The sequence below is a fragment of the Malurus melanocephalus genome, unplaced genomic scaffold (assembly GCF_030028575.1).
Source record: "Malurus melanocephalus ecotype Western Australia unplaced genomic scaffold, MMel_1.1 scaffold_451, whole genome shotgun sequence".
NCBI classification, from domain to species: domain Eukaryota; kingdom Metazoa; phylum Chordata; class Aves; order Passeriformes; family Maluridae; genus Malurus; species Malurus melanocephalus.
In genome coordinates this window covers 246835-316421 of record NW_026623683.1, presented here as the reverse complement: position 1 = coordinate 316421, position 69587 = coordinate 246835, and the positions used below count along the sequence as shown (strand labels likewise).

The window sequence follows — 69587 nt, the reverse complement described above, 5'->3', positions numbered from 1 at the left end:
GCACCTGCGGGCACAGAGCGGGGCCGGGCAGCGGGGCCGGGCCGTCCCGCAGGAGCTGTCCCGGCCGGGACACTTTCCCTGCCCTCAGGAGCCGCGATACGATCGCGCCGCCCTCTCCGAGGCAGATTGTGCAAAGCGGAGCTGGCTTTTCCCGCAGCTGGAGGCGTTTCGCCCTGTCCCAGCCGCGCTGCTCCCTGTCCCGGCGGTGGTTGCGCACGGGTGGAATGGGCAGCTCGGGGGCGTTTTCCTCCGGTCTGCAGCCTCCCCTTTGGGTCCTTTTGCCATCCCCAGATATTATATTTTAATTACTGTGTAGGTCGTGTCAAGGGTACATGCTGGTACAGGCATTGGCCGGGCTGAAGTTTTCGTATAATGGGAGATGGAATCATCTTTAATGAAAGTGATGCGGTTAATTAAATCCACATCGCCCCGAGGGTGGTCGGGCAGTGGAGCGGGGTCCGCAGGCAATGATCACTGCACCAAGGTTGGCAGAGTTCAAGGAGCTTTTGGACAATGCTTTGAGCCACATGGTGTGACTCTCCTSTGCAGGGACAGGAATTGGACTCGRTGATCCTTGTGGGTCCCATCAATTTATTCTATGATAATTTGTGTACAGTTCTTACCATCCCTCTGAAAACCAAAACCTGCAACAGTAATCATTAACAGTAAGCATTAAACTCTAAACAAAGAGTGCAGTAGTTATGCATCTGATAACGTGGGTCAGCCCCAAGCATCCCAAATCAATACACGTGAAGGGGCTCCGTTTGCATTTTTGACATAGCAACAGTATATGCCAGCATATTTCTTTTATTGTTTATCAATTATTTTTTTTCTCCTAGTTTTTATGCTGCTTTCAGGTGTTTTCAGGTMGGGAAAATATTTGCCTGTTTAGCATTACTTACAAAGTTTTAAAAGTACCAAGTGTAATTTAAAGTAGCACCGGTTTTCCTTAATTCATTTTCAAGTTGAAAATATTTCAAGTAGACATTACTCCTTCGAGCATTTCATTAAATCTGCTTTCAGGGGAAAAACACATTTATTTACTTTTATAATGGTTTTTAAACATATTACAGACAGTATAAAACAAACAGCAAAGTGTTTTTATATAACTGCATTAGGGTGGTTTTCAAATAATAGTTTTCAACTTGAAGTATTTAACATGAGGTGCAGATGATACTAAAAAATCACCTTTACTTGTGTTGATAGTTCTGATGATAAGCTGAATTGCAAGTTGAATGGCAGATGAAGGTAATTTGAGTAGTTCTACCCAGAGTATTTCTGTAGTGTGAAAGGGGCACCACAGAACCTGCTCTCATGTGTCTGTGCATTATAATTCCGTATGCTAAATCCATAATGAGAAATGAGTGGACTTCATGGGTGTTTAGGACTAGTTTTGCAAATTTTTTTTTGGCCTCTGTATCTTGCAAAATGAAATTTAAATCCACATGAATTAATTTAGCATAATTTTTCAAGCATGACTGATAAGTATCCCTCTTTCTGTTCTTAGTTTTTTACATAGTATATAAAAATTTTGTATAAAATATATGTGTACATATGTAGTTACCCTAACTAAAATAGGTGATGTGTAAACATTTTTAGAAGTAAATTTAACTGTAATTTTTGTCCAGCTCCTTCATCCCCCAACCCACAGCTCTGCCCACATCACAAGGGATGTTTTCATGTAAATTTTTATACATTGGCTTCTAATTTAACCTCCAACACTACCACATTATTGCCTGTGGTTTATGGCCTGATATTTTTAAAGGAGGAATAATTGGAAATAGTAACTTCCTGTAGCTTTCTCTCAAAACAGAAAATAATTGCTCTTTATAGCTTTAGTACCGATTGATTTTCCCTACAATTAAGAAGTTGTACAAGCAGCTGCAATTAGTAGGTTTTCTAGAGAATGACATTTATAATGAGAAGTATGATTTGACATTTAAATGGTCTTTAAAATAGTCATAGTGAAATGACTAATGCAAGTAAATACCAGAATTACTTTTTTCTCCTAACATTTCAAGGAAAAATCTGCTTATTTTTGTAAATTATATCRTTGCAAATTGTCATTTGCTTTAGGAGCATTGGTGTATTTATGTTAGGAATATCTTCATATTRTACTGTGCTTTTAAACATCAATATTCCAGTTACTGTTGATTGGTATTTTAATGTTTAACTGTGTGTAGTGCTTGTAAAGAAAAARAGAACAGCTGTAACACTGTTCTTCAGCTTACACTTGAAAATACCTTTCTTGCCCTTSTACGACTTGGAGGCAGCCTGTTGGAGGCTCTCTTGGAATTATTTTGTCCAGCTGTATTGAATAGCATCCACAGTATCCACTAAATGTCCCCCATATCTTTGGCTATTTCTATAGCTATTCTGAGAATTTTTATGAAGTTAGTGGAATTAGACTTTCATGTTTAGTAGAGAGAGAAATGTAAATAGTACTGGGTTGTTTTTTCACTATTGTGCATGTATAAATCTTTATTTTTATAACCTCTTTTCTCCTAGGTATTATGGAAGAAGGAAGCAGCATTGCAGTATTGATGCCAAATATTGGGGAGCAGGAGGCTGTGCTGATTTCTGAAACAGTCATTGGCCCAACACTGCAGAGCAGCGAAGATCAGAGAAAATGTAAAACTGACCCCCTCATCCACGTTATCCAGAAGCTGAGCAAAATAGTTGAAAGTGAGAAGTCACAAAGATGCCTTTTAATAGGGAAGAAACGTTCCCATGCTGATGCTTCTGCGCAGTCCTTGGATGCTGACGATMTTTGTGAAATCCCAGCTAAAGCAATCGAGCTCTCAGTGATTGCTACTAAAAAGACTGAAGAGTTACAAGCAGATTATTTTGTGACTGAATGTCTTCCACAAAGCAAAAAAAAGGTGACATGCTACCAATGTGGTCTCTGCAAGTTTCTGTCACCTTCTCTCTTAACTCTACAAGAACATATAAAACAACATGGGCAGAAAAATGAAGTGATATTAATGTGCTCAGAATGCCATTTTGCCTCCAAAAGCCAAGAAGAACTTGAATCCCACTTCCAAAATCACCACGAGAATGGTGGTAAAAACAGCACCCAGACAAAAGTGCAGCAGGGTGTCAATGTCACAAGCTCATTTCTGCAAGGGCCAGTGGAAGGAAGTGTCAAATCAGGGACTGATCAGACAGGAAACCTGGAATGTAAGGATACAACCCAGTCTGCATCCGTGCCTGAAATGGGTAGGAGGAAATGGTACACGTACGAGCAGTATGGCATGTACAGGTGTTTAATTTGCAGGTACACCTGTGGGCAGCAGAGGATGTTGAAAACACACGCTTGGAAACATGCAGGGGAGGTTGATTGCTCCTACCCTATCTTTGAGGAGGAAAATGAAACCACCAGCTTGTCAGAGACAGTTGTAACTCACACGCCTCACAGTGTGGATACCGTTGTCCTTTCTYTGGAAAACAGTGAACTTGATATCCATAGTGAGCCTTCTCTTCAGCTTCAGATTTGCAATTCTGAGCAACTGTCATGTAAGTCACCCACAGGAGCAAATGTAAAAGAGGAAGAGATATTAAGTGAGTCTGTGGTGCATTCTCCTACCACAGAGGTTGTAGAGGAGACTGTATCRGATACAGAACCAGACAATTTGATAACTGACAGCCTACTGTCATCAGCACAGAAGATCATCARTTGTAGTCCAAATAAAAAGGGTCAYGTTAATGTCATAGTAGAGCGTTTGCCAGGTGCTGAAGAAAATGTCTTACAAAAGCCATTCTTAATGAACACTGACATTGAAACAGAGAAAAAATTGATCTCAGAGGAGTCCTCTGTTACCTGTGAAGAACCTGATGAAGTTTATCATTCAGATGCAATTCAAGAAGTAATAATAGAATGGAATAACACCGAGAAAAAAGATAATGAAATAAGTGCTAATAAAAACATAACAGCTGATGAAAACGTGCCTCCTGCACGGAGGAGGACAAATTCAGAGTCTTTACGACTGCACTCCTTAGCAGCAGAAGCTCTTGTTACAATGCCCATTAGAGCTGCAGAGCTGACACGGTCCAGCCTCAGGGCTCTGACTGGAGAAGATGCTGTGGATGCAGGTGCAGGACAGGGAGGAGCTGATAGCTCCTGTGTGGCTCATTCTAAAGTGATATCCTCACTTAAGGATCCTTCAGAGGAGTTCAATGGCTTAAACCAAAGTGAATGTGCAATAGTTGAGATAAAGAAAGACAGGCCAGAGYTATCAGAAGCACCAATTAAAATGGGCATCAGCATGTCACTACTCACTGTCATTGAAAAACTGAAGGAGAGGACAGATCAGAACGCTTCTGACGATGACATTTTGAAAGAATTACAAGACAATGCCCAATGCCAAAACGCCGGCGATGCGAACGTGGGCGGCAGTAACCTGGTGGAGTTCATCCCCAGCGCCGAGCGGCCCTACCGCTGCCGCCTGTGCCACTACAGCAGTGGCAACAAGGGCTACATCAAGCAGCACCTGCGGGTCCATCGCCAGAGACAGCCCTACCAGTGCCCCATCTGCGAGCACATCGCCGGTGACAGCAAGGACCTGGAGAGCCACATGATCAACCACTGCAAAACTCGCATGTACCAGTGCAAGCAGTGCGACGAGTCCTTCCATTATAAGGTACAGCCCCTCTCGTGCCCGTCTAGGACAGCTAACTAACCTATTTCGCTGCTTTTCTAATAACTGGTGATCCCTCTTTCTAACTTAATTCAGGCTGACATCCTAGCTTCATTGTAATTACTGATGCCTGATGATTTTTGCTTTTCCCTTTACGCTTCTGTACCCCCTATGTATCCGCCTGTACCCCTTAGCCCACATGCTTGTAATTCCTGAAGCTTGATATTCCAGCTTAGTTTAGGCATTTTGCTGGGCAGAGGGACCAAACATCCTGAGGAAGGAGTCAGTGTGCCCTGTGTTATCTTAAACCCAAGCTCCAGCCTTGGGTGAAGCCTTCTGTCCAGAACATCTTGTGCAAACTGGGCTCTGGCCCCATCCAGGGGGGGATTCATTAGAATAGGGGGACATTACTGCATTTGTGAAGTTTCTTATTGGGGAATCCTAGATAGATATGCCAATTCCTGAAACCTATAAAACTTGTATCCGTGCTGTACACGTGTGTGCATTCTGCCATCCAAGTTGTGCACCTGGGATCCCAAATACCGAGGTAAAACCCTTTTTATCCCCTTAACCGTGTCTGTGTCATTATTAAAAGCTGGCCTTTCAAGGCAACATTACAAGTRGGGATTATTACCAGCAGCACTTGCCAAATATACAGTTCAACTGTARTTATTCTGGTTACCCACTGAAATAAACTTGCTTCCTCACATCTCTTTTTCCTGAGAATTATCTTATGGACATAATAATACTGTGCTGGTTTTCTGCCCACATGTAGCAACTGCAGGAAGAAATGAAAACATSAAAGAACTTGATAGTTGAAACTTTAAAAGAATGTTCAAACATGCCTTCCTGTTGTGAGTGTACACATAGAGTAGTGGCAGCTGGAGGTAACATGAGGCACATTGAAGCAGARATCATTTTCTTTTTTTCCACTGTTGTGTTTTCTGGATGTTTTGTAGAGCTGTGATTTGAAAGATTATGTACCAGAGTAGAATAATATACTTCTGCCATTTTCCTAATTGCTGTTTTAAGCATTAGTGAGTGAGTTCCTATGTACTCAGGAATACAATAGAAATTGCATCAGTACCTGGCTGCACAGCTGAACCTCTTGGAGGCAGTGGTTGTGCAAATTTTCCCATATTTGGTCCTAGTTTGAAAAAACATACTGATAGGGTAGCAAAAGGCTCACTCTTCTTTTTCCTCCCCAAGCAAGTAGAAGCAGGAACTGGTGTATTCTTGAGTCAGTAGGCRATACAAAAATTGAGTTAATTTTCACACAGGCCTCTAATCTAATGCTGATTTTGGAGTATAATAATTTTGGAGGAAGAACTGGGGCCACTTGTCTGTGGGAATGGGGAAAAAAGGAAATTTGTTGTCTATATAAACACAAATTACAATCCTTTTAGTTACTCTCTTCAATCCTTTATGTTACTAATTCATGATATTTACTTTGTTTTGTTTCTAGTAAAATTGCCTRAGGGATAGTCTGTATATATATTAACATCCATTTTGTATCAGTTGTCATTAAAACTTGAGTAACAATGTTACAGATTATTGCAATATTCCAAGTGATCAGTCAATGTTTGTAGTGTGTTTTTAAACATTAKAAACTGTTTTTTTCAGAGCCAGCTGCGAAATCATGAAAGAGAACAACACAGTCTTCCAGATATCTTCTCTACAGCTACATCTAACAAACTAGTAATTTCCAGTGAAGCAGATGACAGAGAAGGTACTGTTTATATTTACACTTGAAATTACAAAAAGTTACTCATAACATTACTTGTTTACTGGATTTAATAGGTTTTAAGATCTCTCATGCTGAAATGTTTTCATGCCTGTTCATAACCTTAACTGTATGTTCTTTTCAGAGTGCAAAATTTACCATAGTCAGTCTTGAGGTGGCATTTATTATTAGGTAAAACATTTTTAGCCTCAGTAATTAAACCCTGCATTTCTTCTTGTGAAAAACAACTGACATGCAATATTTTTCTGTATTTTAAGRAGAAAATATTTTCTTCCTTTTTTCAGCAGCTACAGTATTTTCCCCATGACCTAAACAAAAGAAAGCCTTTTTTTMAAGTCACCATGGTAATGTAGTTTGCTGTCAGCATATGCATACAATGCCATCCCTTCTGAGTTTAGAAAATTCTGTTTAATTATGGTAATGTCCAAAATGAGTCATTTATTTTAGCCCTAGTGAGGGCAATGTAAGACATTCTAAATATGCAACCTGTATCTGTAATAGTTGCCAGGGTAACAGTAGGTGTGCATTTTCATGGAGACAGAGAATGGTTTGGGCTGGAAGGGATTACAARCTCATCTCTTTCCAAGCCCTGCTATGGGCAGGGACAGCTCCCACTAGACCAGGTTGCCTAGGGTCTCGTGTTTGTTTAACTGTGTATCTGCTTCTAATTTAATAGTGTTTGTTTTCAAAACATAAACAGCAACAAAAGAGCAAAACAAAAATAAACCCAGCAAACCCTTGATGCATTAAGGTAATCAAATAGGGGGAAAAATAATCAAATTCTGAAGTTTAGGAGAAAATTTGGCCTTAAAATCCCTTGTGTGTCCTGGAGACCCACTATTTATCATTGCAGTGTGAATGCATCCTCTTCTCTGGTGAGTTACAGCTACTGAAAATATTTACAGCGTTTTTCTTGTGAAGGCAACACTGTAATTATTAGTATGTTGCAATTTTAGAGCATTATGGAAAAATACTAGTAATTAGACAGAGTCTCTGAACAACTGTGAGCTGAAGTATTTCCATTTTGTGCACAGAGCTGTTTTCTGTCCTAACTGTGCTCTTTCATTTGTTTAGACAGCAAAATGTGTGCTCTAATAGTACTTAGGTTGTAGTGGAAATTTCTGGGCTCTATTCTCTCCTCTACAGCTGCTCAGTGAGTGCAAAAGTTGTTGAAATGGATGCAGTTCCTTGTGAGGAAAGGTACTGACCAGCACGAGCCAGGGTGGGGCAGCAATGATTTATCCAAACAACATGTTATGCATCAAAATACAGTTGAGTTCCCAACTTTGCCTTCTGCTCTCTTAGCTCACGCTGCCTCCTTTTTTGGCTTTCAATTAATCACCTTATCAACCCCAGGTAGAATGACCTTTCCCAGCTCCTTTTTGCTCTCATCAATGCAGGAGGCATTTGAATTCAGGAAATTGAATTCAGGACCTGAACCTGAGAGAGCCTTCCCAAGTCAGGGGGAGACAGGAAAATGGCCAGGGAGTGTTGGCTATGAGTGGGAATGTTTGCTATTGATTAGGGGGGCTTTTCTTCAGAAGAAACAGCATAAATGTTTTCATGGAAGTGATAGGAAATAAAACATTATTMGTTTAGCAGGTTACAAATATCTACAAGCACAGCTTGGACTATTACTTCTGACAGTGTTTTGTTTGCTGTAAATAAGTGTTYTTAAAGATGTCATACAGGAATAACTACCTTGCAGTGCCTGAATCATGTCAGGTTTGGGGAAATGCTGTGTTTTTCTAGCTGAAGTCCTGGCACTGTGGCTGGAAATCAAGAGTGTTATCTGCTTTGGAAATTAGTATGTTTAATGAGGTTGTTTTAGAGTTTGTATCCTGATCTTSTAACTTAACTTCCATGAAGGAGAAGCCCCTGTTCAAGAAATCTGCCTGCTTTCAATTAATTTAGAGATGTTTTTAATGAWTTTTTTTGCTCATTATTATCTTATACAAGTGTTACAACCATGCACTTWAATTGATTGTTTACCCCACATGAAATTTAGTAATGTAGCTTGAATGRAAACAGTTCTCCTTTTAAACTTTTATTAACTCATACTGTGGAATGCTTAAATTATTTCAGAACCAATTTATAATCAAATTGCAGCACCACTGCAGTACAGCAATCTCTTGTCAAACAGATGTCATCCCTATAAAGCGGCACAAAACAAAGAAGTTTATGGCATAGCATCTGTTTATGTGAAAGATGCCTGAGCTGGAACAGTTTCATTTCTTGTTTATGAAATAGTTAGTCCTAAAAGTCTCTTTATTCATCATGGTTGTATAATAAATTAAAAGGAGCATTATGACACTGGGTATGATCAGATTGTAAATGTCTAATAATRAAGGAATAGGGTAATAAGCAGCATTACAGGAGCACCTGTTACTRCTGCTGCAACAAAGATCTGTCATTTCCATATTCACTTGGAGGAGACCTGATATTCTCCAGCCAGAAAGCAAAAAAGGCCCCAAATCCGCAAGAAATAAGCCAGTGGAGGGGGTGAGGGACATGAGTGCTATTTTGTAACAGCAAGAGATTATATGATGTATTATAATTTATGTGCATTTTGTGGCAGGAATAAATATAAAGTAGTGATTGGTATAAATAATTGCTCCTAAGTGTGTGCTGCTGGGTGTGAGCCTCTTAGAACTATGCTGGAGCTAATATGTTTGCATAATGCTTTAAAAATCTCATTAGATACTGTTGGTTTTACACTGCCTGCCCACTAAAATACCAAATACATAACAGGAAATACATTTGGCAGCAGTTTATTCTAAAGCTGCAGAACTTAAGATGGAAAACCCTTCAAACAGAGCATAGCCCCTGCTCTCCCATGGATCTGCAGCCCAGTGAATGTCCTTGATCCACTTGAGGTCTTCTATGTCAGTGTGCTTTCAMGAAAGAATAATGTGGAAATATCAATTCCAAAGTCTTCAAGTAAATAATTAGGACTGTTTTGATAATTTGCATTAAAGGAAAGACAAAACTAATAAATATTACTGTATGAGCTTATTGTAGGAGAAATTTTAGTATCTTTTGCTCTAAAGTTGACTTGCAAAGAGTGCTTGTTGTACATGTACTTCCATATTATTTCTTATGAGAATGCTAAAGRGTGAGCACTGTGTCATGTTTTAAAATGAAAAATAGGAAATACATTATCAGTTATCTTGGTACACACAGAAATATTCCAGTTTTATTTCAGACAGTCTTTGYATTCAGTCTGCTATTTTATTTTATATGACATAGTGTATATTCTTCACAATAACCCTCTGGGGTTATCAGCCTTACATAATTACTTTGCATCTTGAACCAAAAGTGCTAAATTTTGAAGTGAAAGTTTAATTAGTTGTAATTTTCCCTTCTGTTTAAGTTAGCTGTGTGATTCTATCCATAGGATTAATATATCTAGGACTCGTTTTGGCATAATTCAGTGCCTGCCTGTGGAAAAAGAAATGCCTCCTTAAAAGAGTTTTACCATAATGACTCTTAATTGTTTTGATAATGAGAAAATCCAATCTAAAAAAAAAAAGTGYATGAGGTGCAGCATGATAGACTGAAATGAGGAAATTACCTGCATAAAAAATGCCATCCCTCTTCCCAAATGTTAATATCTTAACCCAAATCAGTCCCATTATTCAGTGAGGGAGCAGGAACAGGGCTGTTTAAGTCTACACACTTGTATGTCAAAAACATTCTAACTGTGCACTGATGGGCACACATTTTCCTATGTTTAAGGAGTCATTAGCCTTTGTCTCTGCAACCATTAATTTTTCAAGAGTCTTTTTCATTCTGGAAGGAAAAAATTACTTTTGTTACAATTGCTTTTTAGTAATTTGGAGAAGTTYCAAATTATTTATTAAGACATCTGGTCAATATCTATTTTTTATCCTCTCATATCTTTCAGAAAGCGTGAGTGTATGTTGGATGATAAAGAGGATTTAGAGGCTTCAGGAGGTCTTTTGCTTTTCTTTTCTGTGTTTGCCCGTTTGAAACTCATCGTTTCTYCATCTCCATCATTTCCTTTGATTTGGTGCATTCTGCAAAGCAGTGAAACTGCTGGGTTCAGCAGTTCCACATTTTATCACCTTTTGCTGTAATAAAGGGTTTTACCCAACCGCAGGGAGAAAGGAAATGTCCACACAGAGAGAAAGAATGTGTTCTCCTAAAATTTTAATAATTCMAGTAAATGACAAATGCAGAAAAGCATGGTAAAATAAACCATACCTTTAYTATCTCTATGACCATTGCCTGTTTAATACTTTAAAAGTATTAAATAATGATCGACATTCAGAAGTATTACTTTAAAATCTTAATTCATGTTTCATAATGCAGTGCAGCTCTCTTAAAGAACAGATTTTGTTTCCCACAGGAAACAAGTCTTCAGTTCAGAAGCTGTTCAGGTGTGATGTGTGTGACTACACGAGCACAACCTACGTGGGTGTCCGGAACCACAGACGGATTCACAACTCTGATAAGCCATACAGGTGAGTGTCTCTCACTGCTGCCTGATGCTTGCCTTATCTCTGGTAGGGTTACTCAGCTGTTCATGCAGTTATGAAAGGTGCTGGTAAAGAACTGCAATTGTGTTATTTTACTGCAAATTTGCTAATTTTTCCAGAGTGTATGTTTTGCTGTGGCAGTCTGCTGCTTGTTTTCAGTTTGAAGCACTCAYATGTGGAGAGGAGAATAATTACACTGTAATGTTGGACTTTGGCCAACAGTAATAATATATTTCTCAAAATTTRTGCATGCCTAAGTTCATTTTGGGTTTGCCTTGTTGCAAAATGTTCTCCATTGTCATTTTACTGCTTTACACATGGGCCACTACATGTGGCAAAACTCTGTCTTTGTCACCAATTGCCTCATCTTCTTCGCTGGTATCAAACAATAGTAACATACTCACTTAGGATCATATTTTATAAATTTTCTACAAGGGTATCATATGAATTTATATAGAAACTTGGGTATCTAAAATCACATGTAATACTATAGCTGTGGTCCTCAGCGAAAAGGAATCCTGCATTTTCCTATTGGTTGCAGCATAAATTCCYGCAAATTCAATCTGKGCTCATTCAGTGTGGATCTCTGTCCCTCTCTAGTGGCTAGAAAACAGATCTGAGTCAATAGACTCTTTGAGCTGATAATGTAAATTCTGGAAACTCAACACCTTGAAATGCTGAGCTAAGGCAGGGACTTTCACTTTTGGGTAAACAGACCCAGAAGACATGTTGTATTTTGATTTGTGCCTTATAATGATATCCTGTAATAGCAGCAAAAATTCACAAGATGTTTACTCAGAGAGCAAGTGTGGAATACAAATAGATTGTTTTTCTCCTCAGAACCTTCACTATTACCATTATTTATTACTTGGTGAGGTTGGAGCAGCAGATACTGTAGAGTGCCTTGTACGTGGAAGTTTTCAAACTGTTGTTAGCAGCCTGTTTTGATTTAGGAACCCTTGGAAATTTTCCATTGCTGGTACAGACTGCTGCATACTAAATACAAACCTACCCATCTGCCTTGCYTTTCTTATTATTTTTTCATAAACCCCTTAGACAAATCTGAAAACCTGGCAGGATACTTAAGCCAGAGTCTGAAAACCRTAATGATGCAGTATTTATGGTATTTCTCCTTCTGAAACATGAATTCCTCAAGCATTCCATAGTATCAAACAGCAACCTACTGTATTGCTGCCATTTTTAGAGCTGTAAACATGTTATTATTTGTCTGACAAAACTTGCTGGAAATTAAGCTGTACAGCCTTAAATGATAYGTTTTTGTAGATTTGATATGTTCTGGATTTTAATACTGCACAATTAAATCCTTTCAAAAATATAGTGAGGATTCTCAGGCCAAGTAACCTCCAGTCTCAAACTGTTTCACAATATAGATCAGACTTTATAACTGGACATTTATTTCAAAAAAAGAAACATCTAAAGTTTTAGCAAATACGTAAGAGTTTTAGCTGACCTTGATGGTTTCTGTTCAATATGGTAGATACAGGAAGATCATATGGCAGTATATTGATATTTATGAATAACATGGAATTTGTGAAATACTTCAGGGTCTAAAATCATGGCTCTAAATTTAGATCCACACTGCTTCATGTATTGGTTTTATACAAAGATATGTGTCAGAAGTAAAAAAAAAAAAAAATAAATTAACAGCATGATGTGACAGTTGTCTTTGAGGACTTGAATCTGAATATGTTGGTCTTTGTCACTGACTTCTTTTTAAGCAATAATGCCCTGAAACTTAGATGTTTCATTACTAGTTTGGCTTTTACAATGTCTTGAGGACATTGCTGTTGCATTAAGAAGAACACATACTTTTGAGCAGCAAAGCTCTTGTCAAAATACATTCCATCCCCTGTAGGGTCACACTGTGCTTTTCACAGAGCTGCACCCAGCCACCTGCATCCTCACCTCCCTTGGACTTAGTGATGCTTACCCACMTCAGCAGAAGTGCCCAAGAGAGATTTCAGGCAGAAACATATTCTAAATGCCCAGTGATTCTTGCTGAAAAGTGCAGGCTTTTTTGGGCTGCAGAAGATTCTCACTGCCCAACAGCAGGTCAACATCATGACTTGGACTTCTGTAAATATTGTTAGTCCTCAGCTGCAGTCTTTCTAGGTACCTTTGCTTTCTCATAGATTTTTGGTTTTGGAACAGTGTCAGCAGTGAATTGYCAGATTAGTTCACTTGTTGTTGTCTCTTCAGATGTCGCGTGTGTGACTTCGCCACCACAAATATGAATAGCTTGAAGTGCCACATGAGGCGGCACCCCCAGGAGCATCAGGCAGTGCAGCTCTTGGAACAGTACAAGTATGTAACGGGGCTCATTTGGCAAAAAGCTGATAGTGGGGATTTTGTTACGTTAAAGCAGTGTTTGGATTCTATTCCCTTCCCTTCTAGATTTATTCTTTSTTCCAGAAAGTTGTTTGGAGTTGTTTGGGTTTTTTTGAGGGAGAGATTTGCTGTGGCATTCCCAGGTGATTCTTATGCTGGCTGATCAAACATGTCCATGACTTCCCCCTGGAACAGTATTCAGCTTTTGCTTTCCAGAATGTGGTGGTTGCATACAAACTGCTTATTGCAAGTAATTTTTGGACTGTTTTAATTACCAAAGCATGCCTGGAATTGTTTGGGAGACTGTATGTGCCAAAATCATGCTGTGGCACTTTTAACATTATAGATGAGTAGATTCCAGTATCCAGGAATGTTCCCTGGCTTTGTTTAATATCCCAGTCTAGGCACAGTCTTTGCATATACATGTCAGTTGGAATCCAGGTTGGCATCACCTAGTTAAGAATTGGTATGAATAGTCCTTAAGTGATGAGCGTCCCTTATAGTCTGTCCATAGATGTGGATGGTTTATATGTATATATGTATGAGAAAGTTGGCACAAATATGTGTAATTGTCTACCTCTAATTTGCAACAAAAAATAGAAGGAGGGAAGGGAAAGGAAAGAAAAWCAGAAATAYTCTGAATATTTTGTAGTGGAAGATTTTAAAGGCAATATGAAGACTCCAAATAACACATTCACATAAAGGTTTCTTCRCAAGAAAAGCTTCTTCTACAACTTAAAAGTACTTCCATTGCATTCTTCCCAAAAATGTTCCTACAAGCATTAAGTTCTATTTGCTCAGCTGTCATACTTCCCACAGAATTGTTGAGTGCTCTTAGTCTTACGAGAGATTACTGAAAACCTTCACACTCTGGTCCCTGATCCCCAAGGAATGAGTCTATCCAATGCTGCAAGATAATTGTTTCCTCAGTATATCAATTTGGAATGTACCTGAGCAGTAAAGTTTAATAATTCAGCACAAGTCAAGCAGTGGGACAGCTCATGCTATGGAACTGAAAGGCTTCTACTGCTAAACTCAATGATAAATCATTTCATTTCTCTGAGGAAGTGTTGCACATGCTGTACCTATACTGTACATATATGCTCATTAACTGTAATGCAGCATGCTAAAAGCTGTTGGAGCTTCTGTATCTGATTTGAACTGYATGCTAAAATAGCCAAACTGTGTCAGTGGCACAGAAAAATCACATGTATGGTACGACCAGTGTGCACATTAAATGGAACTAAGAATATTTGTTGATCTTTAGGTTTTATAGAAACAAATTATTTTGGCCTAATTTTATCTATAAATTAACTATAAGGTCTGCCTTATCTAATGATTTATTTTGTAACAGTCTTGTTAGAGATATTAAGATTTTCAGTCTGAGAATGAACTCACCTCTCTTTGAAAGCATCCATTTTCTCTGTAAGGCCTCAAATTAGAAGGAAAAGAGACAAATAGGATCCTGCATTCCAAATCAAGCAGTAAAGTCAGCTAGAAGGACATGCCTGTTGTTTCCCAGCAGGGCTGAATTATCTTGCTACGTAAGCAAGGTAATGTACCACATTTCCACCTAACCTGGGAGATTTTTGCTGTTCTCTGCAATCTTCTACTGTGCAGAAATAGGTTCTTGTATATGATTATTTGCAGGGCAYTTAAGAACTGTATTCTACTGTCATTAGGAGAAGTCATAAAACCTTACTGAATTGTAGTGTATAACGTGGTTTTATGTAGGCCATCTTGTGTTTCTGAACAGGTCTCAAAAATTTACTAAAACTTACTCATACAGTAGTAATTTTWAAGACTCATCATAGTAACACACTGGGATYRCATTGCTTGAGCAGAAAACATCTGACTCTSAYTGAGGAATGAGACAGACTGAGATGCATTCCTAGTTATAATTTATTAGCACAAGGTCACCTTTGATTGATTCTCATCTTTTCCATGGGATTTGGGGAACTGAAGCTTTCCAAAGTAGCAGGTAGCTGAGCAAAATAGCTTTTTTATCCAAAAGACAGATCCTGCTCTGAGGTGATGTCAGGCAGTATCATTCATCCTCTTCATGCTGAGGTGACTWATTTATCATCTTAGAAAACATGTTTAAAAAACTCCTCTGATGTATATTCATGCATGAAAAAGGTTATACAGGATTTGATCAGTCTTAGGTTATTTCTGTCCATAAATATATGCTACATCTCTCTGTAAATAGGATTTATTCTTCAAGGTTTTGTTCTTTGCTGTGTAAGATGGTGTTTTACAGGGAAATAGAAAATTTAGTCCTGTGGTACATGAGCTGATGGAAAACTCTATAGAGAAAATGTTCACCTGTCTGAATCTTGATCTGTGGATATATTCAGAACCCGACACTGTCCTCAGCATGCTGCTGTAGCTGATCCTGCTTGAAGGGCTGGTTGGACTAGGTGATCTCAAGAGGACCCTTCCAACCTCAACARCTCTGTGATCCTTGATAAACTAATACCTGCTACACCAGGAAAGAGGTTATTAGTTCAATTGACATAATCAGTGCTAATTACACAACTCCTGCTTGGCTCTGAGCAGTGGCAGAGGGAGCTYGCTGCCTGCCTGCCAGATGCCATTTTTCTGCACTCCTCAGAAATACTGCATTTTTGCAATGTTCAAACAGTTCTAACAGGCCAAACAGATCAGATTTTAATTCAGTTGCTTAAGAAAGCAGGAAAATCAGACTTAAAAAATTCTCACACCCTAAAAATAGACTTAAATTTCAGGATGAAACTTTGCAAACTAACATGACCTACTTATGAAACTAAAAAGGGGGACCAAGAAGAAGRTTCATGTGGTTCTGCTTACTCATCCCTTTGGAAGAACGAAGCCATTATTAAACTAATAAAATTCAGCTTCTAAGTTTTCTCTTTTTCCTTGTCCATTTTTCCCCTAGATGTTCTCTCTGTGGATATGTATGTAGCCATCCTCCATCCCTGAAGTCCCACATGTGGAAACATGCAAGTGACCAAAATTATAACTATGAACAAGTGAACAAGGCTATTAATGATGCAATTTCACAAAGCAGTAGGTATGTCTGATCTACCATCAAGCCCTGTTATCTTTCAAAAGACCCAACCCTGATCCAAAATAAAGTTCCTATCACAAAGTAACAGCTGTGCATTTTAATATTTGTTTTGTGTTTTATTATTGTTTCAGGTTTCAAGGACAGCTCACTGAAAAAACCTTATTAGAAGGCACAGATGAAAGTACAGTACCTATACTGGGAAGTTCAGACAACTTGGTGTCTTTTACAGAGTCAATTAACCAGACTACGAATGAAATTTCAGGTTCTGATGAAAATGAAAAACCTAACTTGATGAATACCTCATGCAGTTTAGATAAGAACTCCACTCTACCCCATCTTGGCACAGAATACTGTGTTCTTCTCTTCTGCTGCTGCATTTGTGGTTTTGAGTCTACAAACAAAGAAAATCTGCTGGATCACATGAAAGAACATGAGGGTGAAATCATAAACATCATTCTAAACAAGGACCACAGTGCGACTCAGAATACAAACTAGGTGAAGCAGTAAGTTAAGAGAGGATTTCCTAGAGTGAAAATTTTCTTTCTTTGCTAATTTTTGCCTGAGAAACTTGCTAAAGAGAAGAATTGCAAGCAAAACTTGACTCCCCCATCCTGAGTTCTTGTTTCAGTAGGAGTACAGTGTTTTAACCAGAGACCGATGAATCATTTAAGAGATAAATATAAGGTGTGGAGAATAGAACGATCCATTTTAAYGTGTTATTTCTTTATATGGTGCCAAGAATGTAGGATTGTTGGGTTTTCTTTTTTTCCTGTCAGGTTCTAGTCAGTAATAAAGCATTAGCACAGTACTTTAAAACCCAAAGGTGTGAAAACTTTGAATCACTTGAAAAGCTTTTTTCTTCCTTCCTCCCTCTTTGTTGTTTTCCAAGTAATTCAGCAAAGAACTTTTTTACCCTCTCTTTTGAAAGATGATCTGGCAACAGATCAGATAAAAGTTGTTACAATATGATCTGGTGAACCCCCCTGCCTGGATTTTGGAAGCTGGGGAGAGGGGAGGTGGGCCAGGGCAGGTGTGTGTTGTGTTCACACACCGGAGTTCCATTTTTCCCAGTCTATTTTTAAGGCCTTACAAACTCACAAGCCATTTTTCAACAAAAACTGCCATCCCTTCCATCGATTTAGAGCAGCAGGAGGTGAAGGGCCTAGAAGCATTTTGTTAAYAGCTATTTGTCTGATTGGATCCTAACTACAAAACTGCTATCTTTGCAATTTATAGTGTATAACAGATTCTTTTTTACAACAATAACCTGTTGTTTCTTAATTCAGCCGAATTATTTGAAGAAAGCAAAGCTTATAATGTCACTTTCCATTTGTGGTGATTACTTTGCAGTATGGATGAGCAATGTTTTTAATGAGAACAAGATATTAACAATAATTTCCACTAAGTGATGTAGATTACATCTCTGTAGATTCCAAAAGATGTAGGTGAGCACAAATTGGGATTTTGAGAAACGCCTACATGCTTTGGCAATCTTTGAAATGCCACTGGCTGGCCAAATTTCCCACTTGTCTGTCAGAGCTGTAGCTGTAGAAATAATGAGCTGAAAGATAATCTTCCTGTAGAAAATCATATTTTAAAAAAAAAGCAAACAATGTCTTAAGCCAAAGCTGTATCCAGTCRCTTATTGAATAAATTTTACTAGTGCCTATAGTACAGATTGATGAAGGGAATTAGAGATTACTTTATTGTCTAAGAAACACATAGAAATCTCACCTTTTTGAAACCTTTAGCTTCCGAAGTTAGAGTGTGGATGTTTTTTTTTGTTGTTGTTTTTACAGTTACAGCAGTAGGCAGTAGTAGATACTCATAGTGTAGAATATTGTTCTGGCTAGTTACCTGGCAACTTTGTCAAGATTATTGATTACATTGGCTAATTACTTAATTTTTTGAAAGTTCGTCAAGTGAGGTAATTGCACKTCCCAAGAAGCCCTTCAGCAGCCAGATTTAAACTTTCTAGTTCAGGCATGTATTGCTGCTTTCAGTGAATGGCAGGTGCACAGCAGCTTGCCTAGCGCTGACACAGGGATGCAGTGACCTGATTTTTAGTATCTCAACACTTAGAAAGTTCCTTACTCTAAGGAAAACAGTGGTTTCTGGTTCTTTTATTTACACATTTCTGCCAGCAGRAATCAGCTGCAGCTGTAAATGTGAGAGGCTGGCACATGGAGTGTCTGTGTTGTGCTAGCACTGCCTGGAAGTGGTAACCAGGAAAACAGGAGCAGAAGTTACAGCTTCATGAAGCAACACAAATTGCAAAGGCCAGGGTAAAAGCACTAAGACTTGAGTACATCTGATATTCGTTTTCAAGAGATTTCCTCAATTTGACTTCTTCTTTTGGGTTAAATAGATATTATTTTGTTTACAGATAGCAAAAAGTACACATTTGACTTGAAAAATTGGATATAAGGTCAAAGCATTTTTGTGTTGAATTTTAAGATACTTTAAATACGTATGTGAAATTAATTATATATTCTTTTCAGTTAACAGTTACTTTTCATATTCCTACTGATGGATTTTACATTTGAAAATACATTATTTATTTACATGATCCCAAATTCATGTGGAGATAATAAACTTTTAATGGGACGTTCATACTGTCTTACTGATTTTGCTGTTTTGCTTTCAGTATAGAATTAATGTGAAAATACTACATTATCTGGAATATATCTCAACCTTCTCATTCAAAAATCCCATTTGTTGGGAAAATTAAAWGACAGTGAGATCCCTGTTAATGCTAAACTACCAGTCAGTATTCAGAGAAACAATATTTACCACACTGTTACTTTTGTGTAAAGGGATAATTCTGTTAAAGTTGCTCAGTGAAAGATAAAAAATTAAAAACTTGCTTTCATAAACTAAGGAGATGGCAGTGAACTGAGATTTTAAAAGCCAGTAACCTTGAATCAAAATTAACAGCTTTGGTGCATGTGGAAGCCACACTTGCAGCATTCTGTGCAGTGCACCAGGAATCAGTGTCATGGGATTACTAAGCAGGATGTGTCTATTCACAGTTGTTCTTTGCCATCCTGTTGCTTTGTTCTTTTTGACCRTTTGTTCCTGTAAAACAGTAGAAAGCTACTTGCCTCCAAAAACCATTATCAGTCCTAACAAATGCCAACACAGAATTCTTTCCCATATGCACACATTTACTTTTACTTTTTTTAGCTGTCTCCATGCTGCTTGCAATTAGTTACCCACTCACAATTCCCATGGACTTTGTCAGAAGTTCTGCATGTGAAGTAATTATAGACTTTGTTTTTCTGAAAGCAAATTGWTTCTCAGGTTATCTGCTTTTGAAAGTGTATGGCTGGCTTGGTTGCATGTTTTGTAAGGATTTCAAGCACATTTCAAAGTCACTRACACTGCAAATTTCACCTTTCTTTAAGCTTTTACAATATTTTTGTCTCTTCGGTCACAGCACTATCAGGTGATCAGCTATTCACATGCTGTTTAAATTATATTTTATTCTGTGATACAAACTGTAACTTGCAGCTTTGTTGCAATGCCTATAATTCCACTAAACAGCAAATTTCATTCATACTTGGCTGTACTGAGAAATGGGTGCATATTTCATCTTCCCGATTTATGCTTGGCCTGGAAAAAYAGAGTGGGATTCAGTCAGAGTTATTGTATTTTCCTCTTTCATAAGCACTTATTTAATCATTTGAAGAAATGTACAGTTGGTGCTCAAAGTAACATTTGTTAAGATATATTTAATAGAAATTTACATTTGCATTTGATATTCATGGACATGGGTACATGTATTTTTTTAAGAAAAGGTATTGTAACACTATGGCACTGCTTTTATAGCCAAAGTATAAAAAAAAATTAGAAAACTGACATGTAAAGACTGCAGTTAATTCTGATACTGTATCTTATTAAATAGGATGAGTTTTGTTTTATAAAGTTATCCAGCACATTAAGCTGCATGCCTTAAGCTCTCTCTAGGATTGTGTTCCTGATAGGCAACTCTTTGGAACTATGAAGCAAAGTCTGTAGTACTACTTTAACTACCTTCTGGAATACTGTACAATGGTAGAATAATTTATTTTGCTTTACAGGAGTTTGTCACGTATTGACTTTAATATTGTATTTTGGTAATAAACTTTTTTTTGTTAAATGCTTTAGTCACTTTTATTTGGCTTCTATGAAATATGAATATGGAAAATCCAGACACTCAAAYAGTGTTTAGAGAGGGGGAGATCTGTTTAAGTCCAAAAGTATTTGCAATAATTTACTGCCATTTCTTACTCCTGTGTGAAATTATTAGTWTTAGTTGTTATTATTAGTTTTAATACTGCTAATACAAGTTTTATCAAAGTAACTGTGGTGAAGAAATATGAAACCATTAAGTCAAAATATTTGTAAGYGTGCACACAGTTAGGATGGCACAATGCTGAAGGAAAGAACTGCAAAATCAAAATTCCTAATGAAACTAGTAAGAATTTTCCCCCTAATTTATATAAGAGTGAAAGCCTTAAAGAGTTTTGTTGGTTTTTTTCCAGGTGATTGACTTTTGCTTTTCCATCATATAAGCTAAAAAAATACCTTGAAACCTATTTTTAAATACACATCATYTTTCTGGGCCTTGCTGGGGCTTTTCTTCCCATCTTTGTCAGGAAAAATAGTTGCTGTTGCTGGGGAGAAAATACGGCCAGAATACCCACTGCTGGTATCAGCATGATTTACAGTTACATAAACAAGCAATCTTTTGCCATTTTCTTGTTATTATTAGGGCCYTGGGCCAAATATGTTGAAATAAAAGCTGGAACTACAAATGGGTTTAGATGCAATACTACAGAATGCTGTGTCATGCAGCTTTTTCACATTTTCTCTAATGCAAAACTTGGGGGAAAAAAAGGTCTCTGTAGTAAGATATGGCATCCAGGTATTATCCTGTTCACTGGGCTAAAATACCTTYCTCACTTCAGCTGAATAAAGCACAAGAGCTTCATCAGAAGTTCCCCTGCACCCCCATAAATGACCTGGTCATTGTGATCAGCAACAGGACTGGACACAGGGCGGGAGAGAGCAGCACTGATGGGTCCTTTGAGGATTGCACCAGCTCTGGGAATTGGGAGAAAAGCAGCGAGAGCCCTGCTACTCATCAGTGGGAGTTAATCAATGTATCTTTGACAACAGTTTAGGGCTGGAATTGCTGCAGAAATTTAGTGCACCACAGTGAGCTTTTGTTTTGCATCCCTTGTAGGCATGTCTGGGAAAGAACAGTCACACTGAGCCATTCCCAGGGAGACACCATTAAAACTGACCTGACCTAATATTAGCTAGGTAATGAAATTCACAGGTGGTAAAACCAAGGTTCTTTTGGCCAAAAGCAAAAAAAAACTTTTGAACCCTGACAAACTAAAAGTTGAGAAAAGAGAGAGCCCGGAAATTTAGTGTGCTTCCCACACAGCACATGGCTGGTGAAAAGCAACTCAAAACACTGCAGGTTTAAACTTAACATTTACTGGGGCAGAACTTGTCCTCCTCCTTTTCTAGTTCAAGGTAGCTCTTTCTACAGTACTGAATGTGACAGTCCAAGAGAAAATGTAAATAAATTTAATTTAAAGTTTCGTCCAACCATTTTCTGTACACAATAGTTTGGCATTTGCTGGGATTATGGGTAACTTGGTMCTAACAAAGATTTCACTACTTCGATCTAGTTGGAACACAATGAGCAAATAGAATATTGTTAMATATCCATTTTTTTTTAATTTTGGCAAGTAAAAAGCCATCATTGCAACAGTATTATAACAATACAGTAATGATAAAATAATCAGTATTACTGATAGCTTGCTACAGTTTGGTGAATTTTAATTTACATTTTATAACATAATTTTCAACTATTAACAGCAGTCTGGAAGCTCTTTAGTTTTTCTRTATTCTCACAACTTGAAACATTAAATTTCTATCAACGACATGTTGCCTAAATAATACATTGTTTCAGTGAAAATATGTTAAATAGTAACTCAATTCTTCCTAGTGCTGTACTTAAACACTTACTCCAACAGGAAATTACTTRTTAAAATATACAGAATTGAGGAAAAATGCATTTTTTAATTTCCACTACTATCTAATAAATCCATTACACCCATGCACAGCGTCAAATCACAGGAGAATTAAGTCCACTGCTCCCTTCTCAGAGATTTCTAAAGCTCTTCACCGATTTTTTTCTGAACCATTTCTGTAATTTCTTGTTCTGTGTAGAAGGCATTGGCCTCTTTACAGGTAGTAGATAAGCAGAMATTTTGTTCCAGGAAACACCTTCCACAGCATCCCCTTTCTTAGAAATTTAAGTACATTATSTGCTTTAAAAAAGAACCTACACACAGTCAAGGTGTTTGTTTACATTGTAAAATAGCTTGTATGTGTACAACGTATTCATTTTAACAAACACATGGCATCTTGGATGTGGCAGTGAGAAAAAGAAGGTGAATCTAATGCCCATGCTAAGGTCCATAATTATTTAGTTTTCATTCTTAGTTTAAGCATTGCCCACAAAGATATGACCTGCCTTATTGCTCAAAAGAAAAAAACCAAAAACCAAGTATGGCTGTAAATTGACTTACTGTAGAAATGTTTAACTATTKGAGGGCTTAATCAGATGAAGTAAGATAATTCTAAAAAATAATTACAAAACATTCTAAGCATGCAGAACATATACTGCAATATCAGAAAAAATTCCTGATTTCTATTGTCAGTGGTTTCAAAGTTCAGAATGACCAGGGTGATTACTACTTACAGTTTTCTTGGTGTCTCTGAACATGCTTTCCATGAATTTCATGGCTCTTCCTGCTCAAAATACTGACTTTTTCAACGAACCAAGGTTGTGGAATGATAAGGAGAAAAAAAAAAAAAATATAAAAAAAAATAATAAGAAAAGTATTGCTGTAGTGTAAAATTGTGATGGAAAACCAACTAAATATTGTCCTGAAGAAGTGAACTCTATCTCTGTATTCCCCGGAATTTGCATGGATTATTGGGAAATCAGCTTTYTGTGATAGTGCCTGGAGTCAGTTTGTTGGTTATGGCTTCACGGGGCATGGTTTTTTCTACTATAACTAAAGACAGCACAAATAAAACTTACAATAAAGACTTATTGCAAGGGTAGGTTGTACCCATTAAATAGAACAAAGTCTRGTATTGCCGTTATCTCCCAGCTACAAAAGGTCTTTCCCCCCTTTAAACGTTTATGGTGCAGTTAAGCGAGAAATACAATAGAGCTTATAATGAGTTGAACAGAAGACGCAGCTCTAATTTAAATTTTAAAATCACAAATATATAGTACTATATCGGGGGGGCGGAGAGGAATACATTAAAAAAACCCCACTACGAATGGGTAGTGTTTTAGCAGGGCACTGTTTTAGCAGARCATCGTCCCCGCCGCTGAAGCCCTGACGGGGAGCGGCCCCACGGCCCCGTTGCCAGGCAGGGATGGATGGATCCAAACCCTCCCCGACTGTCGATGTGCCGGATTTCCGCCGCACGCCCGCCCTGGGGAATTCAAACGGGCGATGGCAGCGCAGTCGGGGCGGGGGCCGGGCCTGTGACGGGCGGCTGTGCCCGCCCCGGCTCCCGGTCCCCGCCCGGCAGGGCCGAGCACCCGGCGCCGCGCCCGCCCCTTCCCCTTCCCTTCCCCGCTCCCTGTCCCTGTCCCTGTCCCTGTCCCTGTCCCTGTCCCTGTCCGCGGCGGGGCCCGGGTGCTCCCTCAGCAGCGCCGGCAGCAGCGGCCGCGACCCGCCGAGCGCCCGCAGGTACCGGGGGAGGCGGGGGAGCCGCGGCGGGGCCGCGCAGGCCTTGGGGAGCCTTGGGGAGCCTTGGGGAGCCTTGGGGAGCCTTGGGGAGCCTCGGGGAGCCTCGGGGAGCCCCGGGCCCGGCCCTGCCCCGGCCCTGCCCCGGGCCCGGCTCTGAGGGGATGGGATGGGATGGGATGGGCTGGGACCGCCCGCCCGCCACAGCCGAGCCCCGCGGCACCGCCGTGTGGGGAACCAGCGGGGTGGGCACGGGCATCTCGCCTTTGTTAATAATTGCCAGGTGTRCTACAAACAGCCCTTCACACCGCGGGTTTCCCCAGGTGTGTGGGGAGGAGGCGAAGCTGATCCGCTGCAAAGCTCTAACAAAGTTGTGTGGCTGAGGCGCGTTGCCTGCGGCGGTGCCACCGGTGGCAGCAGCGGGAGCAGCTGTTGCTCGCTGGGCACGGAGCGGTTTGTGGGGTGTCGGTGATCCCAGGGGGACAGCTCTGAGCATGGACCCTGCTCACGGAGCTGACAGCGCCTGCGGATGGACAGGGCAATGGCTGCTGGGCTTCTTGTCTTGTGATGCTCTCAAATTCTGTGCTCTAGAAAACATCAAATATCTTTTTAACACGGTCTCTAGTTTTTTGGGGGTTTTTTTTTATAAGATGTGTTACCGGGCATCATTTTTGTGTCTTTCGGCCCCCTTTTTCGCCAAAAAGCCAGGATTTAAATGACTGGCTTTGTATTTTAGGCACCCGACTAAAATACACTGAAAAGACTAGTATTTCTTTGAAGGGCTTAGAYTTTTTCAAAAAGGGAAGCCTGGTGTGTGTTTTGAGTCAAGTGCTAAAAATAATAAATCATTCTGAAAACCTGGTGAAGAGTATGTGAAATGGGKAACTTTATAAATTTTRTAAATTTAAGATAATGTTTTCTATACTTTCATTTGCTCTCTGAGTGGTACATATTTAAAGAGAAACCWTGTATTTTGGTAACATAGACCTTAGGTACAGTAGAGTTCTATAAGTCAAAGTCTGCGATGTCAGTAAGATGTGGTTTTATTTTCACATATTTCATACAGTATCAAGTGACTGTTTGGGTAGGAAGATGCATTGCTTGTGTGTGTCCATTTAGGAGTCAGGCTGAAGAATAATGAATTAAAGTGACTGACATCATGACAACGGTAAGACAGAGAAGGGTTGGAAAAGGCACAGAAGCTGCTGAAGATCAGCCTTCAGAGGAGACAAATGTGAAACCTGATGGGAAAATTCCTTCTGGTGGGTAATGACAAGAAATGTAACATTATGGTTTTTGAGCAGCGTGTAGCTTTTGATGTATCTCACAACTAGATATGTAACAATTGCATTTCCATGCTTGAATATCATCAAAAATTAATTGGATTAAACAGAGAGTTTAATGCAGACTGCTGCATGTCTGTCTTATCTCTGTTTTAAAATCCCGATTTAAATTGGTGAGAACAATTTTTTCARTTTATTATCAGTGACACACTATCAGATTGTACGTAAATTCCTGAAAGAATTGCGGTCCCAATCACTGATAACATAAAAGGATTGGAAGACAACTGATGAGAACTACTTAAATATAGGCAGGTTGCACATAAAACCTAATTTTTTTTATTTAAATCTAAATTTAATATAAAATCTAATCTTCTTAATTTATAGGACACTAGTTAGGTAAATTTAAAAGAGAAACATTAAGTGTCATGATTCCAGGATCTGTTTAAGCAGTGAAATTCTGACAACATTTTTGTATGGAATTACAGCTTTAGAACTGACAAAAGTAATTTTTTGGGGGAGAATTTTTAGATTCACTTACTTTAAGGGATGTTTTGATGTAAACTCTAAATGTTTCTCTCCATTTGGGCAGATGAAAGGGAGGTTACTGTTGGGCTACATACAAAAAGGGAAAGTGATCATAGTTCCCCTGCAGGCCAGCCATCAGTTCCATGGGATTGCATGGTTGGAACCCTTAAGTAGATGTCACACACAGTATAAAACAGCCATTTAAAAGATTCAATTCCAGATTGCTAATCCATATTAAACCTGACATCAACATTAAAAATACAAATAAAAACCCCAATAAACTCAAACCCCAGGAATGTCAGTGTACAGTGAAGGAGGTGCCTAGAAACGCATCCTGTCTTTGCCATCATCCCATCCCTGATCTTGCTCCAATGTCAGCAGGAGGCCATCTGCAATTCAAAGCATGACACCATTATCAAAGGCTGCTTTGGCTGCTGCTCAGTCCCTTTGTGGGTATTTGTGAGTCTTCTGAACCTTCACTGTTGTTTTTTACAAAAACTGAGCAAACTGGCCCCCCCCCCAAAAAAAAAAAAGCAGCCTTTTTTAGACCTGTGAAGGAGATGTGAATTTCTTAGTTTGTGATCAGTCATCCTGTATTGCTTAAATTATGAAAGTTCTGGACGATATTCAAAAAATTAGTTATGGCATTGAGCTAAACTTATATAAGACCATGGTGTTCTTAAAGCATACCAATTAAGACACCCTTTATTACACTTTATATGGAAATTAAATACWTTTATTTTCCTATATGAGACAATAAAAACCTCATCTCTTTAAAGATGAGTTAAAACTAGGTGTCCTGTTACCTGCAGAATGTAAACTGTACTGGCATAGACAATGTATAAATGGCTTTCCAAAATTCCTATAGGTTCAATTATGTGTTTCACAATTACAGACTGAAATATTTTTCTTCCAAGATCGTACAGGTGCAAGGGTGTGGAATATACTCTCAGTAACTGTTGGTGGAATTGCTGCCATCTCCTTTGGACTTCTTACATCTGTTTATGTGGCTACACTGCATGAAAATGACCTGTGGTTTTCCAATATCAAGGTAACAGTCATTTTCCTAATTCCGTCAGTGCTTTTGTGGAGCATTAATAAGAACATTAGTTGAAATTTTATTTATTTATGTATATGTCTTGTAACCTGGTCAAAACCAGAATATTTCACTTTTAAAAATTCAATTTAAAAAAAGCTGTGCTTCCCTTTCCACCATATTTCATCAGTTCTATAAATACCTGTCCCCAATTTTTTCTCTAAAAATATTGCTAGAGAGCTCCTGTCTGAGTTGCAGCTATGGTTCTTCCAAAAATTGATCTATATCTACCATAGAATTTCAGCATTTTACTATATGATTTGCTGTAATCATCTTCCTTTTATCCAAAGCAATTTAAAATTAAAAGAACAGTTAAAAGAAATATTATGCAAAATCCTGTCACACAGTTCTTCAATTGTATTTATACTGTGACATTGTTATACAATTTAGGGAATCTCTTAGTATTTAATACTAATTTTATATAATGTCATCCTAAATATGCAAACCTCAGAACATATTTCAGCTATTCACTAATGTAAACCCAGCCATTCCCAAGATCCAGGGCTGACTAGTTTTTTCCTGGAGTAATTGCAGAGAAAATAATGCAGCTGTACCCACAGCTAAATTTAACCAGAGAAAAGAACAGGTGAGTCATTTTCCTTTCAAATGCCTAAATTCATTCTGCTAGGTCTGTGTATTGTGTTCAAAGAGTACATTTATTTAACTGGAGTACTTGCTTTGCAGTCTGTCTTTTCTATGCCATACACTTTTTGTGTCCCAGAAAATTTATCTTCACCTAATAAAAATAATTTGCGTTTAGTAAAACAACTGCTGTTGTATTATACATAGAAAACTGTTGTGCCCACGCTAATCTGTCCTTGATTATATAAATAGATTTTACACAATATTGAAGGTACACCTTGGGTTTGCCTTCTCCTTCCAAAAGCAAGGAGTGAATAATTTCAAGGTGTTGTATATTTTGAAGTCCAAGCAGGCATGGGSTTGTGGCAATGTATGAAAATAATGGACACAGCTTTTTAATTCTGTCAGACTGACCCAGCAGAGCACARAGTTTACTGAGAGAAGCAATTCTGTGGTTGTGATGAAGTTGTCCCCTCAAYAGAKGAAATGCTCATTTTATGTGATAATYATTATTCTCATTTTAAGTACACTAGAACATCATTAGATATCAAAACTGTAATAAAGCCCTCTAGTTGTTTTTAGTCTGGATTCTGATGTCTCTGTAGTTTTCATTTTATCCCATGGAGTTGATTGATAACTAATATTGGAACAAGAGCAATTTCAGCCAATTTGATGGAAAAATTCTAAAAAGCATTAAGTTCATCTACCAGCAGGTTGAAGGAGAAAGAACTGCAGATGCTTTCTGGTCTCACTGTGTCCCTTCTTCAGTGGTACATGAACTCCACCAGCGAGTGCATGTGGCTGCAGTGCTAATTTTAAACAAAATACTGGCTTAGGAGTAATATGCAAAGAGCAGACTATATATGAAGAGTCTGAAATACCCTGCAAAGCTCAGACAGGAAGGCTCATCCCAGTATCTGTAAAACAATACGTGGAGGTCTCTGTGCCTCTGTGTAGGATTGTGATCTCTCTAAGTGTATGTACATGTTTTCCAGCACTTCTGATGTGGCTAATCTTCTCATTACAGCACATTGTATGTACTAAGAAAGRCATGACCCTCAAAAATTGCATGGAAAACAAGTGGAAAATTTGCTTTTTTCTGTAAYATTTTATAGTTTGGCCAAAGCATATATTTTTGCATKTATTAACTGAACTTTTAAAAAGTAGATCTGCAGTATTTTTCTGMCACTTTTGCACCAGGCARATGTTTGTACCTGCACCTCTTAGGTGCAAAAGGTGAGATTTTTGTTCTGAAGGCCCTACTGATATGTGAACACCACAGTTGCATATTAAAAAAATTAYGCAGTTGTACTCAACCCTAAAAATTGGAAGTAAAAAGAGTTCATTATGCCAAGTCATGATTCTAATTCCAAAATAATTGAASTCAGAACTTGCACACACACTTGCAGTGATTGCCTTTCTACAATTTCAATTGCAATTCATCGAAAGCCAGTTCAGTTTTGGGTGTCTTCCAGCAATGGTTCACCCAACTAGAAAAACTGTTTGGTCGTTGTTAAACTGTTTTGYTGTATTTTGAATATGGCTTTCAACAGTGCATTGATTTCAGCTGCTGCTCTGTGTGTGAGTCTTGTTCTTGTTTGTGAGTAAATGTGCCTGCTATTATCAATTTGCCATGGTCACAGGAGAAAGATGTACAATTGTTTTCTTACCAGAAAAACTGAAAAAGCACATCTTGAAGAGTGGTTTATGCAATGAAGGAGGTACAATTGTTTCTTTTTTTTTTTTTTTTTTAATTTCAAGGCTTTATGAAAGAATGACAAAAATAAATAAACAGAAAAGAATGCAGCAAGCCATGTCTCCTAGTCAGAGGCTGTGTTAGTGTCCCCTTCCAGCAGGGATAGTAGGTTATAATCACTTACCTTGATCATGGGTTGTAATCACTTATCTTGATCAAATAATTTTGAAGAAAAAAGTTTGAATCCCTTCTCATATATATTAAACCAACAAACATTTCTGTTTGTGATGGTGAAAGTCAAAACAGTTTTCTTATCCAAAAATCCTTTCTCAGTTTTGTTAAATGTTCTGGCATAACAAGTCTGAAATGGCTTATCTGTTTCCAGTGATTTTCAATAGCAGTTTGGTGGCTGCCCCTCCAGTGTAGYATCTTTTGAGAACAGAATCTGCTGTGAAAATACCAAAAGCAGGGGGGGAGGGGGCACCTTTCCTGTCAGCCATTGAATTGCTTGTTCAACTGCAAATTCTGAAGAAACTTTGAACAGGCATGAGCCAAGGCCATGTAACAAATAAATGCTGTAAGAAAAGCAKATACACTTCAGAGTATTCATTTCTTCTTCACCCCTTCTGAGTAAGCATTTAGATACTGTTACTGATTTTTCTTCTTAAAAAATTGCTGCTTGCAAGAAGTCAGGAACAAAAATACGAGACTGTAAGTCTTTCAGGAKAAGAATGCTGGGATTTAATCTCCGAATAACTCATATTTTCCCTTTTTGCATTTGGAATACAAACCAAAGATTGCTGCCCAGAGAAGCTGTGGCTGCCCCRTCCCTGGAAGTGTTCAAAGCCAGGCTGGATGGGGACTTGGGCTGGGATAGWGGAAGGTGTCCCTGCCCGTGCAGGGGTGGAACCAGAGGATCTTTAAGGTCCCTTCCAACCCCAATGATTCTATGAAGAAAAGCAGGGAAACAGGTAGTGAGAAGTGCACAAAGTGAATGCTGAGGGATGAAGGTCCAAGACTTTGGTAGTACATTTCTTTCCACAGAAGTGCCTGTTGAGGTGTTAACAGGTGCTTTTACTCTGGATCATAAATCTGATCTGGAACATGCCATTCAAACAGTTGGGTTTGAGGTTAACCAGCCAGGAGAACGTGTCCAAGGATTAAATACATTTGCTAAAGGCTTRTTCTCAGCTGGGAACATTGACAGCAGCTGTGTTGAGTTTCCAACTGAACACTTGAGAAAATTTTCAAATCTTCTTGGTCTTAAATTGAAAAACTAATACATAGTTTCAGTTACACAGATTTTGTTTTAGCTATGTCAAAAAAAGGAATGTAATTGGAGCTTTATTTATGCTCATAATTTATAGAAAAACTYAACTCAGACTTTGGCTGCTTGCTCAGCGATCTGGAGGACTTGCTTAAGGAATACTAAGCTCTAGAATTTTGCATTGCCCTTGAGAAAAAGTCCTTTGTATTTGGTTGTGAATGCTTAATATTATTAGGATACAATTGCATAAATTGAAATATAATGCAGCTCTCTGTGTATCCCAGAGGACRGCATTCTCTTTTTTCGCTTGGAACAGTGATAACTTCTTTGTTAAAACCTCACAAAGTGAATATACAGACAGATAAGCATGTGCTCTGACAATGCTTACCCATAAGTCTGTATGTTTTTATTGACATGGAATGCTAGGAAAAGTATAAATTGCTGTAGAACTGGAAAAGTATTTTGAGTGAATAAAACAGATGTTATCTTAGCATGAAACAGATGTAAAACTCACTAGTGTTTGTCTCATAAAGTATAGCATTTGGTTGAATACAGCTGGTGCCAGGATTACAAATTAATCATGTTTGAATTCATTTTTGCTAATTAGATCCCCCTCTGTGACTCCTCTCTCCCCCTTAATAAATTCCAAATGTTAACATTCCTTTTTTTTTTCTTTTTTTTTTAAATGAGCATTTAAGAGTCAGCCACTTTTTGGTATTAGAAGAACTTTCAGTAGTGTTGAAACTAGAGGTTGTTCAAAATCCAGCATTCTCATTTTGCTAAGTGTGTGACTTTTGGTATGATGATGATGATTTTTAGGTCGTAGGGCAGCTGGAGAGTTTAATTGTGAACTTAGATTGAATCACTTGTGGTTTTATCTATTGACTTTTCTCAGGCCACAACTAATAYTGCTGTGTCAACAGTTGACTTCAATAAAACAGGTGTTTTGAGATAAGATGCTATATTGGTCAGTGGAGAAGAGAGGAACATGATTTTTTTTCTAGCTTTATGTTAGCTCTGAAATAGAATTGATTGTGCTCCAGCAAGAGAATTGGGACTGTATAAGACAGATGAAAGTCTTGGGATTCTGTGCAAGGTTGCATTAACCAGAAAGGCATTCATAAAAGTCTCTGAAAAAGTAACATTCTGTTATTTCAGTAATGTTCTTTTGTGAAGAAAGAGGTTACGTTTAGAAATCACTTTTTTTTTTTTATTGACTTGGACATATCACATTCACATCACAATCACATTCAGGGATTTCACTGGATTTTCAAATCTCAGTATAAACTTTTTATAACAAATASCTTTTCTAACTTACTGCTCATGTATTTGCTGTGATGTTTTTATAGAAACTACCAAAAAGATCACTAATAATAGAACAATTCTATATGAGATGTCTGTTCTCTTCAGATTGGTGGTTAATGCAGTCTTGTTCAAATGTGGCTGCCCCAAGCTGTGGATTCCTTAATTTTCATTAGGTCTTCACAACTARTGAGATAACAAGAGGAAGTGCAGTCCAAAGTGAAGAGCTTTCAGATCTCACTAGACTCCATCTGCTGCAATGTCAGCCAAGAAAAAAGTAAAGTTTCAAACGTACTGGTTTGAAGTGTACCTAGTTTAAATAATTTGATCATCTTTAAATTAGAAATAAGAAGTTCAYCTAGCCCTAAAGTCAAGTAAAGGAGTCCCTTTTCCTTTCACCTGTAATTTAAGAATGAGAGTGATGACAGCTGGCTTCCTGCAAGAATCAGTGTTGAACAAGTGGGCAGCAGCATCCCCTGCCAGCTGAAATATCCCTGGCATTATGGTGCAGCCCCCATATAGCACACTGAATTAATTGAGCCTTAAGCTGRCAAAGCCATGGAACATGATGAGATAACTGCATCTGCAAGAAAAGGTTAAATACACAAAGTAAGGAAATGCAGCTTTATAGTCCAGCTGTGGGCCACTGTGCCCATCTAATTACAAAAAAAATAGTGAAATACCCAGAATATTTCTGAACAGTGTATCAGAATCACAAAAAGCATGTACATTTCCCCAGTTAAAACAGTRATTTACACCTCAGCCATTTGCCTCYCACCCTGATTTATCCATKTATTTTTGTCTTTAGTTGAACTGAGTTGCTTAGAATACGAAACCCAAAGACTGAAGCCTCTCTGGAGGCTGGTTTCCTGGTACAGCATTTGAGTTGAAGGCATCCTTGGATGACTGTGAAAAGCAAATAGAAAGTTAATTTATTATTGAACTTTCACTTGCAGGAGGTCGAAAGAGAAATTTCATTCAGAACAGAATGTGGACTTTATTATTCCTACTACAAACAGATGATTCAGGCTGCTTCCATACAGCAAGGTATTGTAAACTGTAMAGTAAGTTTTGCCAGCTGATGATTTTTAGGTTTGACTGGGGTTTTTTTCAAATATAATTGAGAACAAGGCATACCATTACAATGAAAGATAGTGTAACAATTGTACTGGAGACAGATTTATTCTGTTCATATGCCAGGGAGCCACTAAGTTATGGACATCATAAATTTCACAATGATGCATTGGCTTCCGTGCCACACCTTCACATGCTGATGAAGGCAATCACTTTGAGGGACAACTTTCATATCTGTTAAAGTTCCAGCTTGCTGGTTCATTAAGTTTATTACTTTCATTTTTACTCTTCTCTTGTTAATTTGAGCTATGAGCTGTTTGTGGGAAGGGGCAATGTTTTTTTGCTATATTTCTGGACAGTAAGTGACATAAGGAGCAGCTTCCAAGGAAATCATATACAGTGATGGGGCTTTCTGTGATAGTCTCATGTTTTCTAGATATTTAATTAGTGCTCCTAGAAATTTTGCTTATATGACACATTTTTCAATATGAACTTCACCTGTGATCAAAGTAGTGCGAAGAACAGTTCTCAGGATCCAGAATGTACCACAGATTCTATGCTGGGGATGGAAGTATAAAAATAAATGTTTTATACACTACTAAATATATAGTACTTGAATTAGCACTGTGAGTCACATTTGAAGCAGGGAAACTGAAGACCTCAGAAGGTCATGTTGATTCAGAGGTAATGTGTTCTGAATCGTTGACTCAAAGTTTGCAGTTTCTGATGAGAGATCCTAAAATACCTTTGAAAAGTTATTCACTGTTCAAATGAAGATGGAGGGGGAAAATGACAATCTCCTATTTCAATTTCTCTTTATCATTAAGGTTTACATGGTTTAGTATATGACAATAAAACTGAATCTGTGAGGACAATTAACATACTTGAAAGAATGAATGTTTACCAGGAGGTGTTTCTCAGCATTCTGTATAGGATTCTTCCAATTCAGGTAGGCATTTATTTATGGCTTTAGATTGTAAGTGCATTATGAAGATTGCGCAGTGAATCATAGCTCCCCTTTGTAGATATTTTCTAATTAGAAATATTCCTGTTACCTTTTTAATTTGTAAAAGCCAAACCTAATTCATACTGAGTATAATCCCCCCATGAGTGTTTTAATGTCAACATCAGTATTCTTGTGTTTTACAGCAATACCTAGAGCCTGTTTATTTTTATATCTACACTTTGTTTGGACTTCAGGCAGTTTATGTCATTGCTCTGTATGTAACAAGCTGGCTTCTTAGTGGAACATGGCTTTCAGGGTTGTTGGCAGCTTGCTGGTATATTACAAACAGGTAAGTGAGATTAAACATTCAATCTTTCTAAAATTGTACCTAGTTTCAAAGGTAGGGCATTAAACCTCCAACTGCATGATTAATTATACAAAACATGAAACTACAAGGCCTCCCTCCAGTTAGCCAGAAAATGGAAAAAAAAATGTTTAAATAACACAAAATAATTACAAAATAATTATAAAATAATCAGAAATGAAAGGTTCATGAAGTTTGAGTAGAAAATTATGTCTTAAACTGGTCTCTGAAAGGGGTCTACATCTTTCAGATGTGTCTGGAGCTCCAGATGATGTACCCTAGCCTTGGATCTCTCAGGTGTTAAAGACATGTGCAATATAAGCCCTTCAGGTGCCTCCTCAGTGCCCCACACCTCACCTCCAGGGGTTCCATCTAAAAGCCTCAGCTCATCAGAAGTCCAGCTCCTCTCTTCCCTTGTTCCTGTAAATATCTCCTGCACTAAGCCTCAGAGGAAAGAGGTGGTAATTGAGCTGTTCTASTGCTTTATCACTTGAAGAATTATCAATTTGGAGATAAAAACCTAAGAACTGGCTTTATGCCAGAAATAAGCTGCTGGCATGAAGCAAAGACTGGTGACATAGGCTGTTATCTGTAAATTAATCAAGAAAATAAAAGTGCAGTCTTGGTTCTACCAGAAATGTTTGATATGTTAATGAGCAGCTCTAAAGGAATTTATCTGCAAGCACATCCACTACAGAATAATTATAGGTGTATGGAGGCAAGATGTTTCTTTCTTCAAGAACAAAAGTAATTAAAAGCCACATGCAATGTACACTATTTCACACATTTCTTTCACAAGGYCATCTCCTCCATTTATAGAATATTTGGAGCAAATTTGTCCATCTTTCTAATAATTAATGAACAATGAGAGCTTGTTCTCCTTTATGCAAACACAATAAATGCATGGAATGGATTTGGATGAAGACTTTCTGTCCAGATGAAGTACACTGGAGGCTACTGAGTAACTCCATTTACACACTTGTTTCCTCCAGCTAAGCATGTCTCAGATATGTTGCTTACTTTCTTTTTTAGCAAACATTTTCTCTACACCAGGAAAAAGAGAAYTGTTTTTTAACTTGTAGTTCAGATTTTCTAAATGACTGTTCTTTGGGGAATTTTTCCATCGCATACTTTTATGTTCAAGAGCTTCAGAAAATGACCAAAATTACCAATTCAGCTGTGTTCAAACTCAGGGCATTGGAYCACAGTGAAGATTATATTTTGTTTATATTCTTACATGTGCATTTGCAAACCAAAAAATAAGTAAAATGAGCTGTGGTGAAAATCCACAAGCTGGATTTTGGGGGTGCGTTGAGTTTGGGGTTTATTTTTTCAATTACCCAAGCTGTGCTACATAAGTAAGAAGTAATCCACAGTATATTTTTTTTTACAGTAAGTGAAGCTGAAGTACATCATTTGAGATGCAGAAAAAATGGATAACTTGCAGAAGCTTCGTAGTGATTTTTTTTTTTTTTTCAGAGCCAGGTGTGTTGAAGGAACTGGAGTGTAGAGCCTCCATTTTTATAAATAAGGAGTTAAAATAGCACAAAGATGCCTGTCATTGCAAGCTGTGTGTCACCAAGTGTTGTCTTTATTTTAAATTTGTGAAACTCTTTGTTTTGTACAGAGTAGATACCACAAGGGTAGAATTCACCATTCCTTTAAGAGAGAACTGGGCCCTGCCATTCTTTGCTGTTCAGATAGCAGCCATCACATACCTCCTCAGAACTCATTTACAGCCTGTGCAAGAAGTGAGTATTTCTCACAAGTACAACACAAATAAATTAGTAACAGAAAACTGTCCTGATCTGCAAGAATTAAATGGGTGATACAGTTTCTTTGACAATCAGTTCTTTAGTTACTACTCCTCRGTTTGATCAAGTAACTGCTATTTATGGCACAGTAAAACACATATTGCTTGTTAATCTGAGGGCTGAAACTATCTGAGATCTCACTTTTTTCTTGCAAGTGGTATTAGAGTGATAAAATACAGGCATAAATCAAGAATTTGTAACTATAAAGTGTTATCCTCCAAGCTGTTATTGCAGTTAGAAAACTCAATGTTTTAAAAGTGGATTTAAAATAACCAAATTAAAGTGGGGTTTGGTTGTATTTGTTGGGGTTTCTTTTTGCTTGACTGTGTGTTTTTAACAAAGGAAACTATGAAGTTCAATAAAACTKTGTTCCCTCCTTCCAGAGACTCACACTTATGGTTGTATTCATAGCAACGTTTCTCTTCAGCCTGACTTGGCAATTTAACCAGTTTATGTTGTTGATACAAGCATTGGCATTATTCATACTGGACTSCTTGGACATGCTTCCCACAGCAAAGGTAACTTTCTGTTTGGAAGTAACCAACTTCTGTTTCTTTGCCTTCATAAAGCCAACAGTTTTGAAGACATTTTCCTAACCAGTGGCATGGATGCCCAGAATAATACAGATTATACAGTGTGCTTTGAAGTAATCACAGTATATATCCTGCAAGTGTAAAAATGAATGAGCAAAACGACACCCTTTCTGGTTTTTTTTCACTTTATGTAGTTTACGTCTATTTAATGTGTGTCTACTTTTGCTTAGACACTATTTGACACTTTCAAACACCATCCTAACAGTTGCCCTGATATCACAGCTATTGCGTGGCCTCTCAAAGTCACCAGAAGAAAAAGTACCACAAGAAATCTTTGTGTAAGCTGAAGTCTTAGCAGTGCTGAATTTTGCCTCAAGCATTGTGCATCCTTGTTTGCCAGTCAGGGGCAAGCTCTGYAGCACAAGGAGGGGGAAGCAGAGCACCAGGTTGCTGGGGAGAAGCAGCTGTCTTGCCTACACTGACATTCRCCACGAAACAACAGCATTGCCCCTGCTGTGTTGCTGAGCTGGATAAGCCAAAAAATGAAACAAGTCTTACTAAGAAGGTCAGGGATCACTGACAGTCAGTCTTACAAAACAGAAATGTACTGTAGATGAAAACTCTATCTTTGACATTAATGTTGCTGTGAAGTTCTACACATTTAGATCATTTTAGCCCTGGTAAAAGCTTGCATGGGTTGGAAAAGGTTCTAACTTTAAGAAGGGTTACAGCAGGATGAAGAGTAAATCATGTAAATTCATTTTAAATTTGAAGCAGTCTGAACTTAACTGATTGTATTAATTTAGCTGAAAATTAGTATAGTGGCTGCATATCAAGATAAATGTGGCTTATTTAAATTTCTGAACTCAGCAACGGCAAACTGAAGTCAACATTTCATGTGACTGGTTCGCTACCTTAAAAGCTGGCAAATTACCAGCTTGATCCTGAATGACACCAAAACAGACTTACCCACACCACTCTTACACTATACTATTATTTTTAAGTGCTACTTAAAACTGTTGGAGCTTATTGGGCACTTTGGTACTGATTTACACCACTGCTGTAATACAAGACTGAACTCAGGGTATTTGTGTGAGGTAAAATGTATGTTTTGGTACCATTGTGTCAGAAAACCAGCTGGTATTTACACTAATAATGAACACTGAACACTCATAATAGTTTAGCGTAACMTGAAAGGGATTATACTGAACTATTACTGAAAAGTTTGAGAAGGCAGGTGATGYTTCATTGCTGGACTGCACTGACCCAGAACTCTTTAGTCATAAAGACATCACAGAGGTTAAAGAAACACTTCCTGGACTAAAGAAAATAAAAACATCTTCCAAATATTAAGTAGTTAATATTTTCCTCACACTGCGATTATATAATTTTCCTGCTTGATTACAAGATCACATTTCCTTAGGTATAAAATGTTCATAAAATATTAACTAAGTAGCTCTGGATATAAATATAAAAAGGTTATAGTCATGGCTTTAAATGTAAGGATTTACTGCAAGATGATTGATTCTTTGCAAAAATAATTTATATTATTATAAAATTATTAAAATTATAAASCATATTCAGAGAAAATCAGCTGTGACTGTAAAGTTTGGTAGACATAAAAATCTCATTATTGTTACAGGTTACATGGCTCTATATCATTCAGCTTTCTGGATTACTACTGGTCTGTGTCCTACAGTTCTTTAATTCTATGATTCTTGGATCCTTAATTATAAGTTTTAATGTTTCTGTCCTAATAGCAAGAACAATCCAGGTMGGTACCAAAATATTTCTGTAGTACTAAATAAAGAATATTTATATATGTGTGTATGTGTGTAAATGAGTAATTTATATGCATTATAATTTTAATTTACCAATACTAATTAGAGGAATTACTATAGCATAAAGCAACCCAAACATTGCTTGATCAATTAATGAATTCCATTACACTAACTGCAGCTTAACCAAGCACATCAGACATCCTAATTCTATGACTGCTATTAACTTTAATGATTGTGCAAGCTGCAGTTTGGATCCTGAAAAAAAAATTGCATAAATGGACTTTACACCTGTTTCAGCAGAATTTGGCTTGAATTTATGGATCTGCCTCCAACAAAATAATCTGTAACAGCTAGGCTCATGTTGAGTTCAGCTTCCTGAAATTCAGTGTTTTTTCAAAGATTAGGGTTTTTTTACTGTAGTTACAGTTCCCTTTTTTCTCACACTGGCATTGCTGACAGCCTTTGACTACAATAAAGGAGTTTGCAGGGCTATTCCTGTTGTCTGCATTTATTCGCAGTTGCCTGTGAGCAGTTCCTTTTGATCTGGGGTTTGTACCTGGAAAATTGCWCAAAATCCTATCAACTGACAGAGCCAGAAGATACTTTTGCTGTGTTTAGGTGGAAGGTGTAATGAGTAGGCATTTCAAAAGGCTCACATATTATGGAAATTAAGGGARTAGGCTCTATAAATGTAATAGGGAACTGCCAAAGGAAGGCTGTTTGGCTGCATCCAAAACTGCCAGATCAAAGCTTTCATGATKTTGTCCCTTCAGTTTTGTGCAAGAAATGTATCTTTATTCTGRGTACTTGGTTCTGTATCCTTTTTTKSYTWWKKKRMCCYWAWWMTAATTTGGGTTTGATCAGCAGATYAGCTGTTTCAAATGCTTTRATGCTTTTTGTATTWRTTCCAAATACAYTTTWAAAAAGGGCTGAAATACTAATATTTTCTTCTTTRTAGAAAAACCTAAAAAAGGGTGGCTTGCTTAAACGGCTTGGGAAACTTATCCTCCATGTTCTATTAGTCTTGTGCTTGACTCTCCTAATAAATAAATTTATTAAGGTAGGCAATTTTTAATATCAAMAGTTACAAATTATATTTTGTTAAAAAAATTATATTTTTGTAACCATCTACAGTAATACCATTAAATAAAAATTGCAGTGAGATTTCTCTGCATCTCAGAAACTACATTTTAGAAATTAAAGACCATTTTGCTAATCTTTGATATATGGATTTGAAAACTTCATAAATTARCACCAAATAGTTTGTAATTTTGTAACAGTTACAGCTCTATACTGCTGAGAATTTGCAAAGTTTTTGATTGAATTTTCTTTTCAACGAATGTAGTTAAAACTGAATGCTGCTTTGATTGCAAAACACCCATTTTAGTAATCTTGACAGTTGCTTTACAGTTTTACTTAAATGATGGAAAAAGCTGTTTACTTTGTGASATTTTTGATGTTTAAAAATATAACTTCCTTTCTCTTTCCTCACTTTGTAGAAAATACTTAATCTTGAGTCAGATGAACATATATTCAAATTCYTAAAAGCAAAATTTGGATTTGGGGCAACAAGGTATGATTTAGCTGCAGGGTTTTTTTTGACTTCTTTAATTGAAAAAAGGGGTTTTTGCTTTTCTGTTTGACTTCTTTAATTGAAGCCTTCAGGTTGTTCTTATTTCAAATGTGTGTAATAAATCACAGTTTTATTTCATGTTTATGTTATACTTGYCCTTATAATAATTTGCACAACTGTAACCTTATAATTTCTTGGGAAAAGAAGGAAATTTGATCCTTTTTGACATCAAGTTATAAAATACATGATGGATAAGGATTTTTTTTTTCTTTTTTTTTTTTAGAGATTTTGATGCTAATCTGTATCTTTGTGAAGAAGCCTTTGGTTTACTACCTTTAAATACTTTTTCGAGACTCTCCAGTACATTACTTTTTTATGTCTATGGATTTGTTCTCTTCCTTCTGACAGTAGCAKCTGTGATTGTTGCCTTTAGGAACCTCAGGTAAATACAGTTTAAAGATAATTCACACTTTTCTCAATTGAGCTGGCTAAGGAACTGACAGGTGAATACAGCAGCATATACAGGATTGCTTTGCACAGCTACTGAAGAGCAGGGTGTATAGAGAAATCAGGCAGAATAAGTAACTTTCTGTTGGAGCTAAAGAAATACTTGATGTTGCATCAAATTGGTGGCATCAGGCTAAATTATATCATAAATACGATAGAAGATTGTGATCTGATAGTAATGGTGCTTCTTTCCAGCCTCAGGATTCAATGCTTTTGAAAATGCAGATAACTGTATGAAGTACATTAGAGAACTTAATATAACACTGTTTATTTCTCCACTCAGTGGTTCAAATCAAGTCCAGCCAAAGGGAAAAATGGAAGAATGCACAGTAACACTGAGGCCTGATGCTGCTTACAGCTTAGTTCACACAGTTCTTTTTGGATGTCTGGCATTAAGCACAATGAGGTATATTTTAATACTACTAACAGCTTGTTTAGATGACTGAGTATATTTCTACGTGAGTGTAAAATGTTGACCACAGACTATACAGGACCATGAACCTTGTTTCYCTCCCTGGTGTATTTCTACTTACAGACTGAGGCATTTCCCAAAGTTCTGCCATAAAGAATGGAAAATTGGGAACAAAGATGTTCTCAAGAGCACATAGCAAAGTGCAAAGTTAGTCTTGTATTCCRTTATTTCAGAAGCCTGAATGTCCAAGAAAATTGTGTTCAGAATTTCTCTAGATGCTCTGATCAAACAGCTTTGCAGAGCTCCAGATGATCATGAAAACATCTGTCCTTCCAGAATGAAGTACCTCTGGACATCCCACATGTGTGTATTTGCATCCTTTGGCCTGTGCAGTACAGAGGTTTGGAAACTTTTCCTGAAGTGTCTCCATCTCTACACATCCCAGAGGGTGAGCAGGGGACTTCCAGAACTTCATCCAGTGGGTTTTGGACCATATCTAAACCAACTCAAGTCTCAGAGTTGAATATTGTTTGTAGTTCTCTTAAACCAGGTATCTTTGCTGTACATTTGTGTAAATTTAGTAAGTAAAATATTTTTTCTAGTGGTTTCTATACTAAACAATTCCATTGGAATACACTAGATGGCAATATAGATGTGGCTACGAAAAATAACSACAATTTTACTAAAAAAGGCTCCATATTAAGATATCATCAACAGTCTGAGAAGACCTTTTCAATTATACTGAATGAGAGTATTTCCATTTTGTAGGATGTAGATTTAAAAATATAAATTCATCTTTTGTGATTGATCTGTAATTAGGGTTTTACTTGAAAACAAAATCAGAATGTGGTCTTAAAATTCTATAAATTCAACTACATGTTAAATATTTCAGATGTCAAGACATTAAAAATTAACTCTTAARTGTATCATCAAAATAACCAATTTTTTTTTCAATTTCTCTTAGACACAGGTGATTAAGTATTCTATACCAATAATTACATTACTGTACATTTCRTATAAGGTAAGAAATTTTTTCTCAATGTTTTGGCATTTTTTTAGTTGTATGGAATTTTCTCATAGAATGGCGTTATTTTATTAATAACTACATACAAGATTTGTAACTTAATTTTAAAAATGGGGATAAACTACCGAAGTGCAAGGAAGGACCTTTGTGCCTATGAAATTGTCTGTGAAGGTTTGGCTTATTTGATCCAMAGTATTTGTTCACAGGCACAAATGTTTGTTTCACTGAATATGTAAGTAACAGGTGTTATTTAAGTGCGTAATTTTATGGAAATGGGAGTTGTCTCTTTTGTTTTTAACTAAGTTGTGGATAATATGCAGATTGTCACATTGTGTAATGATTTATTGTAGGAGCACAAATAATATTCTATACTGCTGTGCCTCAGTTTTAAAGTACAGGAATTATTAAATGGTCAAATACCTGTGTTGTCATCTGTCTGTTCTAGAAAGARAATATTTCTATTGTCAAACACTTTAATGTAAATATATAAAACATACTTAAATCAATAACATATACAAGATTATCAATCTGTCAGCAGTGAGATTTAGAACACTAAATGGGCAAACCATGCTTGTAATCTATGTTCACAAAGATAAAAGATTCAGATTCTACTATTGTTTCTGCAAAAACTGATCTGAGTTGAAAATTTTTGTTAAATAATTTCCTTCAGAGAAACACAAGATTGCCTTTTAAATAGTATTAATGAAATTAGTAGTAAAGCATAACAGTTAAAAAAGCTACTAATAAGAGTTCACTCCAGTAGTGTGTTCCCCCTGATAAAACAAACACAAAGTCAAAAAAATACTGTTTTCTACTCAAATTGTCTTATTATTCTGTTYGAGGACTTTTTAGGACTTTCTTTGTCCACTGATGTGCTGGTTAGGGAAGTAATTTGCATCATCCCTGAATATGACACAAACAATGCAATTTCTTTTGACATGGGAGATACCAAGAGCATGACATTCTGATAGTTGAATGTGACAGATCACTAGGAATAATTTTCCTTCCACTCTTCATGAGCAGATGTAAAGTTCCTACATCCTGTCAGATTCAATTCTGAAGTCAACAGAAACCACTGATTTCATGGGCTTTAGAGCAGTCATTAGTTCTGCTCAGTCTGCCTGAAAAGCATAATTTTTGTGTTTCTTCTAAATAGAGGAAATAGTTTTTATTGACATTAAAAATAATGTTTTTCAAATTTCTCAGTGGGAGTGAGAAATTCATCATCTCTGAGTGGTTCTGAGTCAGTTCTTATAGTTGAGCTACAGAGAAGTGGATGTCTCTGGGGGTCTTTTCTGCAAAGCTGAACGAGTTGGTGAGATGCCTCAGAGATCACAGAATATTCTGAGCTGGAAAGGACCCAGCTCAGCACATGTCCCACATTCCCTGGCAGTGGTCAGACAGGAATTCTTACAGAGAGGTCCAGAAAGTACCCATTACTTCTATGAGAAGTGGTTTTACATTCTCTCCCTAAAACCTTAGACAGTGGAAGGAGATTTTTGGAAAAGAGATTTCTCTTTCTCTTTTCCAGACAAGAATTTATCTGTTCAGTCACTGCTCAGATTGCAAGGACAGTTTYTCTGTACACCACAAAGTTAACTGGTCATCAGGGCTATATTCTTGAAAATTTTTGGTGTTYCATTATCTGTTACATTTGTCAGAAGAACTATTCTACAGTGCAGTTCCTCAAAATAGGACTTTTATGGGATTATTAACCTAATCCTCAATAAGCTAATGAAAGCTTCTTTTGAAGCATGTGGTTACTACAGCCCCAAATACATCACTTGAACAATAATTTATTGAGATGCAGATGCAGCTACAAAGCTGGCTTTCTTTCAGATTTCAGGTACAGGATGTTTTGAGACCTGTAAAACATCTGTATTTCTCTATACATGTCTTCCTCATTAATATAGTGCAAAACATTGGAAGTATTTCCATGCATGCTTTAGCTGTGCTGCAGATAACACATACATAATGCAGTACCAAGTAGTRTTTATGTTTCACTTCTTACACTTTGTAGATAGATTTCATCTTTATCTGTGTTCATTGTATTTTAAATTCACAATMATACTCATCAATTTGTGGTTTTATGTCAGTCATTCCTGAATAAATTGTTGGTATTTAAGGTGAGCTCTCAAGTTTGAGCATTCTAATTCCTGGGTTTGCCAAATAATCTTGATTTCTCTTTGCTAGTAAACTSTCCATTCCTTTAATTTCTCCAGCTGCATTTTTATCTTCATCATGGCCAAGTCCTTTTGCTCCAAACATGGACATTTATTTCAGTACATACTGCAGCATAGACCCACGATCKGAGCAGTCTTTGGCTACACTGAACAGCTACAGTTTAGGACTAATTAAGCCACTTGACAACTCGTTTATTTTCTGAAGTCTTTGACCCCAGAGACAAGTACTGCTACAATTTGGAAATCTCTTTTACATTTCCCTCACTCTTCTGAGCAGTTTGTTACATACCTGATATGCTCCATCTGTTCTTTTTATCCTCTCYTGGTATCACTGTACACTTTTTCCTCAATCTGACATATACTTGATTTACAAAACAAACTTCTGTGTTATTGGTCCATATTTTTGTATGCTTTACTTTTTATTTCTTTTGTAATTCTCTTGTATTTGGAACTCCTGAAGTTCCTTAGTTTTCTCTTGGCTCTAACATAATCTGGAAATGTTTCAATTCAGTARTAGCAAACCCCATTACCAACATTTTCCTCCAGTGGAAATTGCTTGTCCTCAGAAGTTGAAGTAACTTTAAAAACCTCCGGAGAGTGAATGCTGTGAAATAGTTCCTGCACTCGCAGGGAGCTGTATCCCTGGATCCTCCAGAGGTTACAGGGCAGGTTGCAATGACTGAAAAGCAAAGCCATTGCTCCTGCCTCGACCCTGAAGGACCCCAAGCTCTCAGAATGTTTAGTTATTCAGGGCAGTTAAGTAACAAAGAGAGGAAATTTTGATTCATTATGAGACTCCACAGTCTTATTTCACAACAGCTGAATTTACTAATCTCTGAGAAAGCTTCTGAAGAGTAGAAATACATCTGTTACACTGCTGTACTTCCCAGAGCTTCCCCAGGGCTGTGATGCTGCCATGGCTCCATCTGGGCCRTGCCAGGAGTACTTGACCAGGTGTAGCAAGTAAACAGTTAAATCAGTGAGTATCTTAATAGTCCCAATTATAGCTCCTGCCCCCAGTCCTGCCACCTAATTGCAGTTTTAGTAAAAGAATGGCTGTGTTTGCTAAGGGGCTCAGCAGCACCACATTCAAATTCCTCCTGAACTCTTGGATGAGCTTTATATAAACGGGATGATTTATGGCTTTTTAGATTATCAGGTGGGTTTTCTTACMGTTTTTCCAGGAGAGTTTCAGTTTTCAAACCAGCAATCCTTATTATCTAAAGGATAAGGTTTGGAATAGGTTTCACCATAGCATCCTCAGTAAAGACTGATGCACAGYGATCTGTCATTAGCATTGTCTTTATCTTCCTTGATTGCTCCCTTCTGCCCTAGAATATTCATTGGCTTAAACAATAAACACTTAAACAAATCATTGCTCCCTTAGCTTTTGGGGGGGAAGGGTTAAGCTTTTCAGAATCTGCCTCCTTCTTTCTCTGCTCAAAATTTGATTTATGTATTCTTTATCTGCAGTAAATTTTGAAATGCTTTGCCCCTAAAGGTTTATCCGTTGTTGTCATTCAGTCACAGTTTTATTTTTGCCTTCAGTGGTTCTCTGTTAATTCAGAYTTCTGAAATACCATTAATGGCATCCAGAGCACATCTAATGATGTTTAYGTCTGATACAGATTTCCTACCTTTTATTTATTTAATTTTGCATTTCCTTTCCAAACTCAATGTTAATTCTTGGGGCCTTTCCTTATCACAGTTCTGGTCCTGCTGGTCATCTGGCAGGAGCTGCAGATCTCAAATTCTGAAATGGTGTTCATCCTGCTGTGACAGCCACCTCTCCTTCCTGGAAGGGTAGATAGATACCCTTGTGTCTTGCCATTTACCCAACAGCTGGACAAGGATAGTTGCCAGCAAAGAGGAAGTAATACATTTCAGCATTCAGAAYTTGTTTTGTTCATTCTGTCTTCAGGTTGTTCTGTTTTGTTTCCATTTTAGTTCTGGCCAGGAATAATGGATGAACTATCAGAGCTGAGAGAGTTCTATGACCCAGACACTGTGGAGCTGATGAACTGGATTAAGTAAGAGGATTTTTTCTCTATTTAAGTTAAATGCTATTTGTGTAGATCTAATGTTCTTAGTTATAGTGTTCTCCTTATTTGTCACAGCTCATCAATGAACTCTGGTGACCCGTGGGGATAGTTAGGATGAGTGGGTTAGCAGGAGGTTGGATATGAGCAGCTGTGGAGAGCAGCTCCATGCTCTGGTTCAGTATCACTGCTGTGTTCCACGTGCATCAGGGAACCAGCTGATCCCTTTTCTCCCTTAAGGACACGTGGTTTTCCCAACCAAAAGAGGTAAATTTGGAGGTGTCAAGCTTATCTCATTGTATTATAGCTTCTTCTTTATAATAATAGACCTTTGCAGTGAAATAATTTTAATTCCCACCCCCCAAACTGATGTCCTTCTCAACTCTATAATGTTAAAACTCTTGGATGCAGTGCTGGAAAATTTGTACTCTGCAGTCTGTTTCTTGGACTCTGAAACAATCTAAATTGTTTATGCATTGCTAGAATTAATCCTAGCATGTGTTCCAAACTGCAAACAAAATATTTTTAATTGAACATGAGCTTCTCATAGCCAAGCGTAGATGCAAAGTCTTTCAGGAGTGTGAGTTCATCATTCCAACCCCACCTCATCACTTCTGCTTTCCCACAGAGYATAGGAAGGTATTTTTTTAGGTGGAAACAGTTTGGAACACTGCATATAGAAGATACTGAGAAAAAAAGGCCAGGTAGGATGTTCTCTGGAGGGCTGTGAACTTAAAAGGTTCCCTATTAACATATAGTAACCACCAAAAACTTTCAGGTTAAGTTCTCAGCAGGGAGATTCCAGGGACTTGTATTTATTTGCAACTCTGGCAATGATTTTAGAAAAAGAAAATGGGTTTCATGTTATGGAGGAAAACATTCTGAAAGTAAATCTGAATATACAACATTAAATATTGAACTGTTTGAAGTATTTCCTTGGAGTATTTCCTTCATCTGCAATGAACTTCAGTGAAACTAGTCACCCAGCCTTTTCTCCCCATAGCAACATATTTACACTCCATAATGTTATTTTTCTTTAATCCATAAACTAGAAGGAGTAATTTAGAAGTAAAATATATTACAAGCCTTCACTGACTTATTTTGAAAGCAAGCCATGATTTTTTCCATCATTTAGAATCTTTGCAGCCTTATTGACATGTTTTTGTGACTAATGTTTACCAGCCTGTTCCATTTAGCACTACTGTTTTATTAAAAGATGGTAAATGTCTGATAGTTCAGGTCTCCTGTGTGCAATATATAGAGTTATATATAGATTTATACATAAAATATGCATGTGGAGTTATTCCCAGCCACGAACTTGATTTGACTGGCTCCAATGAGAATAATTTTTCATGTGTTCTTAGTGCTGAGAATGCTAAACTGGTGCTTGTCATCTCTTCATTTCAAGTCATGACAGACAATTACAGAGGGACATTTTTTTACTTAGAATTTATTGTATTTAGAAACATTATTCCTGTAAAGAAGAGTTAATTATCTATGCTTTAAATACCAGTCAACAAAATTTATGGTAAGTTTCTCAAAGTRGGACAGATTTTGTTAAGTTTGATGTGTAAGAGAACTCTTTTACTATACTAACACTTGATAGTTGTGCTGTAGTTAATGACCTGTCAAGGCTGGTGTCAGGAACTAATCATTCATTATTAAAACTCAGTATGAAAAGCTCTAATTTGTCATGTACAGCAGTGAATTAGGAATAACTCATCTGTCTTGCAATCTCTCCACAACAAGAAAACCCTTCTGTCTGCTTAGCTCTAAATGCATATTAACTTGTCCAAATATACAATCTGAATAATGGCCAGCTATTAGTCTGTCCCCTGTGAAGTGTCTGCAGATTTATTTCTTACTCTTCCCCTCACTAAAATTGCCACAGCATTTTCAGGAAGATCTACTGGTTTGTATCTGTACAATTGCAGAGCACAATTTTTTACATAATGATCTTGCACATCCCAGTCTTCTGCTTTTTTTCCTACCCACCACCTCATTTTCTTAGCTTTTTTTAAACAAAAAAGTCAAGAAGCCAGTGCTCCAGGGATAGTTCACAGCTCTGTTCCCAGCTGGGAGGTACATTAAAATTCTTAGTTTTGGTCTTTCTCCCTAAGACAACAGGAACAACATGCTCATTTGTGAGATGGGGAAGAATATCAGTAGAATGAGCAAATCAATAGCGTGAACTTCCCTACTCTGTTTACTTCTGGTAAGTGTTAAAGAAGCAATGTCTTCTGCCTTTAAAGGGGAAAYCTGTCAAGAATTGTGGTATATTTCAATGGCAGTTGCCAAAACTCACRGAAAAAGTCCTTAGAAATCTTGGGCAACAGACAAAACAATGGAAAAGTTAACTGAGACTGAGATTTGGCAGAGCATTGTTGGATGTCAGCTGTACCTGAACCAGTGTGTGGGGGCAAGCACGCAAATTTGGATATTAGTGGAAACCCCACAAATTTCCAAAAGGCTCCTAAGGTTATGCAAATGAAACACCCATGTTTCCATGGTGGTTCTTTCATTTAGTTATTTATAATAATTTATATTAATGGCTGTATTTTAATTTCAAGCCAGGTTTAAATTCTAACTCTATTATTTACATGATTGATTTTTAAGGGTAATCACACTGAAATCACACTAAACACATGTTCCAGACTTTAAAGGCAACATTACACTTTTTCTTCCTTTTTTTTTTTTTATTGTTGTTCTTAAATTCTTGGGTTTTTGTCAGACAGACTTGTCACAAAATTTCAGGCATGAGCTTGAGGGTGCCTGAGAAGTAGGTTTATACCAAATGTGTAGGTGCACTTCTTTATGTGAGCATAATCTGCATGCCTAAAATTGAGACTGGGACTAACAAAAACGCATCTTGTTGCTCTTTCTTTGTGGCTGTCATTTTCCATTTTTGCCATTTTCAGTCTTTCCAAACCAGAGGGAAAAAAAAGAACCATGACAGTGTGACTGAATATGCTTTACTGCCTATCATCTGCAGCTAAACTTGTGATATTTTAATATTGCATTCTGCAAATAAAAGGATTTTCTTTTAAAGAAAAAGAAAAATCTATCATGGCATATTCCTCAGAATCTCCTTTTCTCAAATCCTTTTGCTTTGTAGATTCATACCATAGTGAGGCACTAGTAAAGGAATAATCTGAGACTTGTCAGATTTTATGGCTYTGAAAGCCAACTACAGGGTTCAACTCTGGAGGACTTTTACTAGAAATAGCCATTTTATTTCTATGATATAACTGTAATTGCAATGTTAGCCATTTCTTCCTTAGTGCTTCCTTAAAACCAGCTCAGAATAATTCTTTAGCAATTTAAAAGAAAGTATTACTACCACTTTCAGAGTCTGTGCAAGTAGTTCCTGTGAAACCCTTTTATTTTTAATGAGTTATTCTTTATCATTTATATAATTCTCTGAATTCTTAAGTGTAAGGTAAAGGAAAGCTTCCTACRCTATAATATAGTGCTTAGTTTACCCATTAGCTCAGCTGTAATTAACTTGTTGAAAGCTTAGAGCTTCAAAAATAAATGAGATTATTTGTTCAAAATGCCATCAGGTCTGCTTGGAATGGCATTTAAATTACATAATGTAAATCAGTTTGACCTGCAAGTCCTTGTCATTATTTAGTGACATTTCCTAGAGAATAAATTGTTTGCAGGTTGGGCAGTGTGGTATGGAGCCTGGCAGAGAGCTATAAAAACAAATTATCCTTTCATTTTATACATCATTTGCTCAGACAGTTGTAAAAATTGCTTCATTTTTGTGTAATAGAGAAGTGTCATTCAGAGATTTGCAGCACAAGAGGTGCCCTGGGTGCAGAGCAGTGTGGGCAGTGCCTGGCTCAGGCTGGGCCATGGGCAGGAGCTTCCTGGGATTCAGGAATCATCCTGGCCCTGGGAATGCTCCGTGTTGCTCGTGCCTCTCCAGCACTCAGCAGTGGCCACCCACAAGGGCTCCTGGGCATGGAACTGGAAAGGCAGACACTGCTTGGGGCTGTGTCACCTCCCTGGTGTCACCTCCCAGCTCTCTGCCCAGAGCATTGCCAGTGGAGCACAGGAAAAGAGAGCTTCCAGTAGCTCCTGCTGCTCTGAAACATCTGAGCTGGCCCAGTAAAATRTGGACTGTGATGTGTTTAAAAATATAATTTCCTAGGACTTCAAACCTGTAAATCTGAGTCTCAGGGAAACATCTGCCTTCACTGGAACACTGGATTTTAAACTCCACCTARGACCAAAGCACTTAGGGGGGTTATTTGAAAAGCAAGTGAGGGTCACTCGATTGTCTTCAAGGGACAGGGAGGAGGAAGTGCTGGCAAAACACCTTCTGTCCTGTAAAGAAGGCACTCAGTTGTATTTCGCCCCTTCTGGGCAGGAGTGAATGCTTTTGGAAAGGGGACGAATGCAATCCTGAATATTTTGCATGATCCATCTTCTGAGGGGAGGTTCACTGGGGGCTGCAGCTCTAATCTTTGTTCCCTRGGACCAGGGACAGAGAATGGCTGGAGCTGTGCCAGGGTAGGATTAGGCTGGAGATTGGGAAAAACTTCTTCCCCTAGAGGGTGCTGGGGCACTGCCCAGGCTCCCCGGGGAATGGGCACAGCCCCGAGGCTGCCAGAGCTCCAGGAGCATTTAGACAGTGCTCTCAGGGACAGAGTGGGATTTTTGGGGTGTCTGTGCAGGGCCTGGAGTTGGACTGGATGGGCCCTGTCAGTCCCTTCCAACTCAGTGTATTCTGTGATTCTAAATTTTTGACRAGCAGTTTTACCAGTAGGTTATTGATCAAAGGGCACTACTACCTTTCCTTTAGCTTTCTTTTGAAAGAAAAGAGGCTGCAGGCTGGTTTATCTTTTTTGTTTACTTTTTTCCTTGTAGTTTTGCCCTTGGTACTTGTTGGGAGGGGCTGTGTGAGTGGGTTTAAGAAAGTTTTGAGTCTGCTGCAGAGCCCATTACAGTGCAAATCTGCAATCAGAAGAGCAGGGTTGCCTTGGTATGGTCAGACAGRTTTTAAAATTTGAACTAATCTGGAACAAGCACAGAAACCTACTTAACAGCAGAAGTTGCCTGGCCCAGGCATAAACACAGAAACATGCTGAAGATGCTTTAAGAATCATCATTTTTATTTGGGTGTCTAAGCTGTCCCTCATCCCTGTGTGAGTCCAGCCCATGTCCTTTGCAGTTTAGTCCTGCAGACTTGTGCTTTCCTGCAGATCCAGGGATGAGTGCTCACTGACAGCCTGTCAGGGCCATGCCATTTGCATAGTACTAAATTCTAATAGGAATTAATTTCTTTTGATGAAACATACACTTCATGACACTTGTGGCTTTGAATATTTAAGCAGTAAATTCTTTAGAGATTAAATATTTTCAGACTTTAAAATGAAACTGGTTTTATTAAGTGTTGAAGAACTAGTCTATCAGTAAACTGGCCTATTAAAAATACTATCTGTGGCTTTCCTAGACGAGATTAATGTACCAGTGCAAGAGTTTTTAGGAAGGGTTTGTAATTATTAATTCATTTGCTAAGCATAATCTCTTGAAAGGCAATAGTAAAATTTAATTCTTGTCTCTCAACATTTTTGAGCTGATTGTGGAGCTTAAAGATGASTGACTGTAGCTGCAGTTTCCAAAGCTCCCTAAAGTGCACCCCAAAGTGTCACAGTTACTGGAGTACTTTAGTGTATACATGGGGATGTTAGGCACCCATCCACATTACAATTTCATTTTAGTTGATTTAGTGTGTGCTGTGTTCTGTTGTTATAGTCTTCATAGCCCCTTCCATGGTTATGTGCCTACTAAGCACTAGAAAACACTTCAGCATATCATGACCAGTTTTAATTACCCTGATTACAGGAGAGTCTACTGCCTGGCACTTTTTCTTTTTGCTCTGCCCTTCCATTGTGTCTTTACGAATATTTTAGATTGTAAACTAAAGGGAAGGTGATAAAAATAATTTTCTTCATTATGGGTATTTGAGTAATCCTGCTATTTGGAATTTCACAGGTTACAGTAGCAATAAGTGACAACATTTCTATCTGGCGTCTTCTGCATCCCCCCTCCCCAGCTTTTCGTAACTGGGGTATCTTTTTCATTGTTTCTCTTCCTCGTTTGTCTGAATAGGAAGACTAATGTCTCATGGAACAAAGTTTCATTCCAAGTGAATGGTGAATGCCAGGACAGGAACAGCAAGTTTTACCACTCAGATTAAATAATTCATTTTATATAAAGCACCTGATATATCAGACACAAACCTAAGTCACAATGAGTTTCTTGAAATACTAAAAGATTAGAATATAGAAACCTATAAATATTCAGAAGCTTTATGAACCTGAGAAATATATGAAATATGGAATAGTTTGAAATTGTCAGAATCATGTTTTCTTTAAATTTCCTCATAGTGCTTAGTAAATTTTTTATTTGCAGTTTATTGTCGTAATTTACCTACTTCATATTTGAAGAAAATAGTTGCTTGAACAGTTTGCTCCCTGAATAGAGGAGAAACAGAAAAATACTTTTATAGTCTTTTTTTTCCTTCTGATCTGTCACAAACATTGCAGAAATGCCCYTGCAGAAACTTTCTCAGACTTATCAATGTTTGTTTAGGTCAAACACTCCAAACACAGCAGTGTTTGCTGGGAGCATGCAGCTGTTAGCAGGAGTCAAACTGTGCACTGGACGGACCCTAACCAACCATCCCCACTATGAGGATAAGAATCTGAGGGAGAGAACAAGGCAGGTAAGAGATTTCTGACTGTTTAAAGTAATTCTTGCTCATGTCAGTGGCTCCACTCCAGAAAGCAAATGYCCTCTGTAGTGGCACTTTGCAAAARGCATCACAATCTTTACTCATGAATAACTTACTGTCAGACACAGGGCCCAGGCTTAYCTGCTTTGGGATSTCCTGACTCACTTCTGGCAGCTGGTGTATGTCTGAGCAGCTCTGTGCCTGGATACCCAGCTAGCCCCAAGGGCACTGSTTTGGCTACTGTGGCATCAGTAGATCCCACTTGGGCTGTTAAACCCATATGGAGCATTTCCTGATACTCCCTTCAGTTCCCAGACCAGCACACAGCATTATACAAACTAYCCTGAGAAACTGCTCACAGAGCTGGGGGGATTCTTTCCACTTACCCTTGCCTGAACTTGAGACCCTCTCAAAGCCTGACAGCACCATCCAGTGTTGTGTAGTCAGCAGCATCACAGCCATAACACACAACTCTGTGTGGCTACTGAATAAAGCATTTATAGATTGTTTCTATAATACTTCACTCACATGGTTTCTCACTCTCAGTTGTCTGGCTTGAGGTAGAGGAGTCATGACAGAGCAAACAAAGCAGTAGCAGTGCTGTGGTGTGTGTTAGAGCTGTGTTTCCTTGTTCTCCAGATTTACCAGATCTATGCCAAGCGATCTCCCGGTGACGTGTACAGCATCCTGCGCTCCTTTGGCACGGACTAYGTGATCCTGGAGGACAGCATTTGCTACGAGAGGAGGCACAGCAGGGGCTGCCGCCTGCGGGACCTGCTGGATGTAGCCAATGGCCACGTGAGTGTTACAGAAATCAAGGAACAACATGCATTTTGCTTGACTTCACTTTGAAATCCAGTTACAATTTGAGGTAGCTCAGCRTGTTTGTACTGTGGGAAGGAAAATCAACTGGAGCCCTTAGACATTCTCAAAATGGCTAAATTAACACTGCTTGCTTGTAAGGGTATTTGAGAATAAAAAAGAAGGAATTGAGCCTGGGCAGGATAAGGAATCACTTTTTGATGAGCTCCAAGTTAGCAGTACACAAGCTGAGTTCTCTCCCAGGTGTATATATCAATTCAGACATGCAGTTCCCCCTCAGAAGCAGTGTGGTTCTGTTACTACTCYGTGTCAGGGGAGTCAGGCATTTCTGGGGCTGAGATGGAGCCAGAGCAGACTGCACATGTCCAAGCAGATACAGACCTCTGATATGGCAGCTTTATCCATTTAGAGACAATAGTGTAACTCTTAGAGGTTTAAAGCTGTTTTCTTCCTCCTGCTTGTTTCATACTGTGAGCAAACCTGGCCAGCCTGACCCAGTGAATGAATTGTCGAGGTTGTTTTGAACTTGTTATTGCCTGTAATTGTGAATTGGCTAAAGATATTTCACACATCTATTCCATTTCATTGCAGATCATGGATGGCTTGGGAGAAAATGAACCTGATTTGAAACCTTCATTGTATCCTCGCTTCTGTGAGGAAATTAAAAAAAACCTTCCTTCTTACACCATGCACTTCACCAGAGTGTTTCAAAACAAAACATTCCATGTTTACAAACTTGCCAAGCATAAATAATGTTTCCACCCACGGCTTCAAGTTCAGTATTCACTGCTAGGACCCACATTAGGAAATGCAGCTGAAGTTTACAAACAAGTTACATTTCTAAGACATTTTACACTAATGGTTCCTTGTTTAATTACTCTTTTTTTTAGACAGTTTAGTTTTGATAACATTCTTGATGTCACCAAAATTTTCATAGATTCATAAAGAAATGCTAGCATGGACCATTTTGATAATGAATTCTGAGCCTCTCAATACTTAGGTTATAATTGTTTTCCAGTTTTAACTGATTGGAAGACAAAGGCAGCAGCCTGTGGGAGCACTGCTGAKTGCCAGCCTGTGAATCTACTCAGCAGTTCAGATTTCTGCTCTCGAGTGACAGAAATTCAGTGAAAGCAGCCCATGATACTCCTATCTTGAGTAAGCATTACCTTTATGAATCCTGCAAACAGTCACAAAATGAAGTTTCGTCTTACAGTCYGATCCTTTTTGACAGATCCTTGTGCTCTTTCAGTGCCTCTTTTTTGAATCCTTTGGGAATGTATGTGGATATGAGTTTCCAGTCTTGTGAGTGTGATTGCAGAATCAGTGAGTGCGGATTAAGCAAACAGTTTTGAAGAAAAAACTTTACTCTTTGGTCCAGCATTTTTAGTGATCAGCAACAAACTGGTTTATAACATTAAGTGTTTAATCATGGAGTGTTAAGTATTTCTAGTGAGGAAAAAGGCTGGAGCATGCTTGATACATGTTGCATGTTTGTATCCTTGTAAAATGCTCAGAACAAATGAAAATCCAAATTTCTYAGTTTGGATTCTCACAACACTTTTCTGTATATACTTTCTGAACTATGGGGGATCCTTTTTCGCCCCATGTGAATCCCACTAGGATAAGAAAATTGAACAAAAGAAAACCTCATCTCTAAATCAGCAGAATTTCAGCATTTCAAATATGTTCCAATAGTAGAGCTTTGCTTTGTATTATTTCAGACACAAAGCTCTGTATTTTAGCACAAAATCATCGCGTCTTTGTTCTTTATATTAGAACAGAGACTACTAGTATTTTAAAATGACATGGAAGGTTAAGTGAAGCCAGACCTCAATACTGAGAATTTTGTGATTTGTTTGTACCTTTTGTCTTTTTACCAGCCAGTAAAAATGAATTGTGAATTGTATTGGATTTCTAAATGTTACGAAGGTACCACATGGCTTTTGCTGAGTTTTTAGCACTGTTTTGGTTTTAGATTGAAATTAGATATCAAATCTGGAAGTTTCACAGCACTCTCCATCTTAAATTGGACATCCACTAGGATCATTTGTTTCTTATGAAAAACAGAATTGTAATAATCAAGTGCCTCCAGGCCCACAGTGAATTAACATTTGAACACCTATAGGAGTGTTTGTGGCCTGTACAAATAACTCAGTTATAGTAATTACYACTGCAATTAATTTCTAATGATGGGAAACTTAAAGTGCTACAGATAGCAAACCCCACATTTAATTTAATCAAGATGTGTAATGAGATTAGCTGTCACAACTGAGCTGGGCTCCAGTTCCAGATGATTTAAGTGTTTTCCCTTTCAGTTGTACCAAGGTAAATTACTGAAGAGATTGAGATGGTTATGTCACATGCTCAAACAATTTTACATTCAGTAAATATTCATTAAACAATGTTCAACATCCTTCTGCCTTTCTCTCTGGCACAGAAGGCTGTGCTGCAGCCAGGCTGTGTTAAATCACAMACTGACAGGAGCTGGGTAGTTACACTGAGCAGCTGAAACTCCTGARTAATTCCTAGCCTGTATCCTTTAATGAGGTTGGAGACCACTGCAGTTTAACATAATACCATAATAAAACATTTTAATCAGTATTAAAACTTTAATTAGGCCTGTAATGATGCATGGTGGTTCTTGCTGCAAGCCTGGGTCAGTGAATCCCTCAGTGAGTGCCTTCAGTAATTGAAAACAAGCACACAAAAGTTAAAGTATGTCTGGGCTGTATGGTTTGTTCTAGAATGCAATTGGATCKTTCTGGAAAGGTGCAGCAACTTTCCTTTGGTGGAAGGGAGGGATTCCCAGGCCCAGTGACACCCTGTTGTATTCAGAATTTACTTGTAGGTAACAGCTGAGACTAAGAAATCCTGACTGGAACAGTAATTATTTTTGAACACACTTGCTTTAAAAATGCAATTTCTAATATTGCCAAAGGAGAAATTTAACTTTTTCATAGACATTACCAATTGCAAACTGATGTGATCAGGTTTGTTTTTTTTTAACAGAAAGATGTATTATGAGAAATTATCAGGCAGGTTTAACACTAAGGGATATTCCAGGGACTGGAGTGCAGCCTTCAGACACCAGCCTGCATAAAACAGTAAATCCAAGTGCCCCGGGGCAAAAGCAGTTCCCTGCTCAGAGGGAGCAGCTCCTCCCTGCCCCTGTTTGAGAAAAAGGCCTGGGAGAGCAGGGACAGCTGGGAGGGACTGGGGGACACGGGCTGTACCTCCCATTGCCAAGGTACCGAGTCTTACTGGTAACCAGCAGTGGGAAGGGCAGGGCAGGACTCCTCGTCTGGTTCCTTGGTGTCCACAAGGATTTTTATGCTGCATGTGATCATTGGGATTGTGGTATGAATTACTTTTTTTAGACTGCAGAGAAAAAAATGCTATCAAGGAGCCAGAACGTTTTAGGGAAGAAAAGCCTTTGAGATCTGTAAGTGTATTTTCATTTCTTGTTTCAGTGTTCTGCTGGTGGGATCTAACATAGTTATTTTATAATACGTTGTTGTAAAGAGATGTAATGACTATTGTATACTAAATAAATWGTGTAATTTGAAAATCACGATTTTTGCTTGCTTTTATGTTGGGATGGGCAAAGAAAGGCCTGGTTAGGGAATCAGCTGAGTTTCAGTCCATATGGAGGAAAGCAAAATACTTTTCATGAGGAAGTTTTGACTTATCAAGCTCRTTATATTGTGTTTTAACAGCTCACTGGGCTTCCTTTGTTACAAGCTAAAGGCATCAGCCGTGATTTTTACCAGTCATCACCCAGTGCATGTTAACTCCAGTAAGGTCAGTAGATTGAGGCCGTATATCCATTTAAATAAGTACCATTTATTTATTTATTAAGTGTATTATATATATATATATAAATTAAAGCATATATTAAATGCTTTGACCAACAGCTTGTTTCTACATTGTAGCTCAAGTTTAGTATTTTTAATGAACAGAAAGGTGCATTTCTGGGGAGTGAAGAAGTATTTCAAGGATTAGTAAGTGCAGAAGGATGTGCTGATGTGGGACTCTTGTGGCAGGAGGAGTGGGATGTGTAGAGCTGGGGAYAGCACTGCCCAGGCTTTTGCTCCCCTGTGGTGCCCAAGGGCACTCACAGCTTCCTTTATGTAGGACTGGTCTAATGGGGCCTTGGGGGAGTTTCTCACCAACATTAATTAGGGATTAATTTAATTGATGGGATGTGAGCCACACGTGGTGTTCTTGAGGGGAGAACCACTTCCTTTAAATACCCAGGAGATGGCTGTGGGTTTTAGCATTTGGGTAATTAAGAAAATRCTCAATTTTCTTCTGCCCACCTAATCCTGCTCCTTTACAGCCCTGTTTTCACTTCTAAACCTGCTCGTCAGTAGGTCAGACCTAAGAACAATCAGCTTTCCTATGGCTTGGCTCCATGTTATATACGTGCAATGTTTTTTTTAACAGGGAAAAAACACAAAGATTAATGCAGTTGACAGGCAGACAGATTAAATACTAATATCCACACGATTATTTAAATTTCAGACTTTTACAAACATTTTATGCTAAATAAAATGTTCTTACTACATGTTTAAAGTCAGTAAAGAACGTGAAAGAAGATTAATAAAAGTAGTAGATTACTGAAAATCCCACTACCTTAGGGACCCAATGGGTKTTTTTATTCAATGTTTTTCTTTCCCCCCTGACCCATGGAAAGCCAGCTGTTCTCCCTGGGAGCCATGGCAGTGCTGTGCAGGGATAAGCCTTTCTGTAGAGGCACTGAAATATTTGTGTGTGTCTGTGCGAATGCAGAACAAGTGAGGATATTATTTCAGCAATTGCACCGTAATTAAAAGAGCAGCATGCAAATTAAAACAGATAAATTAAGTGAACTAATTAGTAATMTCTGGAAAGAGGAAGAGTAGGCTTTAATAGGGCATGACAGCTGCAAATGAGTGTGTCCTATTATTGAGATTGTATCGACACAAGTTCCTGGAGCAGTTTTGAAATGTTTCCTGCCTTTTGTTTTATTCTGTATGTTCTGTAGAAGGTGGGGCTCATTGTACACACAGAGACAGCTCCGAGGCTCTGGGAGTGTTGTTTTTAATGTTTGGTTACAAAGTAGGGCTGCAGCTGTAACAGGGCAGGAAGCAGCAGTAGGGCAGAAACCTTTGGGAACAGCACTGAGRCATGTGAGCCTCACTGGCTCTGTGGCTGCTCTGGGTGATCTGTTTTGTCACCCACAGGGCCCCTGGGCACCATTTGTGCTTGTGCTTATCACTCGCACCCAGGGACCAGTCCAGTTTCTTAGGGATGGAGGAATAGCTTTGACAGGTGGGACTGAGATGCCCACATCCAGCCTSTGAKAGCAGGGTGCTCTGTGGCCCCCTARGAAAACCCCAGAGAGCCCTTTGGGTGTGTAACTGGATCCTGAGCCCACCAGCAGCTTTGCAGGCAGCACAGCACCCCTGACTCACATCTGTGGAAGCATCTGATCAAAACTGWGAGAAATAATTCAACAGAGTCCACACTTTATTCATCTTTAAACACAAACAAGGCAGAGACACCCTGGACAGAAGCTGGTTTATTATTTATATGGTACCTGATACAGGACACTTCACAGGCAAATAAAGAYAGTGTTGGCCCCAGGAAGCTTACAGGCTAAATTAAATTAAAACCAGCCAAAGCAACAGCATGACTATAGGTATGGGAAGAATACAAGGTAGACAAAATTATTGCTGTTTTAGGATTTTTGTGCATAATATATATTTAGTTCATTTTCTATATCCTGTGACTGCAGAGATCATGGAATACAGGAGCTGGCACATTGGACTTGTGAACACTGCAAGATGTTTCAGCTAAGGCTTCCTCCCAGACAGTTGTGACAGTGAAATGATAAAATAACAGACTCTGTACTGTCTGTGAACTGAAACCATTGRGTGTGGATAAAAATGGGATTTAGGTTTTCCAGAGGAAAATGCCTACCACCTGCAGTGTGTAGCCAGTGGTTAATGGTGCACTCAAGATTTTCCAGAGTGTGGCACAAATGCACGTAAGAACAAGGTACTGTGTGAACATTTCTCATTTGGGAAACATGCAGACTGAGCTGGCCTGCAGACAGCATTCACCTAGTTAKGGGTTTTGATATATGTATAAAAATAAAAGCCAGACCTCAGAAAACAAGCTACAGTAACTGTAAGCAAAGCAGTTTTAATGTCTGTTWCAATACTTTGTTTCATGCTTTGTTTTAATGAAACAAATTATTAGAAACTAGATTATATTCATAGTATTAGTAGATAATATATAATGTACATATTRTATATAGTTTACATATTATAATAAAATTTACATATGATACACAGAGATACAGCACAGCTTAAGCTTTTGGAGTTGCTGCACTGTACTCCGTTTATCTGTACAAGTGGTCTGAGTTAAAAAAAGAAAAAATCAATTAATTTTGTGGCACCTTCTCCCAAATATTTTCAAATTTTATAAAAATCCAGCACAGTAGCCAGACATTAAATAGTCTGAAAAAGGGACTGATTAGAGCGTAATATTCCACCCTCTGCTACTGCTGTTAAAGTTTTCCCCTGTGTTTCACTGACCCCAGATCTGTCCTGCAATGCTTCYATCAAAGGAGATTTAACAAAACATGAGGGACACAATTGTAGATGCAAATGACAGAGTTCAGGCTGGTTTAGGCTCAGTTTAGCAGCTCACGGAATGAGAGATTGTGGTGAACTGTGGTGGTTGTTACTGAAATTCCTGACTAGCCCTGTTTGAGGCATGTAGCCAGAAAACATGGCCTTTTCCTTAGGAAAAGTTCGTGGCTCTAAGCAGCTGGCTTGGTGAGTTGTGGCAAATCCAGTTTCTACACTAGTATGACAGCATAAAGGGATTTCCTCACGGTATAACTGAAGTTCCAGTTCATCCATCTGCTTCATTCTTTTATCAACACCCATGGACTGGCACCCACACTGTAATCACGGTGCAGTGCTGCCACTGGGCCCAGGGTGGGAAACAAGAGGGATGTAATTTACCATGGACTTGATTTGCACGAGAAAAAAAACAAGGTGCGTTTTTGATTTATTTTTTTTTTCAAATAACTGTTAAAGCACCAAGGAAACATCACACCAGCATGAGTCCCTGAAGGAATACAGCCAGCRTGCTTCCCTCAGCTCCAGCACACCTCAGCTGTGGGCACTGAAGCCTCAGGGTCCTGCACTACCTCTGTGAGAAAAGAAGTACTTCTTAACTTTCTGCGTGTGACTGACTACCCCAGATCCTCTCTTCATAGTGGGTTTATATCCCAAAATGAAAATGAYCCTGATGTCCTAAGATTAACTTCTACTCATTTTTCAAGTAGCTGTCAAGTGTGCCGCCTTTACAGGGAATCTGAACCCCTGTTGTAACACGGAAAAAAGCCAGGGTGGGAGTTATGTAGAACAAGAGTTATATAGAACAAGTATATAGAACAAGAGTATAAAAAACTGCCTCACCTTTTCTTCCAGACCCGAAAACAGCAGCCTGGGGGAGCTACATGTCTGCCGCCTGTCTGTGCGAGTAGAGCTCCCGCAGTTTGTGGAACTTGGGTCCCCACAGGTGGATGTCGTGGCAGGCGGTGCCGTCGCCCATCCCCGCGGAGCTGAGGGAGCTGAGGGAGCTGAGGCTGCCGGCGCTGGAGCCCGTGCCCTCGGTGCAGAAGACGCGCAGCGAGTCCGGCGGAGCGGGCGGGGCACGGAGCTCGGTCTCCCTGAGCACGGCGGCCAGCAGCCGGCCCAGCWCCGCGCTGCCCTCAGCGCCTCCCGCCGCCGSGCCGGGCCGGGCCGGGCAGGGCACAGCCGCCAGGGCCTTGCGCTGCGCCGCGCCTTCGCTCCGCCTGTGCAGCGAGTAGGCCGGGCTGCCCTGCATGGACACCTGCAGCTCTGCCATGTTGTACGCGTCCTGCGGGAGAAACCGGCACAGCCCGTTAATGGTCTCTGGCCGTCACAACAGTCCACAGTCTGGTGGGAATAAAGAAGGAATGATCCCGAGCCAGGCTGTTCAGTGTGAACACCTGAAGGGTTGGGTGTCCTGCTAACTGCAATGCACCTGAGAAAGCCAAAACCCATAAGGAACACCTGTGCAGTCTGCACTGCTTTGGTCGGGGTCAGAATCAAGTCTGATTTCATACCAAAAGCTAAATAAACGTAACAGAAATGCTGCAATCTTTGTTCTGAAATTCAGATCTGAGTGTCTTACCATCACTRGACACTGATACCACAAGCTTGGCAGAAGAGGTGAGAAAGGATATTCACAAACAGCATGTTAAATCTTTCTGCCATAGTAGTTCAAAAATCTACTGTGATAAAATTTTACCATTCTCTGGAATACTGGTTAGTTAYGTTACATGGCAGTGGCACAATTGTAAAAGCCAAGTAAAATTACCTATTCCCAAAAAAGTAAGCTGGCCATCTAGAAACCCAACACTTTGGGCTCTGAGTCCAGAGCTGGCTTTTAACAATATCTGGTGCTCAGCTGAATTCAGTGTGTAGTCAACAATTGCACTGAGCTCCTAATTTCGCCGGGGGGGGGGGTGGGGAAGTTTTGTTTATTGCAGATGCAGAAACTCCTTCATAAGACAACCACTTGTCCCTACAGCCCTAGCATCCACTAACATTACAAAAATTAAACTCTCTTATCCAAGTGACCTCATGATCCTTTTGTTGACGTAACATTAGAACACAATTAAGGTGATGTAATTCTGGGTATTCTCAGGCTGGTTTGTTTATTTGTTTGTTTTTAACCTAGACAAACAACTAGGTTTTAGCTTAAAAAGTTTCAGCTGGAATCCCAGGAACTGTTAAATCTGAATAATTTAGGAAGAGTACACAGAACCCWGAGAGGCTTCACTCCAAGCACTGTTTCCTCAGGCAGAGAAACAGCCTCAGATGGAGATCATTGAGTCACTAATTTGATTCCACTGCTTAAAATAAGGAGTGTATTTTAAGAACTCTCCAAAAGTAATTAAACATGTCATACAGTAACTGTAGATTTCCTCAAAGAGACCTTCTGGGTGTAAAATTGCAAAATATTGCAGAGGAAGTTAATCTGATTAAGGAAAACAGGATTTATAGCTGTCTATGTTATCATATGGGAAATGTCTGTGTTTATTACATTCCCACTAATTCACCAAGAAAATAAGGATACCCTACAAGTAAGGATATTTTTAAATCACTGCCTTTTTTTTGGCCCATTATATCGGCACCATGGCTATTATTACCCCTGCAGGGTCACACCACCCCCTGAATCTATGAAGTGTCTTACCTTTTACCAAAAAACATAGAAAACATTTATAGGTCAGTAAATATTCTATTAAGTGTGTACTCGTTTATGATAGCCACAGTTTTCCTTCAAAGCTCCTCCTTCCACTGACATGTGAAAACCTTAGAACAGCCAGCAGGAATGTTAATAATACCTGCTTTGGGTATAATCTGCTCTACTCTAAATATAAACAGCTTGTGCTCACTGGTGTATTTATCTCCAAAGCACAAAAATGCAGAAAGGTTTTTCCACAACCACCACATGCCCCAGGGCCTCAGGGGAGGCCACTCAGCACCTCCMGTTCCTAACAAGCGAGGTGTGAACGCCTGCTGAAAGCCCTTGGAGCTCCAGCAGTAATGAGAACCTCAGTGTCTCCTGAGCCCCAAAACCAAACCCAGCAGCTGTTAGCTCCCTACTGCTAAAACCTGAACTCTGGAGCACTTGCTTTAAGACAAATTAAAAATGGATAGGCACTTATGTCTGCTTAGGAAACATTCACCCTCGTGTACAGACCCTTCCAAATTATTCATCTGCCAATTGCAGGGCTGAATCAGCAGAACAAAGGCTGAGGACAAAGCATAAAATGCTTTTCCTTAGAATGGTGAGCCACCTGTCCCCTCTTAAGTGTAACATAATAGTAGTCCTTACTTCATCTTGCTCCCCACCCCCTTCTTCATTGTAGTTGAGGATGTTTTCCCTGATGTCCTCCAGATCCTCAGGATGAGCAGATCCGTGGTARACGCCTCCATGCAGACCCTTGCGTGTCTTCCAGTGAGCCCAGAGGAAGCCAGCACTGAGCAGAGCTGTGGGAACACAGGAGCAGAGCAGAGGTGATGCTGGCACCAGTAAAACCCAGTGCGCAGCAGGGCCAGCACGGCTGCACTCTGGGCTTCTCAGCAAATGTCTGGGCTTTGCACTTTCCAGTGTGGTGAACATCAAACACAGAAGAACAGCCTTTAAAGAGCATTTTGTTACAGCCTTTAAAGCACAACTCAGAGTTGTTAAACACCTGAATGACCCAAGCAGTGTCTCTGACCTGCTCTGTCCTGTGTGGAGTTGATTTTTGTCACAGAAAATACATTACAGAGGGGGACAAAGTRATAACATGTTGACAACAACAGACATAATTACACACAAATGAAACACAGGAAGACACAAGACAAAAGAGGAAATTACTTTTATATGTTTTACTAGAAAAAATCAGGCACATTTTGCCTTAGCATTTATTAATTTAAATGTTTTTCTTAAATACTAAAGTGTATTTTACACCACTGACAAGCTTCAACATCAGATACTGAACATTATATAAATATAAACTTGTGTATCACTGTGTTACCAACTCTATAAAAATCAATAAAAGCTCAGAGTAAGACCCCAAAGCATTGAATACCATAAATTACCAGTGCAGTGAATTAAAAAAAACTAGAATCTCTTGCAGAATATCTAYATGCAGCAATTGTGTGGAGCAGCATCTAAATGACCTTGGGACTGAAACAGAGGTCCATGTCCTGCACTCCTCTAACATAAAGATCTATTATCAACCTCAGCTCTCTGGAAGTCCAAGAGCTGTGATAGCACTGAGATTCCCAYGAATTTGCTGCTCATATTTGCATGGCAAACATCTAGCAGAGTTGGGGAAAAAGATGGTATTTTCACACTCTCACTATGATTTCTGAGTGAAACTGCATTARCAGTAAAAGCCAGGAGAAAAATCCTATGTCTTTCCTCAGTCAAACTTCCATGACATTTGAATAWACAAGAAAGACTCCAAGATGTGATTCTTCCTCACTAGTAAGATCCTTCTGGTTTTCCTCTTCTTTCTGAGATCCAATGCCTAAGCCTGAAAATGGCAGAGGGAGCCAAAAGCAGCTGGTTGGGAGCTGGGACACAACTGGCAAGATGCAAAGTCTGCTCCTGCCTGACCAGTGTATTCCTATCAGACAGCAGGTTTCTCCTAGACTGAAAAATCTGTTTCACACTCAGCAGTATTTCAAACAATACTAATCTGGTAGCAATTTGCGCTCTTGCTGTTCAATTGCATTTGCTTCCAATTATGCATCTGAACAATTCCTCAGCAATGAAGTGAAAATGTGCAGAAAATAAAACTGCAGAGAGATACTTTCCACAGCTCACAAATGTTGATTCACTTAGCGATGGGTGCACAGAGGGATGAGAAATCAGTGACGGGACCACGGCAAAGGAATGAAGGCAGAGTCGAGTCTCCCTCGGGAGATTTTCAGCAGGAATGAGGCGATGACTGCTCAGGACAGGTGGACACATGAGCTCACCACAGGTAATACAAGACGTAGTTGCCGTAGCTACCTAAGAGCGCCAGGAAGCAGACRCAGATGGCAAAGAGGGAGGTGAAGCTGAGCCCCGTGTCCTTGTGGAAGATGGCCAGGGTGATCTCGCAGTGGCGSCCGCTGTAGCCGTCGGGGCAGTGGCACTGGAAGGTGCTGGGGGACAGGGACACGCAGGTGCCGTAGTTGCAGGGCCGCTCTGCACACGCCGTGTACACGCACTGCCGGCCMGAGGCGTTCTCCAGGATCATGTGCCCTGCAGGACAGCTACACACCCAGGGAAAAATGGGACCATTAGACTGAGAGAACAGCAGCCATGACAGCCAGCACTGAAGAATTTAAAACACTTCGGTGACACTCTTTGCAYGGTGTAGCAGCTACTGGGAGTAAGTTATGTGAAATCATTACAGGTTGTATCCTTTCCTGAGGCACCTATACCATGAGCTCCACAGCTTCAAACCCTTCAGAACTTGGGTAGTTCCACTGGCTTCTGCAAGATTATCCTTGCGAAAACCAGCTGGATTGGGGTCTTCAGTTCTGGCTAGGCAGGACAAGCTGTGCTACGTTCTTTGAGTTTCCAGAGTTAGAAAACTCCATTTGTGTGGATAGTTGCGGTCAGAAATATGTGTGTAAACATTAGAGTGTAAGTAAAGTGTTCTTTTGCACACCTCAAAAAGCAGGAATTAGTGTTGTCCTGACCCCAGYTCCAGCCACACACACAAGAATCTGATTCTAACTGTTTGATGTTCCCAGTGCAGCTGGAGGGGCCTGGGAGGGAAYAGAGGTGACAGCCCGGGGCAGTGTAAGAAACCAGACCCTCCTAAGAGAAAGCACTGACACTGCACAGCTTCACAGCACAGCCAGGGAACTGTGCCACTCCAGCTCACACACCCTCCTGTCCTGCTTCAGGCTTTACAAACATTCTGGATTTGCTGCTGTTCTTTAAACATTTCCCATTAGACAGGCAGCTGAAATTGCTCCAGAATCCCTGAGCCAGGCTGATTGGTATCAGCTGAGGGTGGTGCTTGTAAGGACAGAGTRACCTGCTCCCTGTGCAGGTGTTCAGCTTTGTGTGCCACTGTGGTTCCAGGGATTTGATGAGATTGCCAGGGGCAGCCTTCAAGCTGCACACTTTTATATCCACCCTTTCCCACACATTCTGGAGGGTTTTGTGCTTCTATTTCCACCAATTACCTGCATTCATGCATCATCCACAAATCAATACAAATAAATTCCTGGTTGCAAGGGTTATTCCTACARGCCTCCGAAGAACAGCCTTCTTTGATGCCTTGGGCACTCAATACTGACACCAGCTCCTTCCCATGAGTGTCCAGAGGGATTCTGTAGTTGTTAAATCTGACATCCTTCATACATCCTGCAGCAAGGCACAAAGAGTTTTAAAAAACATACAGCAAGAATTATTTGAAGCAGTTTATGCTTAACAAAGATTCAGTCTATCAGAGTTTAAATCCAGGACTGAATTTACTTGAACTGTCATAGCATTGTCCTTTTTTTTTACTGGATTTGCTTAAGTCTTGATCAAGATTCCCAGATTTTTCCACAAGAACCAAGTACTGCAGCACGCCTGTGCTGGTTCTGACTGGGGGAAACATAATTTTTCTTCCAGGGGCTGGTGTGGGGCTGTGTTTGGGTCTGTGCTGATCACAGGGCTRGTAACATGGAGATGTTTCTGTTATTGCTCAGCAGAGTTCACACAGACCAAAGGCCATTCCTGTTTTTTGTAGGGCCACCCTGGGAAGTTGGGGGTGCCTGGGAGGTTGGGAAGGGACACAGCCAGGACAGGTGACCCCAAGTGACCCAAGGGACACTACAGACCGTGTGACATCCTGCTCAGAATGTGCAGGGACGGGAAGGAGGAGAAAGGGGGAGATGTTTGGAGTGAAAGTGTTTGTCATCCCAGGTGGTTACCTCCCCATACCATGGGATGTGGCCCTGCTCCCCTGGATGTGCTGAACATGTTCCCTGTCCATGGAAAGAAGGGAATTCATTCATGGCTTTTGCTTTCCCTATTAAACTGCCTTTATCTGAACCCAGGGGTTTTCCAGCTTTTACCCTCCTGATTCCCTCCCCAGTCCCACTGGTGYTGGAGTGAGCAGCTTGAGGGGCTGGGGGCTGGCTGGGGTTAAACCATGGCAGGGGCCCCATTTTCCTGTGTTAAAGTCAGTGGAACATGTATCCCTCCACTGTGATTTCCATAGAAAAGTCCAGATATTGTGGAAAACCTGTTACWTGTGGATAACCTGTTCTGTTCTTCAGTGTACCAGTAAAAATTGTGTTTGGTTGATTTTTAATTGTAGCTTAGAGCTTAAATTTATAGTAGGAAGAGCAAACTACAAATAATGGTGAAAGAGTCTTCAATCAGGGGTAGAAAATTTGTGCTGGATATGTGTGATATTAACTTTGTATGCACATGATGCCTCAGCATGAAAACATATACTTTGATTAATTAAGTACATTTTATGGYTTTGAAGTCCTTAAAGTTTCAGCTACTTAGCAGCAACATTAATTGTCCTAATTAAAATGAGCTTCATGCAACCATTTGACTTCTTTATTTACTTAAAAACAAACACTATTACACCCATAAATAAAATATCCAAAATATGCTCCCTAGTTCACATAATAAACATTATTTATTGGAATACTTTTAGCAAAGCAACAGAAAACAATCTTTTTCTAATAATTTGTGATACACTTATGTTGCAAATTATCACTCTATTTATAAATTTTTCTCCAGGCACTTTTATGTTACTCACTGAGGTACTTTTGCCTGGTGAAAACATGACCAGCTTGCTTTGAATGGATTTACTAGGACCTGGTTAAAGAGGTGAAGGGCACAGAAGAGAGGTGGCCCAAAGACACCAGGCATGTTTAAGCAGCAGTGATGTGTCTTCCCTGGCTGTGCTGCTGTGCTTTACTCACACCCTGGGTTTGGGCACAGGCCAAGCTGCCAGCTGAGCTCAGAGCAAAGAGAGATCTCAAACTTATGGTTCTCTGTATTTCTCCTTTGTGGAACTACTCAATTTCCAGGCTGAAAACTGATTTGCTTTTAACAGACACTGTGACCTCATCCACTCAGTTACAAAAAAAAATCAGATCTTTAGCTCTAATTCAATAAACCATTTCTAATTTTAGTTAATGCTTTGACTGAGTGTAAAATCTAGTAATACAAAATAATAAACCAGGGTTTGGTGGTTGCTATGCAATGCACATATAAAATGTAAATACTCCTTTCAGTATAGGGACAGATGTGTTTGGGAGGGAAGGAGAGSTGCCAAACAGACTGGACAGAACCAKGCACTGAACCAGCTCTGTGTATCCAAGGCAGGGAGCCATCCACAGTCTGCATCTGCAGGTACAAACATTGCAGTAAGGCAAGAGGGGACCATCATTTCTCTAAGTCCAGTAACCAACTATATTTGCAGGCAATTCTGCTGTACCTTCTCCTGGCCAGAACATCCTATTACTGTCTGTCATGCAAAGACATGCAGGAAATCTATGTACTTTGGGCTCTGGATAAACAAGAAAGTTTCCTGCAATATGCMTTCCTTTTTACAAGTTGATATTATGAACAGTGAGATCAAGAATTCCTACCTTGAAAACTCTTGTTTTGATTGAATGGGTAGGTGTTTCCAAGGACCAGGCTGCTGGGGTCAATCACAATCTCTTTGTATATTCCTGCTGCTTTAGTAATCTCTCTCTTCCCACCTCCTTCATAAAGGCGAAGAGTAAATTCATTTTCATTTCTCTCCAGTGTGATGTGATGCCATTCACCATTATCAATGTGGTAGGAGGGAAGGCTCAYAGAATATTCTCCATCACCCAGATTGTAAGAGACCACTAAGAGTCCCTGAACAACCTTGTGGATAATTAAAAAACAGCAAGAAAAGTCATTGCCTGGCATTTTTTATTGACCTGTAAGTTCAATCTTGAAGCATTTGTTTAAATTTAGGGTATGTTTACACTATACATTCAGGTGTCATATATAAATAYTTCAGGTGCTACTGAACTAGGCAAYCTAAATMTGGTAGCAGTATACACACAGYMGTATCTAAGTCACYKGGARTAATTTTACCCTGATSTCTCTTTATGRGGCTCTTCAAATAGTTGAGAGTCTGGGATATCACAGGTACACTGACAGCTCAAACCAGCTTAGCTGTACAGGTGACTTGTTCAGTGGTGTGTATAAAATAAAAAGGTTGTCACCTTGAGAGCCTGACATCATTAGAAGTGCCWCAGGCACCTTGCTTGGCAGAGTCTGAACTATGCAAAATTGGCCACATGGCTCAAAAGGACACCAGTTACACACTCTATTCATCCTATTCTGTATAGAAACTGTATTTCACTGTGACTGGCA

General features: G+C 39.0%; 3 protein-coding genes across 6 annotated transcripts in view; 2 read left to right on the top strand and 1 right to left on the bottom strand.

Annotated features, from left to right (window-relative positions):
* The first annotated feature begins 2488 nt into the window (after positions 1–2488).
* On the top strand, positions 2489–20422 carry ZNF507 (zinc finger protein 507). 2 transcript variants are annotated; one of them, XM_057380382.1, is made up of 6 exons: positions 2489–4640; positions 6261–6366; positions 10754–10868; positions 13104–13208; positions 16150–16284; positions 16413–20422. In XM_057380382.1, the coding sequence occupies exons 1-6, from the start codon at positions 2514–2516 to the stop codon at positions 16774–16776; spliced, it is 2952 nt and encodes a 983-aa protein (XP_057236365.1). In that variant the 5' UTR covers positions 2489–2513; the 3' UTR covers positions 16777–20422. The 2 variants fall into 2 exon arrangements, with proteins under 2 accessions (XP_057236365.1, XP_057236366.1); XM_057380383.1 differs by lacking the exon at positions 13104–13208.
* A 3514-nt stretch (positions 20423–23936) lies between these two features.
* On the top strand, positions 23937–54509 carry DPY19L3 (dpy-19 like C-mannosyltransferase 3). Of its 3 annotated transcripts, XM_057380379.1 has the most exons (19): positions 23938–24059; positions 25176–25318; positions 26782–26915; positions 32764–32854; positions 33709–33830; positions 34031–34176; positions 35819–35942; positions 36389–36523; positions 38181–38312; positions 39278–39379; positions 39819–39892; positions 40176–40334; positions 40683–40805; positions 41148–41259; positions 41776–41832; positions 45966–46048; positions 52664–52796; positions 53445–53603; positions 54219–54509. In XM_057380379.1, the coding sequence occupies exons 2-19, from the start codon at positions 25216–25218 to the stop codon at positions 54378–54380; spliced, it is 2151 nt and encodes a 716-aa protein (XP_057236362.1). In that variant the 5' UTR covers positions 23938–24059; positions 25176–25215; the 3' UTR covers positions 54381–54509. The 3 variants fall into 3 exon arrangements, with proteins under 3 accessions (XP_057236363.1, XP_057236364.1, XP_057236362.1); XM_057380380.1 differs by lacking the exon at positions 40683–40805 and having other exon boundaries at positions 23937–24059; XM_057380381.1 differs by lacking the exons at positions 52664–52796; positions 53445–53603; positions 54219–54509 and adding an exon at positions 48178–48489 and having other exon boundaries at positions 23937–24059.
* Positions 54510–61145: 6636 nt separating this feature from the next.
* LOC130581955 (neural-cadherin-like) overlaps positions 61146–69587 on the bottom strand; it is a 59264-nt gene continuing 50822 nt past the window's right edge. The window contains exons 29-33 of the mRNA XM_057380378.1: positions 68825–69089; positions 66407–66587; positions 65235–65479; positions 63561–63715; positions 61146–61553 (exon numbers count right to left, since the gene is read on the bottom strand). Of these exons, the coding sequence (XP_057236361.1) occupies positions 61146–61553; positions 63561–63715; positions 65235–65479; positions 66407–66587; positions 68825–69089 (1254 nt within the window). The remainder of the gene's footprint in view (positions 61554–63560; positions 63716–65234; positions 65480–66406; positions 66588–68824; positions 69090–69587) is intronic.